Source organism: Leucopleurus acutus (assembly GCF_964270905.1).
Source record: "Leucopleurus acutus genome assembly, chromosome: 2".
NCBI lineage: Eukaryota > Metazoa > Chordata > Mammalia > Artiodactyla > Delphinidae > Leucopleurus > Leucopleurus acutus.
Window position 1 is genome coordinate 183,179,435 of NC_139143.1, and position 72,089 is coordinate 183,251,523.

Below are 72,089 nucleotides of genomic sequence, written 5' to 3' on the forward strand. Positions count from 1 at the left end.
AAACTGCATATCCCAAGCATCTTTCACAATTTATGGACAGAGACCGTCATGAACAAAAAGAACACTCACGGAGAGAGGAACAGGGAATCTTAACCATGAGGATAAGCACATAGTCAAACTCACGACACACTTCAGGGAAATTCATACCTTGGAAAAGCAGCTCCAGATTGAACAGAGGAAGGAATTAACACCTGAAGAAGTAGAAATAACAAACCAAACCATTTTTTTTAAATACGCATCATTAATATCCTCAAAGAGCCTATTAAATCTCTAAAACAAGAACCAACTATAATAATCACAAACAATGAGAGATGGTCAACATTTCAAAACATGACCATCCAAATTAAAAATTTAGTACACGGTTAAATATGAGAACAAACACAGCTGAAGATAAATTGTGTAAGACAGAAGACTGAGGCCAGAAATCCTCCAAAATGCACTTCAAAGATTTTAGAAACATAAAATATGAGAGAAAAAGAGATCAAAGACATAGAAAGTAAAAGAGAAAAGTTAAAAGACATTCAAGGAAAAACCCTAGAGTTTCCGTAAGTGTCTGATACTCCACAGTCCAAAAGAAATACAATACAAGCCATAAACACCTGCCACATATGTGATTTTACATTTTCTAGTAGCTACTTAAAAAGTGCAAAAAAACAAGTGAGATTAACTTTAATAATTTTAATACATTACACACAAAATATCAATTTACACATGTAGTCAATGTTAAAATTAATGAGATATTTGCTTTTTAAAAAATAAATCTTAGGAGAGCCCTTCAAGATGGCAGAGGAATAAGATGTGGAGATCACCTTCCTCCCCACAAATACATCAAAAATACATCTACATGTGGAACGACTCCTACAGAACACCTACTGAACGCTGGCAGAAGACCTCAGACTTCCCAAAAGCCAAGAAAATCCCCATGTATCTGGGTAGGGCAAAAGAAAAAAATAGAGACAAAGGAATAGGGATGGGACCCACACCTCTGGGAGGGAGCTGTGAAGGAGGAAAAGTTTCCACACACTAGGGAGCCCCTTCACTGGTGGGGATGGGGGGTGGCCGGGGGGCGAAGCTTCGGAGCCACTAAGGAGAGTGCAGCAACAGGGGTGCAGAGGGCAAAGCAGAGAGATTCCCACACAGAGGATCAGTGCCCACCAGCACTCACCAGCCAGGGAGAGGACTGGGGTTGGCTGCAGGAAGACAGCCTGAAGGGGGCTAGTGTGCCACAGCTAGCTGGGAGGCAGCCCGGAAAAATGTCTGAACCTGCCGGAGAGGTAAGAGACCTTTGTTTTGGGGTGCGTGAGGAGAGGGGATTCCTTCCCAGTGTGCCCACAGAAGGCAGAGCATCACCTAAACGAGATCCAGAGACAGGCACGAGCCACAGCTATCAGCTCGGACCTCAGAGACCGGCATGAACCATAAATGCTGCCACCACTGCCACCAAGAAGCCTATGTGCAAGCGCAGATCACTACCCACACACACCCCGGGAGCCTGTGCAGCCCGCCACTGCCAGGGTCCCATGACCCAGGGACAACTTCCCCAGGAGAACACACAGCATGCCTCAGACTGTTGCAGTGTCGTGCCGGCCTCTGCAACCTCAGGTTCACCCTGTATTCCAATTATGACTACCATACCCCTCCTTCTCCCCCACCTGAGAGAGCAAGAGAGCCCTAATCAGCCTCTGCTTTAACTCCCTCCTTTCTGGGCGGGGAACAGATTCCTGAGGATGGCCTACATGCAGAGGCGGGGCCAAAACCAAAGCTGAAACCCAGGAGCTCTGCGGACAAAGAAGAGAAAGGGAAATTTCTCCGTGCAGCCTCAGGAGCAGCGGATTAAATGCTCACAATCAACTTGATAAACCCTACATCTAAAGAACACCTGAATAGACAACGAATGTTCCCAAAATTGAGGCAGTGGACTTTAGGAGCAACAGTAGACTTGGGGTTTGCTTTCTGTGTCTAATTTGTTTCTGGTTTTATGTTTATCTTAGTTTAGTATTTAGAGCTTATTATCATTGGTGGATTTGTTTATTGGTTTGGTTGCTCTCTTCCTTATATATATATTTTTTCCTTTTTCTCCTTTTGTGAGTGTGTATGTGTACGCTTTTTTGTGTGATTTTGTCTATATAGGTTTGCTTTTACCATTTGTCCTAGACTTCCGTCTGCCCATTTTTTTGTTTTTGTTTTTCTTCTGTTATGTCTTTTCACCTTTTTCCCTTTTCTTCTGAGCTGTGTGGCTGGCAGGGTCTTGGTCCTCTGGCTGGGTGTTGGGTCTGAGGCTCCGAGGTGGAAGGGCTGAGTCCAGGACATTGGACCACCGGAAACATCCCAGCCCCACATAATATCAATCGGCAAGAGCTCTCCCAGAGAGTTCCGTCTCAACACTAAGACCCAACGGCCAGCAAGCTCCAGTGTTGGAAGCACCATGCCAAACAACTAGCAGGACAGGAACACAACCCCACCTATTAGCAGAAAGGCTGCCTAGAGTCATATTAACTTCACAGACGCTCCAAAACACACCACTGGATGGGGTACTGCCCACCAGAAGGACAAGATACAGCCCCACCCACCAGAATTCAGGGCCCAGTCTCTTCCACCAGGAAGCATACACAAGCCACTGAAACAACCTCACCCACAGGAGGCAGACACCAAAAATAACAGGAACCACGAACCTGCAGCCTGTGAAAAGGAGACCCCAAACATAATAAGTTAAACAAAATGAGAAAACAGAAATATGCAGCAGATGAAGGAGCAAGGTAAAAACTCACCAGACCAAACAAATGAAGAGAAAATAGGCAGTTTACCTGAAAAAGAATTCAGAGTGATGATAGTAAAGATGATCTAAAAATCTCACAATTAAAATGGAGAAAATAAAAGAAATGCTTAACAAGGACCTAGAAGAACAAAAGAGCAAACAAACAATGATGAACAACACAATAAATAAAATTTAAAATTCTCTAGAAGGAATCAATAGCAGAATAACTGAGGCAGAAAAACGGGTAAGTGACCTGGAAGATAAAATAGCGGAAGTAACCACTGCAGAGCAGAATAAAGAAAAAAGAATGAAAAGAACTAAGTACAGTCTCAGAGACTTCTGGGGCAACATTAAACACATCAACATTCAAATTATAGGGGTCCCAGAAGAAGAAGAGAAACAGAAAGGGTCTGAGAAAATATTTGAAGAGATTATAGTTGTAAACTTCCCTAACATGGGAAAGGAAATAGTCAATCAAGTCTAGTAAGCACAGACAGTCCAATACAGGATAAATCCAAGGAGAAACAGGCCAAGACATATATTAATTAAACTATCAAAACTTAAATTCAAAGAAAAAATATTAAAAGCAGCAAGGGAAAAGCAACAAATAACATACAAGGGAAACCCCATAAGGTTAACAGCTGATCTTTCAACAGAAACTCTGCAAGCCAGAAGGGAGTGGCAAGACTTATTTAAAATGATGAAGGGAAAAACTACAACCAAGATTACTCTACCCAGCAAGGATCTCATTCAGATTCGATGGAGAAATTAAAACCTTTACAGACAAGCAAAAGCTAAGAGAATTCAGCACCACCAAACCAGCTTTACAACAAATGCTAAAGGAACTTCTCTAGGGATGAAACACAAGAGATAGAAAAGATCTACAAAAACAAACCCAAAACAATTAAGAAAATGGTAATAGGAACACACACATCAATAATTACCTTAAAAGTAAATGGATTAAATGCTCCAACCAAAAGACACAGAGTGGCTGAATGGATACAAAAACAAGACCCATATATATGCTGTCTACAAGAGACCCACTTCATACCCACATACAGACTGAAAGTGAGGGGATGGAAAAAGATATTCCATGCAAATGGAAATCAAAAGAAAGCTGGTGTAGCAATTCTCATATCAGACAAAATAAACTTTAAAATAAAGACTATTACAAGAGAAAAAGAAGGACACTGCAAAATGATCAAGGGATCGATCCAAGAAGATATAACAATTGTAAATATTTATGCACCCAAAATAGGAGCACCTCAATACATAAGGCAAATGCTAACAGCCATAAAAGGGGAAATCACCAGTAACACAATCATAGTAGGGGACTATAACACCCCACTTTCACCAATGGACAGATCATCCAAAATGAAAATAAATAAGGAAACACAAGCGTTAAATGACACATTAAACAAGATGGACTTAATTGATATTTATAGAACATTCCATCCAAAAACAACAGAATACACTTTCTTCTCAAGTGCTCATGGAACATTCTCCAGGATAGATCATATTTTGGGTCACAAGTCAAGCCTTGGTAAATTTAAGAAAATTGAGATTGTATCAAGTATCTTTTCTGACCACAGTGCTATGAGACTAGATATCAATTACAGGAAAAAAACTGTAAAAAATACAAACACATGGAGGCTAAACAATACACCACTAAATAACCAAGAGATCACTGAAGAAATCAAAGAGGAAATCAAAACATACTTAGACACAAATGACAATGAAAACATGATGACCCAAAATCTATGGGATGCAGCAAAAGCAGTTCTAAGAGGAAAGTTTATAGCAACACAATCCTACCTCAAGAAACAAGAAACATCTCAAATAAACAGTCTAACCTTACACCTAAAGCAATTACAGAAAGATGAATGAAAAAAACCCCAAAGTTAGCAGAAGGAAAGAAATCACAAAGGTCAGATCAGAAATAAATGGAAAAGAAATGAAGGAAACAGTAGCAAAGATCAATAAAACTAAAAGCTGGTTCTTTGAAAAGATAAACAAAGTTGATAAACCATTAGCCAGACTTATCAAGAAAAAAAGGGAGAAGACTCAAATCAGTAGAATTAGAAATGAGAAAGGAAAAGTAATAACTAGCACTGCAGAAATACAAAGGATCATGAGAGATTACTACAAGCAACTCTATGCCAATAAAATGGACAACCTGGAAGAAATGGACAACCTGGAAGAAATGGACAAATTCTTAGGAAAGCACAACCTTCCAAAACTGAACCAGGAAGAAATAGAAAACATGAAAAGGCCAATCACAAGCATGAAATTGAAACTGTGATTAAAAATCTTCCAACAAACAAAAGCCCAGGACCAGATGGCTTCACAGGCGAATTCTATCAAACATTTAGAGAAGAACTAACACCTAACCTTCTCAAACTCTCCCAAAATATAGCAGAGGGAGGAACACTCCCAAATGCATTCCACAAGGCCATAATCACCCTGATACCAAAACCAGACAGAGATGCCACAAAAAAAGGAAACTACAGGCCAATATCACTGCTGAGCATAGATGCAAAAATCCTCAACAAAATACTAGCAAACAGAATCCAAAAGCATATTAAAAGGATCATACACTGTGATCAAGTGGGGTTTATCCCAGGAATGCAAAGATTCTTCAGTATATGCAAATCAATCAATGTGCTAAACCATATTAACAAATTGAAGGAGAAAAACCATATGCTCTTCTCAATAGATGCAGAAAAAGCTTTCAAAAAAATACAACACCGATTTATGATAAAAACCCTCAAGAAAGTACGCATAGAGGGAACTTACTTCAACATAATAAAGGCCATATATGACAAACCCACAGCCAACATCGTTCTAAATGGTGAAAAACTGAAACCATTTCCTCTAAGATCAGGAACAAGACAAGGTTGCCCACTATCACCACTATAATTCGACTTAGTTTTGGAAGTTTTAGCTGCAGCAATCAGAGAAGAAAAAGAAATAAAAGGAATCAAAACTGGAAAAGAAGAAGTAAAACTGTCATTGTTTGCAGATGACAAGATACTATACATAGAGAATCTGAAAGACACTACCAGAAAACTACTAGAGCTAATCAATGAATTTTGTAAAGTAGCAGGATACAAAATTAATGCACAGAAATCTCTTGCTTTCCTATACACTAATGATGAAAAATCTGAAAGAGAAACTCCCATTTACCATTGCAACATGAAGAATAAAATACCTAGGAATAAACCTACCTAAGGAGACAAAAGACCTGTATGCAGAAAACTATAAGACACTGATGAAAGAAATTAAAGATGATACAAACAGATGGAGAGATATACCATGTTCTTGGATTGGAAGAATCAACATTGTGAAAATGACTATACTACCCAAAGCAATCTACAGATTCAGTGCAGTCACTATCAAGCTACCAATGGCATTTTTCACAGAACTAGAACAAAAACATTTCACAATTTATATGGAAACACAAAAGACCCCGAATAGGTAAAGCAATCTTGAGAAAGAAAAACAGAGCTGGAGGGATCAGGCTCCCCGACTTCAGACTATATTACAAAGCTACAGTAATCAAGACAGTATGGTACTGGCACAAAAACAGAAATATAGACCAATGGAACAAGATAGAAAGCCCAGAGATAAACCCACACACATATAGTAACCTTATCTTTGATAAAGGAGGCAAGAATATACAATGGAGAAAAGACAGCCTCTTCAATAAGTGGTGCTGGGAAAACTCAACAGCTGCATGTAAAAGAATGAAATTAGAACACTCCCTAACACCATACACAAAAATAAATTCCAAATGGATTAAAGACCTAAATGTAAGGCCAGACACTATAAAACTCGTAGAGGAAAACATAGGCAGAACACTCCATGACATAAATCACAGCAAAATCCTTTTTGACCCACCTCCTGGATAAATGGAGATAAAAACAAACAAATGGGACCTAATGAAACTTCAAAGCTTTTCCACAGCAAAGGAAACCATAAACAAGACGAAAAGACAGCCCTCAGATGGGAGAAAATATTTGCTAATGAAGCAACTGACAACAGATTCATCTCCAAAATATACAAGCAGCTCACGCAGCTCAATATCAAGAAAACAAACAACCCAACCCAAATATGGGCAGAAGACCTAAATAGACATTTCTCTAAAGAAGATATACAGATTGCCAACAAACACATGAAAGGATGATCAACATCACTAATCATTAGAGAAATGCAAATCAAAACTACAATGAGGTATCTCCTCACACCAGTCAGAATGGCCATCGTCAGAAAATCTACAAACAATAAATGCTGGAGAGGGTGTGGAGAAAAGGGAACCCTCTTGCACTGTTGGTGGGAATGTAAATTGATACAGCCACTATGGAGAACAGTATGGTGGTTCCTTAAAAAACTACAAATAGAACTACCATATGACCCAGCAATCCCACTACTGGGCATATACCCTGAGAAAACCATAATTCAAAAAGAGTCATGTACCACAATGTTCATTGCAGCTCTATTTACAATAGCCAGGACACGGAAGTGTCCATCGACAGATGAATGGATAAAGAAGATATGGCACATATATACAGTGGAATATTACTCAGCCATAAAAAGAAACGAAATTGAGTTATTTGTAGCAAGGTGGATGGACCTAGAGTCAGTCATACAGAGTGAAGTAAGTCAGAAAGAGAAAAACAAATACCATATGCTAACACATATATATGAAATCTTAAAAAAAAATAACAAATGGTTCTGAAGAACCTAGGGGCAGGACAGGAATAAAGACACAGATGTAGAAAATGGACTTGAGGACAGGCAGAAGGGGAAGGATAAGCTGGGATGAAGTGAGAGAGTGGCATGGACATATATACATTACCAAATGTAAAATAGATAGCTAGTGGGAAGCAGCCACACAGCACAGGGAGATCAGCTCGGTGCTTTGTGACCACCTAGAGGGGTGGGATAGGGAGGGTGGGAGGGAGACGCAAGAGGGAGGGGATATGGAGATATATGTATACATGTAACTGATTCCCTTTGTTATACAGCAGAAACTAACACAACACTGTAAAGCAATTATACTCCAATAAAGATGTTAAAAAAATAAATAAAAATAAATTAAGAAAAATAAATAAATAAATCTTCAAAATCTGAAGTGTATTTTAAGCTTAAAGCATGTCTCAGTTCAGACTAATCACACCTCAAATGATTAATAGCCATATGTGTCTGGTGGCTACCCTATTGTTCAACACAGATGTAACCGGGACTTGAGAACAATTAAAGAACAATCAGGATATAAGAGAGGAAATAGGAGATAAGATGAAGACGTGAATCTGCCCCACACCAAGTTCATGAAAATAGACCCACAATTAGAAATACAATAGTGAACTTTCATAACAGAATAAAGAGAACCCTAAAAGATTCCAGAAAAGAAAAAAAAGATTATCAACATAGGAATGAAAAATCAAATTGAGATCAGACTTGTTGTTGGCAAGACCAAATGCTGGAAGAAAAAGGGTTAACTTCTGCAGGAAATTTATTTGGGATCAGGAATTCTCTGCTCAGACAAATCATCATCTGATGTTGAGGTGAAAATAAAACTGAGTCACTTTCTGAAGTCTTTGCAAAACTAACCCTCTCCCATAGTCAGGTTTGGCCTGGATCCAAGCTTGACTTTTACAGCACTAAGTACTCTGCTGGCCAAAAAAACCTCTCCAGATTCTAAGAGCTAAGTGCCAATTTAGACCATTCTAGCAAGGCCCCTAGGAGTAGCCATAATTCCTCCATGAACTGAAAACCCACCCCAGCACATGAGGTTGTGAGAGAAGAGAAATGAGATAGTCCCAGGAAGAATCATGGCAGCTCTGAACCACCCAGACCAATTGCCCATTGAAGTCAGGAAGGCTTCCTATAGCCTCCCCTTCAGATTGTTCTCCTTGAATGCCTCCAACCTCTCACTACTCCTGAGACAGGCTGCTCCACTGTCTGTTGGGCAGTCTCGCCTATTGGAAAGCCCTTTGTGTTGAGCTAAAAATTTATTTCCCTATATCTTAGGAATAAAAGAATTATATAATTAGGAGCGAAGTCAAAATCACCTTAGTTCATTCAATTCCCTCATTTAAAAGATGAAGAAGTGGAGGCCCAGAGAGGGAAAGTGATATCCCCAAAGTCACACACCACAGGTGTGGTCCAGCTGGCACTACTGGTATTTGATCTGTGCCTATAGGCTGGCCAGTGACCTTCCAACATGGGGAGCTTTCCATGATGATGGAGTGGAGAGATTTTTCAGGGTCATGGTCAAAGCAATAAAATGGGGACATCATCTCTGTACTGTGGTCCAGAGGCTGGCTTTATAAAATAAAGTGCTCTGAACTGAAGGTTCTGCCCCAGAAAGGAACCTAGGGATTTATATCTGTTCCTGAAGACACCGCCCCAGCTTGCTGCTGTCCGTTCTGTCTTTCCACTGAAAAGTCCAGCACCAGGTATTGGCAGCACAAGAAGGCAGGTCAGGAGGAAAAAAAAAAAAAAAAGTCAGGAGCTGTAAGGAGCCCTGAATCCCTTTTTCTCATTCAAACAAGGAGCTGCCGGAAAGAAGATGACACATCAAACAGTCCTCAAACAATCAGCAGCTCCCATAGGTCTGCAGGAATCTGGGTTAACACACCACCCTTACTTACAGCAGACAGGCCTGACCTGGTTCAAGGTTTCCCTGGGAAACAATCAGCAAAACTGCCTTGCTGAGAATAAACAGCAGAGCTGCCCAAGGCAAGATAGCCAACAGGGCAACAGGGCCACGGGTCATGCCTTCCTCCCAGGAGGTCTGAGGGTTTGGGGCATCATATTCTTTTTTTTTTTTTTTTTTTTTTGCGGTACGCGGGCCTCTCACTGTTGTGATCCCTCCCGTTGCGGAGCACAGGCTCCGGACGCTCAGGCTCAGCGGCCATGGCTCACGGGCCCAGCCGCTCCGTGGCATGTGGGATCTTCCTGGACCGGGACACGAACCCGCGTCCCCTGCATCGGCAGGCGGACTCTCAACCACTGAGCCACCGGGGAAGCCCTAGGGGCATCCTATTCTTCATAATGCATTCACTTTAAAGGTCTATATGAATGCAGACTGGATGGTAAGGGCGTCAGGGGGCCCATCCGAGTCCACATGGCTTACCTGGACTCAGAGCCTGAACCACAGACGGCATCACCATAATTGAGACCAACCATACACTAGCCATCCTGCATCATCCCACCATCCCCGAATCAACTCAACAAAACTGGTATTATTGTCGTGTTCATTTCTGAGCTAAGACCCAGGGCAGTTAAGGAGCTTGGCTAAACATTCAGCATTAATAACATCTTATTGTGTGTAAGGTCATATGAGCTATCTCCAGACCAGAACCTCTTTGGGAGTGAAGGGATACAACAATTATGCCAGGATTACAGGCATACTTCAGGGCTGTTCAGAGCTCACCAGGAAGTGTGGTCACTTACCTATGTTATGTGCCAGGCATGCTTCTAAATGCTTTGTATGTATTAGCTCATCATATCCTCATATACCATTATCCCCATTTCACAGATAAAAAAGTCAAGGCACACAGCTCTGAAGTGGTAGACCCAGGATTTGAACCTGAGCCACCAAGCTCCTAGTCCCATGCTCTAACCATTATGCAATACTGCCTCTCCTGGACCCGGGATGCATACTCAAATGGGGCTGATCTGTCCACACCACCATATTCCCTCCTCTCTGCTCAACAACGCTAGTTTATAGCCTGCTAATTCAACATGTTATGGTTCATACAGGGCTGGGTATTAGCATGCAAGGCTGAAACTAAGAGAAATCCTATGGAGCCCAGGCAAGGTCTTCTCAATAAAACCAGCAACATCCAGTTCTATCTTCCCCTTCAGTTCCAGTTCCCAGAGAACCACAACACCGTCACATCTCTTGGGAAGGCCATTCATTCCTTCCCACATCGATGTAACACAGTTCTGGATAGACACTTCACCCCTGATGGACCCCGAGAGGTAGGCCTGTGCCAACTGCACCAGTGGGCCCCCTTGTTCTGTGGCTGCTTGGTGGGCTTAGCCAATGGGAATTGAGTCAAGAGGACAGAGAACAAGAGATGGGTGAGGTAGGGTCCTCATTCCTCTGCTCTCTCCTGCAGGTGGCCAGGGGCTGGCCCCAGCTCCTGCCAGGCAGCTGTCTCCATGCTCCAGCAGCCCCTCCCTCCCCTGGCCGCTCAGGCCCGGGGGTTCTAATACCTCCCTGCTGGCACTAGCCCACAGTACTGCCCTACACCATGTGGTTTCTTTCCATCCTGCCTCCACCTTTGTATACTGTACCTTTATTAGCACCAATAGACCAGTATGAACAGGCCAACAACTTCATGCCGGTCTATTGAGGAAACCAACAAGAAAGTGGACAATTCACTCATTCAAAGAGTACCTTGAATTTGAACTATGGGCCCGGTAGTGTGCTGAGGCCTGGGGATTGACTATAAAAAACAAACAGACAAAACCAAAACCAGACCCAGTTAATAGCCTTCCGGATCTTACAGTCTGGTAGGAGCAGCAATCAAACCCCAGAGACAGGTGCAAAATGTCAGCTGTAAGCACCGCAGGGGAGCAATGCAGGAGGCCAGGAGAGGTGACCTTGGAGGGCACGGACCTGGCCGGGAGGCCAGGAAGACATAAGGGACATCCTGATGGCATCGCACAAGGCCACTGGGAGGACAGGGAGAAGGTCTTGGTACCTGACTCAGCCCAAGGGTGGAGGAAGGGCAGCCCCAACAAGGCAAAGGCACATGGAAGAGCAAAGTCAGAGGCCTGGGAGAGATAGGTGCTCAAGGAGCCCAGCCACAGGGTGGGGGGTGGAGGGAGGAGATGTGTAAAACGAGGCTGAACAGCAAGGCAGAGATGAGACCAGCAAGGCCCCTGTGGGCCATTCAAAGGCTTGTGGACCTTACCTGGTCCCAGTGCCTCGAAATGTTAACCAGGAAGCCCGTGCTAATGTCAAACCCGGTCTTGCAGTGAAAGGCTGCAGGAGGAGTTCTCCCAGACCTGCAGCTGAGTGTTGTCTTGGCTGCATTTGGGGCAGCAGCTCCCTGAATGCCTTTGACCTTAGAGGCTGGAGGCTGAAGAGGGCTCCGGGGTCAGCCCATGTGGGTTTAGATCCTGTTCCCACCTACGAACTGGGTCAACTTCTTGGTGACCTAGAGTCCTTCCCTGTAAAGTAGAGATGGTAACAGTCCATGCCTTGTAGGACACTGTGAGGTTGGAAAAGGATGCAGTTCAAGGAGTGCTCAGCATCCTGCCTAGCATGGGGAAAGGGCCTGGTAAGTGAGAGCTATGATGATCATCATTATGAAACTCCATGCAAGAGCTTGGAAAAAATCCCACCCAAAAAATGCCTCCTCAAACAGAGATGCTCATGAAAAGCCATGCAGAGGTTATTAAATGTTTGATAACGACCACTGCCTGTTGCTTAGAGTCTTATCTTTTTTTTAAGCCCTGGGTGATCTAATTAGTAATGGTTTTCAAAGCAAGTTGTCCTTGAATCTCTCCTGCTGCCATTTAAACAGGAGGCATTGCTGCTGGCCCAGGGCCTCTGCAGAAATTGTATCTCCAAGTACAAGCGCTCACGGGGAGTCCTTGGGAATGATTCAGGAACAAAACGGCATTTTGTGCGGGCAGATGTTTTGCAATAATTAAGTGTAGTCCCTGGACATAAAAATGAGAGCTGCTGAAAATAAAGATCTTGAGAGGAACTGCAGTTTCTGGGACAGCTACTCCCTTTGCGGGGAAGAAAATGATGTCTTTACTAAAATGCTGGCTGAAATAAATAACAGATTAGATCCAGAAGAGCTGGGTCTGAGTTCTTACTCAGCATTTACTAAAGTATTTATTGAACAGCTAGTGCATGCTAGGTACTGGGACACATTAAGCCAGAGAGGCAGCACACGTGTCACTGAAGAGCTGGGACGCCTGAGCCCCACATCAAGTCCCATGTTGATTTTGCCTCTTGCTGCTTGAGTGGCCTTGGGCAACCTCGTAGCTCTCTCAGCCTCCATTTTCCATCTGTGAAATGGGAAGGGGCCTTGGGCAGGACGTTGAGCCACACCTTCATTTCCAAAAACAGCAGCCTAACGAACAGGAGGCAGCAGAGCCTCTGAGAAGATGCTTCCAGAGATGTAGAAGGGAGACCAGGAGACCATGGGAGGTAGCACTGAAACAGGAAACAGGTTGATTCCAAAAAGAAGAAATCTTCTATGATGTCAAAGGCAACAGAGAGGTTTGGGGGGTAAGGCTTGAAAAGCCAGCACTGGATTTCAGTACAGGAAGGTTCCCTCTTGCAGAAAATGTCCCAGCCGCCCTCCTTCCCCAAGCAGGACAGCTTTCAATCACCTGACATTCATAGTCCTTTGCTCTGTCCATTCCCTGCCTGCAGGAAGCACAATAAGGGCCACCCAGAGAAATCAGTTCTTAGTCCCAGGAACCTGTCAATGGTACCCGATATGGGAAAGTGGTCTTTGCAGGTGTAAAGTTAAGGATCTTGAGATGAAGAAGATTATCCTGGATTACCTAGGTAAGTAATAAATCCCATCACAAGTGTCCTTATGAGAGGCAGAGGGATTCTTGACACATACACACAGAGGAGAAAGAGGCAATGTGATCACAGAGGCAGAGGTTGGAGTGATGCAAGAAATGTCTGGAGCCACCAGAAGCTGGAAGAGGCCAGGAACAGATGCTCCCCTGGAGCCTCAGAAGAGAACACTGCCCTGTTGACACCTGGATTTGGGACTTCTGACCTCCAGAACTAGGAGACAATACATTTCTGCTGTGTTAAGCCACCACGTTTACGGTAATTTGTTACAGCAGCTCTAGAAAACTGATACACCACCTTATTTTAAAATATGAAATATGTTTAGTAGGGGCCAGTTACAGCCCTAGCATATAGGGTTATGGATTAAGACGGATGAAGAAAGTGTTGTATTACCTTCAGGAGTATAAAACCTCGGCCAGTTACGAGCTTTGACATGTACTGTGGAGCACAGAGGCAGAGATCATGGGTCTTCTGGAATATTGATTCAACAACTGTTGAGATCTTACTAGATGTCAAGAATTATCCTCAGTACTACAGGGATAAGTGAAACAATCCCAATTTTCTACAGTGAGTATAAGCATAAGTAATACTACTGATCACTATATTGGCAGACTTGTGTTCATGATCTCTCTTAATCCTCAGAACTACTAATTTTATCCCCATTTTATGGATAAGGAAAAGGAGAGGTAATTTACCCAAGGTCACACAGCTAAGAGGAGCATCCTGTTTTGGAATCTGGACTCTTCACCACTCCATTATGCATTTTATGATTGAGGAAATAAAAACCTTGTGTTCAAAGAGACTTCTGCTCTTCTATCAATAAGACTGTGGTAAGCAGATTAAAGGCGCTTAAATCATGACGAGGGATTCAGGTTAGCCAAAAGAATGTTCTTCTTGATAGAAAAGCACCAGAAACTGCTGATTAGGGAAAGAATACAGAAAGGCTAACTCTGGATTTATTTAAAAATAGGAGAGTTTCATCTGTCTGAGTGACGTTCCCCAAGGAGGCAGAAGCCCAGATGGTCTGTCCACTACCATGTGACCCCTCTGGCTGCTGGAGACAGGCCTTCCATGGAAATACCCAAGACCTGTCACTGTGCTTCCTCAGGGGTCAGATATGGGTGATCCAGCAGAGAGGGGGCCAAAGCAAGCCCAGGAACCATCACCAATGTCTGTGGACCATATCGCCACCTCCTTCCCCAACTCAGGTGGCCTTTGCCATTAGCATTCTGGTTCCCAATATCTCAGCTCGCCCCACACGCTGGGTCCATAAAATAAATCTCTCTCTCTCTCTCTCTCTCTCTCTCTCTCTCTCTCTCTCTCTCTCTCTCTCTCACACACACACACACACACACACACACAGAGACCACAACACTGAAGGCAAATGTTGTTTAAAAAAAATCATCCTGAGGCACAGTTGTGTTAAAAAAACCCAAAAATTCCCACTATGATTGTGAATATGCTTTTAGTTCAATCATATATTGCTGTATATATTGTGAGGTATGTTAGTAGGTGTATATGAATTGTTTTATTTCTTTCAGATTTTCTCTTTTGGGTAGATTGAGACTGTCTCTGCTATTACTATGAAACGTTTCACCTTATATTTAGTAATGCCTTTTGTCTTAAGGTCTACATTGTCTTACATTAACAAAATGACACTAGCTGTCCTTTGGTTAGTATTTGCATGGTATATCCTTTTCTATCATTTTACTGTAAATCTTTCTGTACCTTATATTTAAGGTATATCTCTTGTAAAAGCATAGCATTAGATTTTCTTTTTCTGTTGTTGTTAATTAGAATATCTTATCTATTTACATATATAATGTAATTATTAATATATCTGTTTAAATCAATTATCTTCCTATTTGTTTTCTATTGGTCCAACTGTTTTCTATTTCTTATTCTATGTTTTCTTGCCTTCTTTTTGATTTATCAAGTATTTCTTATTATATTTATTCCTCTATTAGCTCTTTAGTTACATTTTCACTCTTCTATTAGTATTTACCATAGAGATGATGACATGCATCCTTGACTTACTAGAGTCTAATATAAATTATTCCTTTTAACCCTTTGTGGACAATTCAAGATATTTATAACATTAAATCCCTTTGACTTCACTAACTTTTGTGTAAACATGGATATGTATTTTAATTTTACATATAAACAACTTTATTGAGGTATATTTTACATATCATAAAATTCATCAATCTACAATTCAATGATTTAAAGCACTTCATTCCCCCAATAAAATCCTCCATGTCCACTTACAGTTAATCCTCATTCCTATCCTTAGTTCTAGGCAACCACTGATCTACTTTCTGTCTTCTGTCTCTATGAATTTGCCTTTTCTGGACATTTCATATAAATGGAATCACAATGTGTGGTCCCTTGTGTCTGGCTTCCGTCATAATGTTTTTGAGGTTTATTCATGACATAGCACACGCCAATAGTTCATTCTTTTTTATTGCCAAATAGTATTCCATTGTGTGATACACCACATGTTGTCTATCCATTCACCAGCTAATGGACATTTACGTTGTTTCTACTTTTTGACTGTTTTGAACAGTCAAAATGCTGCAATAAACATCCACATAAGAGTTTTTGTGTGGTCATTTGGTTTCATTTCTCTTGGGTAGATACATAGAAGTGAAATTGTTGAGTCATGTGATAGTTTTATCTTTAACTTTTTGAGAAACTGTCAGATTATTTTCCAAAGTGGCTGCACCAATTTACATTCTGACCAGCAATGTATAAAGGTGTTCACCTCTCCAGATCCTTATCGGCATTTGTTATCATCTGTCTTATTTATTATAGCCATTCATTGGGAAATAGTGTCTCATGTTGACTTGAATTGGCATTTCCCTAAGGACTAATGATGTTGAGTATCTTTTCACATGCTTATTAGCCATTTGTATATCTCCTTCTATACACCATAGAGGCTTCTTTTTTTATTGCGTTATCTTTGCATATATTATTTTATAAAATCAGCATGTATTTAGATTTCCCCATAACTTCCCTTTGTATTGCTCTTCATCCCTTCCTGCATTTCTGGTCTTCTTTCTGGGATCCTGTTTCTTCTGCCTGAACACTCTCTTTATTAATATGTCTTTTAGTATGGTCTGCTGGCAACAAATTCTCTAGATTTTTGTTTACCTGAGAACACCTTTATTTCACCATGGTGTTGTAAGGTTATTTTCTCTAGATATGGAGCTCTAAGTAGCTATAATTTTCTTTCTGTGCTTTAAAGATATTGTTCCAGTATCTTCTGACTTTCACCACGTCTTTAGAGAAGTCAGCTGTTTGTGCTGTTGTTCATTGGAAGATTCTGACTTCCTCTTTGTCTTTGGTTTTCTTTAGTTGTAGAAAAATGAATCTAGGGTAGTCTTTTTGTTTACTCTGCTTGGGATGTACAGGGCTTCTTGGGTCTATTGCTTGATATTGCTTACCAGTTTGGAAAAGTCTTGGCTGGTATCTCTTCAAATACAGCTTCTGCTCCACTGTCTCTCTCTTCTCATTTCAAGACTTCACTTTTATATATTAGATCTTTTCACCATGTCCTGTATGCTTCTTATACTCTTCTCTGTATTTTCCATCAGTTTTTCTCCTTATGCTTCAGTGTGTGTGTTATCTATTGAGCTTCCAGGTGACTAATCTTCTTTTCTGCTGTGTCTAATCTGTTGTTAGACCCATATTGAGTTAATTTCAGCTAAAATATTTTTCAGCTCTTCATCAGTTGTCATATGACTTTTTTTAAGAGATTCTAGTTCTCTGATAAAATTCTCCAACTTTTAATTTATTAGGCATATTAATCATAGTTATTTTAAAGTCTATGTCTAAATAACCCCAAGTCTTTGTTTGGGATTTTGGTCATTTGTCCCTGTTTCCTAGCATTCCTGGAATTTTTTATTGAATGAAAAATATTGTGTATGAAACACAATGAATATAATTTGAGGCTCTGGTGAAGTATAGGTTCCTCCAGAAAGGATTTACTTCGCTTTGGAGTAAAGCAGAGGCAAATCACCTGAATTCAGTTGAGGACTGAGGAGTTTGAAGCCAGGCTTCAATCTCTTCTGAGGGCTGCTCTATTTTAAATTTACTCGAGTTCCTACTATATCACCATTCCACGACACCATCTGGAAATCTGAGTGTTGACCAGAGACCCTCTTCCTTGGCTGACCCAGATTTCAATATTTCTCTCCCAGACCCAGGAGACTGCCAAAATTCCTGCTTGGTCTTCCAGCCTTTTGACTATTGCTTTCTGCTCAGCTTCTTATCCTCTCAGCTTTATGCAACTGTCAAACACCTTTAAGAGGAAGACACAGCTGAATATTGGACTAACATCATCAGGCTTCTCCTCTCTCCAGGACCCTGGGTCCCTAAGTTCTAGCTGCTTTGGTAGCTCTTGGATGTTCTCAAATGCATGAATTTGGTTGGTGATGGTGATGGTGATAGTGATGGTGGGGTAGTGGTGGTGGTGGGTTTTATTTTTATTTGGGACCAATATTTCTAGTTGTTCTCAGTGGGAACATTTGTCTGCAACAAGTTTCTTTTCCATTACTGGTAAGAAAATCTGAAACACAGCTGTGTTCATTCTAAAGTTCCATTTGCTGCCAAAACTCCAGAACACAGAGCCCCCAGGAGAGGATGCTTCCTGGGAAAGAATCCGCAAATCCCATTTGCTTTACCTAGGCACTTGCCAAACAATCACTGTCCCTGACTTGACTTGGCAAGGTTTAGGGCTGCTGGTATGAGGGCTGAGCAGAGAGGAAGCCTGTCTAATCTAAATATGAATCTTAGTGTGGGTGAACACGTACATTTGAGGACCACCAGTCTCCTAACCTGTGCCCTATTCATCTCCAGCACTCAGCAAATATCTGACAAAGGCAAGTGGTGGGGAGGGGGGTTGAAAGAGTGTGTAAGTATGAAAGAGCCCAGTCTTCCCTATGTAGTAATGGTTGACCATGCAGATTTTCCCCACTTAACATCACAGATGCATCTCAGACCTTTGGGGCATAAATAAAATTCATACTAATCTGATATTTCAGGTGAAGTCCATTTAAGAATCTTTTTAACAACTCATTCTGCAAATTTTTTTAAATTGAACCCAAATCATCCTCCATTAAGAATAGCAGCTAAAATTTTTTCAACTCCAATCACATATAAGGTGCTACATATATTTTTTTCTAGTAATCTTTCAGGTCACTAATCCTCTCTTCTGCTGTGTCTTACCCATATACTGAGTTCATTTCACTTATAGTATTTTTCAACTGTAGAGTTATCATTTATTCTTTTTTATAGATTCTAATTCTCTGATAAATTATCTGATATGTATATATTATCAGAGAACTAGAATGTATATATATATATCTTATTGAATCTTCACAATTTTGAGAAAGATGTATAAATAATTATGCCCATTCTAGAGGTGAGGAAACTGGGGCTCAGAGATGTGAAGTGGCTTGCCCAAAGCTGCAGTCAGTAGTGGCATGGTCAGCTGGTCAGCTATTAAATTCAACTCTAACTCCAAAGTTCATATTTCATCTACTGTCCCATGCTGTAAATTCTGATATGTATATACTGGGTCTTCTTAATTCAAGGTACAACTACCCATTTGTTTGGGACTTATAGACCAGCTGGTACTCTCTACTAGAAATGCAACTTCCCAAAAAGGAGCTGGAGCTCAGTGCACCAGCTCCCCAACCTGTTCACACCTCTATTCCACAGATCTAAACCACAGAATGACATCCCCAAAGGTAAACTTCTTGGACAAAGTCCAGTAAATTCTCTTGAGTTGATTGGTGGCAGCATAGAACAGCAGTTAAGGGTACAAACTCTGTTGCCAGACTGCCTGGATTTGAAATCTCAGTTTCTATTCTTGCTAGCTCTGGCACCTTGCACAAGTCTCTTGCACCCTTAAAGTCTCATTTTCTGATAAGAAAATGAGAATTAAAATAGTTCAACATGTTGGGAGGAATAAATAACCTAATATATAAAATGCTTATCATATGTAAGTACTGAAGGATTATTACTATACTAATTCAATTCCATTTCCTCTCAAAGTGAAAACAGTCATTGAACATCTGCTAAGATCAGCCCTCCTGGGCTGGCTTGTGGGACAAGATTGTGAGGAAGACCCAGTTTCCATTTTCAAGGAGCTCTCGGTCGCTCAAAGGAGGTAGATGAGTGAACGCAAAGAAAGAGTGAGGCTTGCTCAAGGACTGAATACAATGTCTGGGAGCCCAGTGGTGAGAGTAACTCCTTCCAATTTCAGGTCTTAGAAGATAGAAAGGATTTCAAAAGGAAAAAAAGAAAAAAGAGAGGAAGACAGCAAACAAAATGCACAGTCACACAAAACTGCATATCTGGACAGGCCAATGAGAGTCTGGCATGACTGGAGGGTAGGATTTAAAGAGAAAAAACATGTTCTCCTCCCAGGATCCATGGAGGGAGGTTTGCCCAGATGTGTGAACCACCTGCTCACTTATCCTACAGGAATGTCATGGACTTTGGCAAAAGCACAACTGACATTAAATGTATAGGTAATGACTTTCTGCTAGCTGAGTTGCAGACTTCTCTTTCCCACCACCATTTCTAGTCAGCACTTTCTGGAAGCTTCCTCCAAGAGTGAAGTCTCGAGGTGGTAGCTCCACCCACACACACACAACCATGCTTCTGTGAGTCTAGAGATAATTCATTGCTGCTTATCTTCTAGGCGTCTATACAGAGAAACACCCACATTATTTAAAAGGATTGGTACAGACTATGTCCATGTATTCAAAGACGGGCGTGGGGGGGTATTCTTGGTAATTTTATTTTCCTGCTTTTGACCTCAGACTAGCTCCCTCTTGGTATCCACCACATCTTTGGCCTCAGATTGCATTAAGAATTCATTCATTCACTTCCATGCAGTGGTTAAGGGCATCATCAGCCTTATAGTCACGCAGACGTGGGGTAAAAGGGTTTATTTGCCATTAACCAGGTGTGTGACTTTGGGAAAGTTACTCACCTTTCTGAACATCAGTCACCTCCCAGGGCCACATCAGTCAAATGAGCCTGCCACTTTGCAAACACTCATTCTCATCATTAAAAGGTCTTTCAACAAACTATTAGCATGTTAGCCCTGGGAGGGCAAGACTGGGTTTGTTCAGCTGTGCCTCAGTGCCGGAACTGAGTCAGGCACAAAGCCGCGTTTAGCAAACGTTTGCCAAATGAATGCATGAGCATTTACTACATGCTAGACCCTGCCAGACTCCATGGGTAATTTTTTAATTAAAAAAAAATGCTATTTGGGGTCAAGATGGGACCCTGGAGGAGAAGGAATACACTGACGGAAAAACTGGTGAAATCCAGATGAAGCCTCGAGTTTACTTAGTACTGTACCAGTGCTGGTTGCTTACTTTTGACAAAGCACCACAGTCATGTAAGATGACATCAGAGGAAGTAGAATGAGGGCTGTATGAAGACTCTCTGTACTATCTTTGCAACTTTTCTGTAAAACTCAAGTTATTCCAAAATAAAATATTTATTTTAAAAAAAAGTATCCTTTCCCACTATCTTTTTTCAAATAAACTTCTTATTTTGGAATACACTGATAAAATGACTAAGTGAGGCTCCACCGTAATGATTATGTCAGAACGAAAGGACTCAAATAGGATCAGAAATTGTATACATGGCACCATCCTTCCCAGGTAACAGAACAGTCCAGTCCTGATGTCAAACACCTATCAACAAACACATACGGCTGGTGATTACGAGCTCCGGCACTGGAGACAAACTGCCTGTGTTTGAATCCTGGCTCTCCCGTTTACTACCAGTGTTACTATGGCCAAGTAACTCATACCCTCTGGGCCTCCGTTTCCTCATCCATGAAATGGAGATCAAAACGGTGCCTATCATGAGGATAATAGGAGAATCATTCAGTTAATACATTTAAAATACCGGGAATCATGTCTGGTACATATAAGTGAAGATAAACTAGTTAATAATCTTATTCCTTCTTTTATAAATGAGTTGTTAGATGTAAAACAATCTGTACATCTCTATAAGATGTTTCATATAAATACATTTACCAATAAGGAAATTTAACTGTGAGAATTTGCATCCTGATTTTTGGTTCTGAAATAGCTCAGTCTAAGCCACACATACTATGCCAAGAGCTAAACACACACACACACACACACACACACACAGAACAGTCATTAGCAATTGTCCATGTTTTTGATTATCCACACCCTTGATCTTGTCTCATTAGTTTGGATAATGGGGAAGTGGGGATGCTGCCTTAGGGCATGATTGCTTCCAGTTTAAGCTTCTCTGAGACATCAATGCTAAGCCTCAATCCAGCACCTTTCAAGAAAGAGACAGGTGTCCGTGTGCACACAAACACGCACACACTTGCCCCTCTTGCTGAAAACAGCAGCAATTCCCAAAGAAGCAATTTGCTCCAGTCACACCCAGCCAGGTTTTCCTGCACGACAAAGCACAGCAATTAAAACATGTCAGGAAAGCTGCAGTGGTATTGAACCATTAGTCATGTAATAAAAATATGGTGACTGCTTTTATTTTGCGGAAACAATCATTTCCTTAAATTTTGCAATTCACTACATTAATTGGCAAAATTGAATTCTCCTAGCATGAACAGAGATAAATGGCCCTTCGTTATTTAATCAGGAGAAAACCAAAGATCCTGTACACAGATGTTCCGACCACAGGATTTTACTGGAAACCTGCAGAAGCTGCTTCTTGCTTCACTGAAGTCCAGACAAAGAAAGGAGGTTTTGCAGGGTGGGGAAGGCACTAAAAGATCAAGCACAAGGCCTTGGAGTAGATCTGTGGGATTTATCTTGGCTGGCTGGAGAAGGGGGAGGGGTGGGCAGTCCAGGACTCCCTAAGGACCACCAGAGTTTTCTCTTTCCAAGCTATCACTGGGTGTCTGTCATATACCAGGCCGCAGGGACACAGAGACTATTAAATAAAGCTCTTCCTTTGTTCTAGAATAGCAGTTCTGGCAAACTCCTATAAATCCTGCAAAGCCCAGGCCAAATGTTACCACCGAGGTAAAACCTTCCCCAAACTCCTAGGCTGAGTCGATGACTGTCACCCTTTGCTTGTGCTTCAAGTACAGCACATTAATTCATCTGCCTATCAACAAACTCCCTCACAAGACTGGGACCTATAAGGGCGGGGACTCACAGTGTGTCTGTTTTCCCCAAGCCTAGCACAGCACCTGTCACATAGTAGGAAGAAGGGGCAAGAAAAAGGAAAGAAGGGAGAGAAAGAAAATGATTTAGCAGACCCCATTGTATCAGTCAACTATTGCTATGATAATGCCATGTAACGACCCCCAAAACCAGTGACTTAACAAGCAGCATTTATTCCTCACTTGTGGATTTGTACACAGGCTGTGTACTGCTGCTGTGGCTCAGTTAAACTGCTGGCTGCAGGTTGAGTTTAGAGCAAATGCATGGAGAAACAGCTTCCCAGGGCATGCTCTTGTCATGGCACGTAGCAGAAAGGTGAGAATCCAGCCCCTGAAAGTCTCTGCTTGAATCCCTTCCACCAATATTTCATTGACCAAACAAAGTCACATGGCCGAGTCCAACATCAAACAGTTGGTGGGGGCGGACATTCCCTCTTCTGTATTGGGAGGCATAGCAAAGTCACATGGTAAAGACTGTGGCTATATGACATACAGGAACAGCAGAGGGGAAAAATTAAGAGTTAGACTCCAAAATCAGATTGCCTGAGTTCAAATCCCGGCTCCACACCCCTGAGATTGTAACCCTATGGAAGTGACTCAAACAGTTAGTGCCTCAGCTTCCCCATCTGTCAAACTGACACAACAATAATACCTAATTCTGAGGGCTGCCGTGAGGATTTAATGCAACAATCCATGCAAAGCATTTAGCATGGGATCTAGTCATGGCAAGGGCCCAATGTTAGCCATTAGTTTCAGCCTCTCTCTTCTCCACATTGGATCTTCTCCCAGAAAATAGAAAACACCAGACGCTCCCCAGCCCCCAGCCCTCACCTACGCCAAGCCTCCTGTGGCCAGAATCCCCGGTTTCCCCTAATTGGCCCACATATTTTAACTCATGAATACAATCCCTTTATTAACCATAAGGAAATCTTTAGTAGCTGCTCAAAGTACCCTTGGTCATCATGGGGCTCACATCAGGCACCATCGCCCGGGGCTGACATTGATGTAAGCATCACCAAAGTCATTCTGCCCATAAAGAAGGTGCCCCAGTGATGGATGGCTGCAGGCTGCTGAGCTGCAGTGTGCCTCCAGGACAATCTATCTCTTCCTTGGAAGCCAGAATGCAGTCATGAAGATAAAGAGCTCACGGTGGGAGTCAACTTCACTCCTAAATGAATGCATGGGCTATGTCTGCAGCCTGCGTTTGTAAATGCATTGAATCGAGACAAAGACATTCAAGATAAAATGTGGGCAGGTGCCTCGCAGGTACCACTCCTGGGGCCCCTTAATTAGAATTAAAGAGTGTTGAAGCTGAGCCTACCTCTGTCATCATTGACCCAGACCTAGTAGACAATCCAGAAAGCTAATTACCAGGAGAAGTGTCTACAATCACACAGCTAGTTTGAGGGCAGAAAAAAAGGACTTGAATCTATCCCCGATTAGGGCTCTTTTGCAAAAATTAGATATCAAGAGAAAAAAAAGAAGAAAGATTTCCTCAAATGGAGCTTTTTTTTGCCCCAAAGCATCTACTCATTCAAAAATTAAAGGTCATGAGCTTCCCTGGTGGCGCAGTGGTTGAGAGTCTGCCTGCCGATGCAGGGGACGCAGGTTCGTACCCCGGTCCGGGAGGATCCCACATGCCGCTGAGCGGCTGGGCCCGTGAGCCATGGCTGCTGGGCCTGCACATCCGGAGCCTGTGCTCCGCAGTGGGAGAGGCCACAGCAGTGAGAGGCCCGCGTACCGCAAAAAAATAAAAAATTAAAGGTCACGATATCTTATTAGAGAGTGATGCTTAGCTTACTTTGAAGAAGTCTCCTAACTGGAAGGCCACCCCTCCAAAAACAGATGCCCACATATGCCCTCAGCTGTCACCACCACACAGAGCCTTGCTGGATGAATATTTTACTCAGGACAAGAATCATGTTTTCTAATATTTTAAATTATATTAGTCACGCATAGTACTGACACTGGTGTCCTGGACATGGTGAGTTTCTCAACTCTACTTCCAAACTTGTTTCTTCCTGATTTGCAGTTCAGAAAACTAGCAACAAGCATGGTCCTAGGAGCAGTACTGATGCTGTGTGACCCTGGGCAAGTCATGTACCCTCTCTAATCTCAGTGTCATCAGAACAATAGGGGAAGAGAAATCGTTCCCAACTGGCAGGGATGCAAGATGGCACACAGCGTGTTGAGTATACAACAGTCCTCAGTTTAAGCTGTGATATGTGATTATCGTCATCATCTGTGACCCCAACAGGACCCAACATAAGACGTGACACAACAGGGTCCCTACTCAGGTGAACAACATGGGAAAGCCCTTCCAGAAGCAGCACAGATACTGCAGTTGATAGAGCCACAAGCAGCTATTTTGCAGAAAGCTGATCTTCCCCAGTGGCCTGAGCCATGCAACCTCTGACCCCTCCATGGGAACATGCTCTCTGGTTCCTCCCAGTGTGTGCGGTTCAGCTCTGCGGCTGAGAGTTGAACCCTGAGCACCCCAGGCCACTTCCCACCACGGCGACTTTGCATTCCCTCTGCCCCTGCTGGGCGCCCTCCCCCTGAATCTTTATGGGACTGGATCCCTCTCATCGGTCATGCTTCAGCCTAAATGTTTCCGTTGTAAGGTAGCCGCTGAGCACCCTGTACACAGCAGTCCCTTCCACCCACCCACATCCAGTCTGCTCTCAATCACCCTGTTTTATTTGCTGCATAACCTTCTAAATATCTAAATATGGGTTTCCTTTTGGTTTCCACACTCAGATGTAAGCTCCGGGAGGGCAGAGACCTTCTCTGTCCTGTATCCACTGTATTCCTCATGCCTAGAAGAGTGCCTGGCTTGAAGCAGACCCTCAATCAAGATTTGCTGAATGAAACAGTGAAGTTGGGACTTGACACAGGTCTGTCTGATGCAAAGACCAAATGCTTAACCCACCCCATCCCCCAGTTCTTTTTCCAGCTGTTCTTACCTAGTCTCCTGATGTGATGCACAGAACAAATTACTCCCCTCTGCTAGAAACCTATCAGGTGTCTGCAAACAGCTCCCAGGCCCCGTTTTACATTTTCTCTGCAATGCCCCATCCTATTCGGCTGTGTCCTACACAGAAAGGTTTCCAGACCTGCCTCTAGGTCCCTGTGTGACCCTCCACTTCCCAAGGGTCCTTCTCCTCCAATGGCACAAGGACTAGATTGATCCCAGGGAAGGTGGTCTGACCTTCCCATTAGCAAAGCACCCTGACATTATCCTTCTATTAATGAAACTCAAAACTGCAGCATTGCTTGATCTTATAAGGCTTCCGAAAGGGCTTTACGGAACACGGCAGTTGGGTCACATACAGAAGTTAGAATCCAGCTTAAAGACACTGAAAATATGGCATCACTTTATCAACATCATTGTCACGCTACAAGACATAACCATGCCAGAGGGTTTTTGTGGAAAGTAAAGGGTTAAGTGACATGGATTTCACTTTTAGCTGCTTTAAAACGAATGTATATATATATTTGTTTTAACATCTTTATTGGGGTATAATTGCTTTACAATGGTGTGTTAGTTGCTGCTTTATAACAAAGTGAATCAGTTATACATATACATATGTTCCCACATCTCTTCTCTCTTGCGTCTCCCTCCCTCCCACCCTCCCTATCCCACCCCTCCAAGCGGTCACAAAGCACCGAGCTGATCTCCCTGTGCTATGCGGCTGCTTCCCACTAGCTATCTACCTTACGTTTGGTAGTGTATTTATGTCCATGCCTCTCTCTCACTTTGTCACAGCTCACTCTTCCCCCTCCCCATATCCTCAAGTCCATTCTCTAGTAGGTCTGTGTCTTTATTCCTGTCTTAACCCTAGGTTCTTCATGACATTTTTTTTCTTAAATTCCATATATATGTGTTAGCATATGGTATTTGTCTTTCTCTTTCTGACTTACTTCACTCTGTATGACAGACTCTAGGTCTATCTACCTCATTACAAATAGCTCAATTTCATTTCTTTTTATGGCTGAGTAATATTCCATTGTATATATGTGCCACATCTTCTTTATCCATTCATCCGATTATGGGCACTTAGGTTGTTTCCATCTCTGGGCTATTGTAAATAGAGCTGCAATGAACATCTTGGTACATGACTCTTTGAATTTTGGTCTTCTCAGGGTACATGCCCAGTAGTGGGATTGCTGGGTCATATGGTAGTTCTATTTGTAGTTTTTTAAGGAACCTCCATACTGTTCTCCATAGTGGCTGTACCAATTCACATTCCCACCAGCAGTGCAAGAGTGTTCCCTTTTCTCCACACCCTCTCCAGCATTTATTGTTTCTAGATTTTTTGATGATGGCCATTCTGACTGGTGTGAGGTGATACCTCATTGTAGTTTTGATTTGCATTTCTCTAATGATTAACGATGTTGAGCATTCTTTCATGTGTTTGTTGGCAGTCTGTATATCTTCTTTGGAGAAATGTCTATTTAGGTCTTCTGCCCATTTTTGGATTGGGTTTTTTGTTATTGCGCTGCATGAGCTGCTTGTAAATTTTGGAAATTAATCCTTTGTCAGTTGCTTCATTTGCAAATATTTTCTCCCATTCTGAGGGTTGTCTTTTGGTCTTGTTTATGGTTTCCTTTGCTGTGCAAAAGCTTTGAAGTTTCATTAGGTACTGTTTGTTTATTTTTGGTTTTATTTCCATTTCTCTAGGAGGTGGGTCAAAAAGGATCTTGCTGTGATTGATGTCATAGAGTGTTCTGCCTATGTTTTCCTCTAAGAGTTTGATAGTGTCTGGCCTTACATTTAGGTCTTTAATCCATTTTGAGCTTATTTTTGTGTGTGGTGTTAGGGAGTGTTCTAATCTCATACTTTTACATGTAGCTGTCCACTTTTCCCAGCACCACTTATTGAAGAGGCTGTCCTTTCTCCACTGTACATTCCTGCCTCCTTTATCAAAGATAAGGTGACTATATGTGCGTGGGTTTATCTCTGGGCTTTCTATCCTGTTCCATTGATCTCTCTTTCTGTTTTTGCGCCAGTACCATACTGTCTTGATTACTGTAGCTTTGTAGTATAGTCTGAAGTCAGGGAGCTTGATTCCTCCAGCTCCGTTTTTCATTCTCAAGATTGCTTTGGCTATTCGGGGTCTTTTGTGTTTCCATACAAATTGTGAAATTTTCTGTGCTAGTTCTGTGAAAAATGCCAGTGGTAGTTTGATAGGGATTGCATTGAATCTGTAGATTGCTTTGGGTAGTAGACAAATGTATATTTAAAACATATTTTTGTGGGTTTTTTTCCTTTAAGTACAACAGCAATATTAACTTTTTAAAGGAAGTGGAAAATTTAAATAATAAATGTTTGTCTCCCTAGCTATTCCCTTTGAAGCCCTAACTTGGAAAAATAGCAAATGAAGAGGATGCTATCTCCACTGTCACCTCAATATTAAATATAATCTGTCACTCTAGCCAGCCTTTTGTCACCTTAAAATACTGATTTGTGCTCAGGAAAAGTTACAGCCATTTATTTCAGTAATGCACTGAAGTTCCCGAGAGATTTTTAACTCTTAAAACAAAGATAAATCTTTCTCTATCATTTTCAGTGTCTGGTTATTTTTACTCATTAATAACAGGGAGCTGTCAATTTCACTTTAATCATTACCCAATGTCACTACGCGTGTGTGCACACCTTTGCCCAAAGGGAAATAGAAAATAGGAAAATTCTGGGGAAATGTAGAAGAAAGTTATTGGGAGACCCAGAAACACAACTGGGGATTGTACATTGTTTCATTCTTGTCCTAAGCATTAAATGGGAGACTTCGGAGTGAGAAAAGGAAGTACGTTCATGTCTGTAGGGAAGGATGTCACCAAACTAATGGTGAGTATCCCCTATGCTCCCAGTGGGGATGTACAGTGTTCACTGGTGGTCCTGGCCAGCACAGGGCAGAGGGTCATCCTTGGCCTGCCCATCTGTGCAATAACAGCACTGTAACAGCACTGTAGGCTCAGGCCATAAGAGAAGTACAAGCAGGTACCCTAAACCCAGTGTCAGGGGGAACTGGTGACATCTTCCCAGGAGAAATGACTTGTAAGGAGAGACCAAACTAGCAATTGTAATACTACATAGACGCTGGGTCAGAACCATACTCTATGGAGAAGTGAAGGTTGAAAAACAACGTTATCAAAACCAAATCACTGGGACTTCCCTGGTGGTGCAGTGGTTAAGAATCCACCTGCCAATGCAGGGGACACGGGTTCGAGCCCTGGTCCGGGAAGATCCCACATGCCACGGAGCAACTAAGCCCGCGAGCCACAACCACAGAGCCCTTGTGCTACAACTACTGAAGCCTGCACATCTAGAGCCCGTGCTCGGCAACAAGAGAAGCCACTGCAACGAGAAGCCCACGCTCCGCAACAAAGAATAGCCCCCAATCACCACAACTAAAGAAAGCCCACGCACAGCAACGAAGACCCAATGCAGCCAAAAATAAATAAATAAATAAATCTTTAAAAAAAAAATCACTGATCTTTCCCCTCAACCCTCACCTGCCTTTCTCAAGTCTCTACCATGTCAAACAACAGCCACTCCATTCTACTGGCCACTCAAAGAAGACCCTTAAAGCCAGCATCACCGCTTCTGCTGTTCTCACACCCCTACATTCGATCCATCAGCAAATCCTGTGAGTCCTATCTCATCTCCCTGTGCTGGAATCCAAGCCATGGTCACTCTTTCCAAACTGGACTCCCTGCCTCTGCCCTCCAGTCCTTATGGTCCATCACCAACACTATGGCCAGAGGGGCCCTTGAACTTGAATGTCAGGAAAGCTGCTGCTCTGTTCAAAGCCTTCTCATGGCTTCCCATTTCACCCAGAAGAAATGCCAAATGCCTTCAACAGCCTACAAGGTCCTAAGTGATCTCTAGTCCCCACCCCCACCCCAATACCTCTTCTCCTGTTCTCTCCCTCCCTCACTCCTCACTGCCTCCTTGACATTCCTTGAACCATCTAGACATGACTCTATCTCAGGTCTTTACTCTGGATCACCTTCTCCTAGGTACTCACACCTCTTTCAGTCTTTGCCCTAAGAGCACCTCTACACTGAGACTGTCCCCGACCACCCAATTAACAACTGAACCTGATCCCTTGCACTCCTCATGCCCCTCCCTGCAATATTTAGCTCCTGCAGGTAAGAAAATTCTTCCAATACAACCACAATAGAATATCTTGCCAGGTTGGGAAATTTCTTAACTACAGAAAAGCATAAAGAACTATCCCAGCCATAGAAAGAAATGAAGCACTGACATGGAACGACATGGACGAACCTTGAAAACATGGTGTTCAATGAAAGAAGCCAGATGCAAAGGACCGTATATTATATGATTTCATTCATATGAAATGTCCAGAATATGTAAATATATAGAGACAGAAAGAAGATTAGCAGTTGACTTAGGGCTGGCAGGGGAGGAGGGGTGTGGAATGGGTGTGGGGAGGGGAGAGGGGAGTGATGTCTAGAGTGTACGGGGTTTTTGTGGGGTGATAAAAATGCTCCAACATTGACTTTGGTGATGGTTGCACAAACCTGTGGATATACTAAAAACCACTGAATTGTACACTTTAAGTGGGTGAATTGTATAGAATTAAATCTCCATAAAGTTGTCTTTTGACAAAAAAGAATACAATATCACCCAGAATTAGTAAATGACCACTTTGCTATATTTGCTTTACAGTTATTTTTTTTAACAAGAGAATATATTATTGAAATTGAAGTCTCCTTCATACCCTCTCCCCAACTTAAATTTCGTTACTTTAAGGAAACTTATTTCTAAAGTTTTTAATTGCAGTTTTAATACAAAATTCCAAAATATTTTCAATCCCACCACCTCTGTTCACTTTGAAATTTTAGTCCCCATTTACGTGGATTTATTTTGAGGGGCCTTTTTCAGTTTCAGCCGGCTTTGGATGGCAGAGAGTAACTGAGATGGTGCATGCAGAGAGCGTGGCAGGGTCTGGGATGCAGTGGACACCAGGAAATTTAGCTACTGCCATTCCAGATGCTTTGTTCTCACTCCTCCAGGCTGTCCACCTGGCTAGCCCACCAACCACACTAGTTAGATCTGAAGTCTTTGAGCAACTGCAAGGTGCTAACCAGTGTTCTAAGCACTAGAGAAATAAAATGGTACGGCTTCAAAAACACAACCAAAAGTGAAAGAAAACATTCCAAGGGAGCCCAATTTCTAACCCGAGCTGGGAAGTCCTGGAACGTGGTCCTGTTGCTGACTCTGAGGACGGAGAGCCAGCCCAGGCTGCCAGGTGTCCTTGTGCCAGAGGCCCCAAATGACCCCTATCAGCCTCCGGGGCTGTGATCTGCTGAGTCACTCCTTCTCAGGGTGACCAGCGACTCTGTGCGTGAAGCTGTAAATCACGGAGAGGAGGTCACCGCAGGCTATGCCGAGTCAGGTTCTCTTCCTCCCCACTCAGGGTCAGACAACAGCAAAACTCAAATCACAGAGGGCTGGAGCAGCTCCGCCAGGTGGTGCTGAAAGAGTGGCCCCCAATAAACCCTCCTCTTGGAAGCCGGGTGCAGAGTGCTGCCATTCTAAAAGAAACGTGATCCCAAGAGGTGTTACCAAGGGATTTCCAGTGAGAAACAGAAATAGCAGGTCCTTCTCCTTTGGTTGGTCCAGTCATTCATTCAAAGGCTCATGGATTCCATATATATGTGTTAGCACACGGTATTTGTCTTTCTCTTTCTGACTTACTTCACCCTGTATGACAGACTCTAGGTCCATCCACCTCACCACAAATAACTCAATTTCGTTTCTTTTTATGGCTGAGTAATATTCCATGACAAAGTGAAAGAGTGGCATGGACATATATACACTACCAAACGTAAGGTAGATTGCTAGTGGGAAGCAGCCACACAGCACAGGGAGATCAGCTCAGTGCTTTGTGACCACCTAGAGGGGTAGAATAGGGAGGGTGGAAGGGAGACACACGAGGGAGGAGATATGGGGACATATGTACATGTATAACCGATTCACTTTGTTGTAAAGCAGAAACTAACACACCATTGTAAAGCAATTATACTCCAATAAAGATGTAAAAAAAAAGAAAGAGAAGAATGGATAAAGGAATTGGGAGTACGTTCATACAATGGAATACTGCTCAATAACAAAAAGGAACAGACAGATGATACAACAGCATGGATGAACGGATGTATCTCAAAACCTGCATGTTGAATGAAGAAGCCAGACACACACACACACATACAAAAAGGCTCATGGAGTGCCGTGTTAGGACCCAGGAGATCAATAAATGCAGGCTGGCTCTCCGGTGGCTCCAAATCTAATATATACATGTTCCTTCTGTATGACCAAAGGACCTGAGCGCCAGACCTTGCGTAGAGCACCACGGGGGTAAAAGGAAATGGAAAAAACCTAGTCCCTGGTCTCAAATGGCTCATGAACCAATCAGAGACTCCAATAAAAATACGAACAATTATTGCACAAGGCAGGACAGAACTATGAGGAGGGGATTATAAGGTGTGGTTAAAGATAACAGGATATGGTTCCCAGACTTCCGGATTTCACAGAGCAAGAAGGTATGAAAGAACTTGGAGATGTTCATGGATTAGAACAAGAGTCAGCAAGCTGCAGCCTATGGCTAAATCTGGCTCACTGCCTCTTTTTATAAATAAAGTTTTATTGGAACACAGCTACACTCATTCATTTGTATATTATAGATCTATTTCTGCTCTTATTCTACAACAGCAGAATTGAGTAGTTTCAACAGACACTGTCTGTCCCACAAAGCCTATTTACTATCAGAATCTTTGCAGAAAAAGTTCACCAAACCACTGCCTTAAAAGATTCAATATGGAAAACATATCTATTCTCCTCAAACTGATCATAAATCAATAAAATGCCAATCAAACAACATCAGGGTTTCATTGTGAACATGGATGAACTGATTATAAAATGTATTACGGAATGCACAGGGCCAAGAACAACTAAGGCAACTGAACTCTGAGGGAGCTTTTCCAATAGCAGCCATCCTTGGATGACAGAGACCTCAAAGGATAACTGACATGGTGCGTGTAGAGGACTCGGCACGAGTCTGCATGCAGGAGAGTTAGCTTTCACCATTTCAGATGCGTTATTCGCATTCCTGAGCTGTACCTCTTGACCTGTCCACCTGGCTTGCCCATCAAGCTCACTAGTCAGATTCCAAGCAAAGCTGGAGGATTCACACTGACAGTAAGACTCATATGCCACAGTAACTAAGATGGAATGGTGTGACAGCAAGAATAGACAAACGGATTAATAAAACAGAATCGAGAGCCCAAAGCAGATCACACATATATGGATACTTGATTCATGGCAAAGAGAGCATTGCAGAGCATGGGGGAAAGGATGATCTTTTCAATAAATTGTACTGGATCAACAGGATACTCATATTGGAAAAGAAGAATCTTGACCCCTAACTCAACTAGACCCCTAACTCAACTAGACATTCTGCCTCTTCTGGATGCCCTGAAACACCTTGTCTTGGGGGAAAACTTAGATGTTTTTAAAAAAAAAATTACTGAACTACAGTTGATTTACAGTGTTGTGTTATTTCCACTGCACAGCAAAGTGATTCAGTTATAACACACGTATACATTCTTTTTAATATTCTTTTCCATTATGATTTATCACAGGATACAAATATAGTTCCCTGTGCTACACAGTAGGAGCTTGTTGTTTATCCATTCTAAATGTAACAGTTTGCATTTGCTAATCCCAAACTCCCAATCCATCCATCCTTCACCCCCCTCCCCCTTGGCAACCACAAGTCTGTCCTCTATGTCTGTGAGTCTGTTTCTGTTTCATAGATAAGTTTATTTGTGTCATATTTTAGATTCCACATATAAGTGATATCATATGATATCTGTCTTTCCCTTTCTGACTTAACTTCACTTAGTATGATAATCTCTAGTTGCATCCATTTGCTGCTACAAATGCCATTATTTCATTCTTTTTTATGGTTGGGTAGTATTCCATTGTGTGTGTGTGTGTGTGTGTGTGTGTGTGTGTGTGTGTGTGTGTGTATACACCACATCTTCTTTATCCATTCATGGACAGATGATAGTTTTAGGCTGTTTCCATGTCTTGGCTATTGTGAATAGTGCTGTCATGAACATATGGGTGCATGTATCATTTTGAATTAGTGTTTTTTCCAGATATATGCTCAGGATTGGGATTGCTGGATCATATGTCAACTCTATTTTTAAAAACTTAGGTGCTTAGTGAGTGCCTCTGACAGTTCCAATTATGGAAGTTTCCAGTACCCTCACCTCAGCCCCCCTATGAGTGGGATGGTAAGGGAGAGCTCCAATTCCATTTTAAGCCAATGCTTTCCAGACCTCTCTAAGAACACAACGCCTGGACCGAGCCAGGCTCTCCTTTGGTTTCTCTCTGTGAGGCACAGCCAGTAGGTAAATCTTGGATGGAATGATAGAATTTGTCTTGGACAGGATTTCATTGTCACAGGTGTGGAAACTCTCATCAGCCCTTCAACAATTTGATCATCTGATTTTTTTTTTTCAATGCATGTCTTCATTTCCCCCTTTAGACAAGAGACAATCCTGTGGCTGTTAACACCAGTCTCTTTCTCGCTCTCAGCCCCGCCCTCCAGACCTGAGAGGAGAAGGAGCTCAGCCCTGGCGCTGACCCTGGTCCTAGAAGTTGAAGTGTTGGGAAGATATTAAATGACATGTTTATCCTGTCAAGTCACAGTTTAAAGTAGCCTTTTAAAAGCGTGTGCTCCCATACAAATTGGGCAAACCACCAACTCTGCAGCCACCAAAGCGGCCCCAATAAATGAGAATTTCAATGAGGAACTGCAATGGGCTTCTTAGGCCTGGGAGGAAGAGTGGAATTCTCCTCCGACCTGAGAACTGAAGCACTAGGTGCTCAACAAACTTCAGACTCCATCTGTGTGCGCTGGGCGGCGGGGGCCACGCAGAGAGAAGCCTGGTGGTGCTCCAAGACCTCCACTCCAAGGCTGCCTTTGGTTGGCGACAGTGGTCTCTGCGCTACTCCAAGTTCATAGTCCTCTAACACTTTCCATCACTTTTATATATTCCTTGCTGTTGCTACCTTACGGAAATGCCATCACCATTTTACACAAAAAGCTGTGGTTTGGAGAGATTTAAAATAATAACAATGGGGGAGAAATAACTTGTCCGAAGTCACACCATCAATAAATAGCAGAGCACAGCTTGAACTCCGATCTGACACCAAACCCTTGCCTTTAATGTCCATGATCTTGTGGAATCACCTAGAAAGGTTTCCTAAGGGTCCAAAACCAACCCCGACTCCTGGCAGATAACCATATTCATCCGTCACTTTTTCCCCTTTTGCAGACCAGTGTCACGCTTTGTAAACCTTTTGAGGACATAGCCTTCTACTCAAAATGCTTCTGCCTGGGCCTACAAGGTACTGGATGTCGTGGGATGGATTTTTAAATGAGATTTTCAAAGTGGTAGAATTATTACAGCTCTTGGGAAAAGTGATGTTCTCCTTTGATATCAGAAAGTAAGAGAATTCCAACACTTATGAGTCAGCCAGGAAGGATTATAATCCTTTCTCATTATTGCAAAGCCCCCAGACATTGGGTGGGAATTTGTGCCCATTTAATGTGGCTGGACCAGTGTCCACCCTTCCCAACTCACAGGGATGAGGATGACAACCATCATCTGGGTTTAAATGAGGACTCCATACACCTCAACATTTGAATTGACTTTCATGAAGCCAGCCCCGAAAACAGGACCCAGAGCCGCCTCTGCTCTCCCTTTGACATTCCCATCCCTGCAATTTCCACCCCCCGTTTTCCTCACAGGGTTTAGCTCAGACTGAATCTTTCAATAAGGCTGACAGAACTATTTTCCTCCCCTCATAAATGCTTAATTAGTCCCACTACATTTTCAAACCAGGCTTTAATCATACGAGGCCAAGAAAGACATTTTATCCTGAATAAGCCCAAGTACCGAATATTGATTTGTGATTCTCTGAAGAAAGTGTGGGCGGAGTAACAGGTGGGCAATAAAGCAGGGTGCAAGAAGACCATTTAGGGGGAAAGAACCTGACTGAGTTAGCACAGACCTAGGAAGATTCTCCCTCGTTCACAACCTTTCCATCCTCCAAGGCTAGACTAGGCTCTCTCCCTACTCACCTGGAAAGAGAGGGAAAACTATACCCCCCTCCTTATCCTCCTGCCCAGGAGAGCAGCACACAGCCTTTTGCAGATTTACAGACGTTTTTATGGTCAGGCATCCCAGGAGGAAGAGACACCCAAACAAAGAGTCATTACTTGAAATTACTCGCATGTTGCCTAGACTGTAATTTTCCTTGCAGATTCATACTTTGTTGTCATCAAGGAACCAGTGCAATTAAATGGTGTGTCAACCAAACTCACAACTCAAGGCAGGATGCTAAGATTCTCGCTCACCGAGTGTTTGCGTAAGAAACCTTTACGCCTACACTCCATCCAAGTGCCCATCTTTTCTTCCATAGAGAGATTTCGTAGGAGAAGAAAGCACCTGCTGAATCGGTAGATTTCATCTGTCTACAGATCAGAAGAACCAGAAGTACAAGCTCAAGAAGGCATCCCAAGCAGTGGCCCTGTCCTTTCTCTCTTTGGTCTTGAAAAACGAGTGTTAATTTTATGTTCTGCTCACAGAAGTCCTTAGAGACTCTGTCATTATGCTGTTCGGGGCGAGCATAGGTCCTGCCACGACAGATTTCTGCAAACACAACAAATTCTATGGCTCAACATCCTGGGCTCTGGCCTGTTTCACCGCTTGAGAAGTTTATGACTCTCGAAAGTGAAGTGCAGGCCTCACGATTCTTTAGTCAACCAGGAAACAAGATAAGAGCAAAGGTTCTTCTCATGTCATGCTGGGATCCTTTATCAGTGGCAAACCAAGAAACACTGTAAAGGCTCCCGCAGCTGCCTTGTGGCCTCCACATGGCTCCAAGGTTCTATTCCCAAGTGTCAGTGGCCACAAAGGAACTTTTGTTTAAATTGGGGACAACCAGGGTCATACCACCTGACAAACTGGATTTTTAATGAACACTTAGTACCCAGGGGAATGAGCTATTTCAGCGGGAGCTTTCTTAGCCAAAGAGCTACACTTGGGCCTACAGCAATGGGCTTTGTGCAAGAAAGCATGTCCTCCTTTGAAAACCTTCAGCTTTCTCATGACCTTTCTCACTACCCTCAAAGGCAACTGGCTGGTCCTTCATGCTAGAGCAGGCAAGACAGTCTTTCTAGGTCACAAGACAACATGATGATGGGGGCTATATTTCATAGCAGGCCAGCTTTCTGAGCTACCCACCTGACAGCCTCCCTGATGGGCCTAAAAATAAACTATGTCTCTATGTAAAACAAAGTCCAGAAATTCTGTTTCAAGCAGAAAAATTGACCAGCTGCTAAAATGTGCCTGGGGCATTCTTTAATCTAAATTATTCAGTTTCTGCAGGTCAGCTGAGAATAAAAGCTCTCTGCCTGGCCCTCTACTCCTTCTGCTTCCACTACTGCAGATCTGTATTATAAATTTGCTTATGGGTATCAGATCCCAAAGAATCTTCTAGAGAATCAACTCGAGTTGAGGATGAGCACCATTTCTTTTTCTCTATGAACTACACAGTCCTGTAATCTCACCCAGCTTGGGCACTCGAATTGCCATCTAAGTCAAAAAATGTTACCATTGGAGAAGCGACTCCCAGCCCCATTCAGAAATTTCTCACTGGGAGACTGAGCTTCCCCCAGAATCCAACCTGAAGGCTGCCAGACCAATTCAGCCTTGTTTCTGGGAAAACATTTTGAAACTGGATGAGGACAGCAAAAGCTTGGATTGTTTTGCGAAAGGGCTGCTGGACGAGGAGATACCATCACCGGTTCTGGGGACTGGTTACCTTTAGCATCTCCTCTCAGCGAGGAGGGCCTGGACCAGAGGGCAGCAGGGACACAGGTGATGTCAGCATAGGTCATTCCAGGAACCCCTGACCCCCCTCCCACCCCCCTGCAACACACACATATAGGCTCCTCGACACACACACCCTTTAGAAGGCTTGCCCCAAATCCTGCCACTGTTCTTGCCGTGCCTGGGCCTGGAGCCCTGGGCAGGGGTCTTCTCTGCCAGTGCCTGCTGGTTAAACACTGAACTTAGGCCCTAGACCCCACCCTGCCAAACTCCTGGCACAGCTCCCAGAGGGGTTTCCTCAGGGGTCACTCAATTTCAATGCAGGGAGACATAGACAATTAACCCCTAATACTGGTGGAAGACACATACGGTACATCTCCAGCCTGGAGAGGGTGCCCTGTGGTCTATTTCATGATGGAGATGACCTCTTGGGAGGAACTCCAGCTGTAAAAACATTCTTCATCAAGGTTTAGCCACAAACTTAGGATAGGAACACAACTTCAAGAGAGGTGGGAACAAAAGCCACCCACGCAGGCTATGTCTTCCCTCTGAGTGTATGGAGCCAGAAAGCTCACCATCACTACTCCATTCATTACCTAAGGGGACAGGGTGTTCCACTTTGCAGGTGCCTTCACACAAGCTGGTTAAGTCTTACTTTCCAAAGAGTCACAAGTAGCATGACATACACTTTCGGTAAGTTTGCCCGACTGTCCCTAGGAATGAAGATTTGCATCAGGAGAGAATTTTCAGGCATGCGTTCAGCTGTCTCCTGTGGGTGAGATACCTTGAGCTGCAGAGGAGGCCTACTCTGAAATAATGCTCAGTTCTGGTCCCGCCTGGCTCTGGTTTTGGTGATGCCCAACTGACACAGAGTGAGTTCCCAAGACATTCCAGGGCACATGTCTGGTCCAGTCGCTAAAGCAAAGGGGATAACAAGGAACAGACTCAAGGTCTGTTACTGGCTGTCAGAATGGAGTATGCTAAGGCTCAGGTGGGAGCAGAAACTGGGATCAGTTGCACACACATGAAAGCCAAGAGGCAAAATCCAGACTGGGCCAAAGAGAACCGAAGACTGGGGAGAGGTGGGCCAGGGGAACTCGGGCCATGCTAGCCATTCCAGAGAGCAGCATCCTGTTAGCATGAGCTAAGCCCAGCCTTTTGCCCCACAGGGTTTCAGAAGTGCATCCCTAGCACAAGTGAGCACCTACACCTTAACATCTTCATCCTCTGGCCCTTTGGGCAACTGCCCACCACAGTGGGTTGTGCATTTCTCTCTCCAGCCTTGAGGTTATTTGGTGTCTTTCTTTTCCAGGGAATACAGTGGACTAGAAAAAAAAATGCTACAAAACATTTGGAAATATAATGAGCATCCTTATAAATACAAAGTTGAGGGACTTCCCTGGTGGTCCAGCGGTGGAGAGTCTGCCTTACAACGCAGGGGACGCGGGTTCGATTCTTGGTCAGGAAACCGAGATCCCACGGGCGGCGGGGTGGCTGAGCCCCCGCACCACAGCTACTGAGCTCGCATGCCTCAACTAGAACCCGTGTGCCACAAACTACAGAGCCCACGCGCCCTGGAGCCTGCATGCCACAACTGAAGAAGAGAAAACCCATGCGCCGCAACTAGAGAGAGGCCTGCGCACTGCAAATAAGACCCAACACAGCCAAAAATAAATTAAATAAATAAATCTTTTAAAAATAAATAAATAAATACAAAGCTGAGCTCTCAAAGTTTGGGAAGTCTACTGTGGAAGGCTGGAAATGGACCCCCAGAAGATCTCTGGAATTTGTAAATGTTATTTGGGGAAAAAAGCTCTCTGCAGACCTGATAAAGTTAAGGATCTTGAGGTAAGAGAATATTCTGGATTACCCAGGCGGGCCCTAAATGCCACCGCTAGTGTCATTATAAGAGAGAGAGAGAGAGAGATCTCACACACAGAAAAGAAGGAGCAATGTACCCATGGGGGCAGATAGTGGAGTGATGTGGCCACAATTTCAAGGAATGTCAGCAGCCACAGGACCCTGGAAGAGACAAGGAACAGATTCTCCCCTAGAATCTGGAGAGAGTGCAGCCCTGTGACACCTTGATTTCAGCCCAGTGATACTGATTCCAGACTCCTGGCTTCCAGAACAGCGAGAGCATAAATTTGTGTTGTTTAAGCCACCAAGCCTGTAGTAATCTGTCACAGCAGCCACAGGAAACTAATACATCCACAAACCAACAAGGAACTATAAAACTGAAAACCAGAGTGATAGCATGCACTGGCACTTGGGCTGCTCAGAGGCATCTGCTGCTCTTGTAAAGTGGATGCTAGAGTTGTATTGGCACATGGGGCAGGTCACACAGGCTCAGGTTATGCTGGGATAGAGGAGTTAGACCTGCAACACACATACATATACTCACAAGCCAGCCTTAGAGGGCTTCACCATCAGGGAATGAGGGGACTTGGAGAAAGGTCCTGCACACAAGCAAAGGGAGACAGGGTCTGAGTCCTGGATTGAGACGGCTCAGAACGTGATCTCCTTAATAGCTCATTACCCCAAGCCTGCTCTCAAATGGGTTTGGGTTCAAATTTATACTGCCTGGGCTGGAGGGGATCGAGGAAGTCTCCAGCTCAAAAATTCACATTACCTGTGGTAATGGTATCTCACAGATAAAACCCCAAACGTGAGCTCAAAATCCAAATGTACAAAGTACATGAGGTAACAAAGGGACCTCTTCTCAATACTCTGTAATGACCAATATGGGAAAAGAATTTTAAAAAGAGTGGATATATGTATATGGATAACTGATTCACTTCGCTGTACAGCAGAAACTAACACATTTTAAATCAACTATAATTCAATAAAAATTTTTAAAATAAAATATTGTAGTTAAAAAAAATAAAGTACATGAGGTAATAAGCTATTCTGGACATGAGTCAAGAGAAAAACAGAAGAACTATACCCAAGAATGCCAGAAATGGATTATAAAATTCCTTTTCAGAAAAACATGATTTTAAATGGTTAAATTAATTAAATATAAAATCAAGAGCAAGCAAGACAAGAGATTACTTTAAAAAAAAAAAAGAAAAGAGCACCTGGAAGATTTGTAAACTGCTCAAATAGAACATCTAGAAGTTTAAAAAAAAAAGACATTAAATGAAACTGATTGCCTCAGTTAGGCTGAAGATTAGACACAGCTAGAAAGAAAATCAATGAACCAGAAGATAATTTTAAGTCATTATTCAGAATACAGCCAAAAGACAAAAATGGAAACTATGAAAAAGAGGTCAGATTGAGAAGTCCAATTCAGGTCTCCAAGGATTTTCTAAGGGGAGTGGGAGTGGGGCATAGAAAGAATGGGAGAGAATCAGTGTTCAAAGAAATAAGTGGCTTAACATTTTCCAGAACTGAGACATCAATCTTCAGATCTGAGAAGCACAAACCCCAAACAGGATGAATAAAATTAGATCCATCCCCAGACATGTTGTAGTAAAACTACATAGCTTCCAGGACTAATATTTCAAAAGCAAATTCACAGAGGGCAGGTCACCTACAGAGAAATGACCCAAAAATCAATAGAGGCTGACAGTAACAGTAGAAGCCAGAAGAATGTCATCCCCAAAATGCTGAGAGAAAAATAAGCCAACCTAGAAATTTATATCCAGCTGATCTCACTCAGTAACACTGGACACAATGAAACTAAAAAATGTGGAGATCCTTCTACAGAGTCCTTTCTGTAGACTGGTCCCAACCATTTCTGACCATCTCAGCTGTCACCAGCCTGGTCTCTAGAATCCAACTCTTCATACCCTGGTGCTCTCCCTTCAATATTCCCAGCTTAACTGGCAGTGGAGGTGCTGACCACTGGAGGCTGGGAGGAGGCGTGAGGGTTCTCTTCCTAAGGTACTATTTCCTTTTTCACCCATCTCCATGCTGTAGACTTCCTCTGTGCTGACAACGGTGTGTGCTGGCACGCGAGATGTGCCTCTAGCATCCCAGGGCATGTCCCAGCTCTGTCTCCTGCTTGCCCAGCCTCTGCTCCTCTGGCTAGACCAAATCCTAATTCCTGCACGCAGCCCTCTGGAGGCTTCATTTGGAGCTCTGATCAGGCGGTAGACCCCGCCTCGTACCCAAACAGACCTTTCTGTTTTCCCTGGTAGAGTCTGGGTCTCCCACAGCCTTGACGGGTAGCCCACATGTCTCTTATGGTCAAAGCCAGGGAGCTCTGACCACTTCCTGAAGTCCTGTCTCCCCTGGGGCTCCTGACCAGGGCTGCAGTCACTGCAGAAATTCAGAGGAACCCACCCACATAAATTCCTTCTTAGATTCACTTCTCACCTAAGAATCAAGGCCAAGACACTCCCTCTCCCCAAAATTGGCTCTCTTCCCATGCCTCACCACCCCTCTTCTAGTTCCCTGGACCAGCAGGGATGGAAACAATCTCCTCCCTTCTTCCTTTACCTCTTGTTCTCTAACCAGTCTTCTCTTCAAGCGTCCTAACTTGTCCTCACTATGGGTAACTGATAATGACTTCAGGAAGATCAAAGAGAAGATTTCAAGTTTCAGGGAGTCCTGAAATGCAAGTGGAGCCCGGCCTGGGCGCTTGGCTGCTTGTGTGGTTTTGTCTTCTTCCTTAGATGGGAACCCGCTGGACTGATCTCCCCACTGGTGTGTGAGGCTGTGTCTCCCTCCTAATGGCACTGACACTAGACCCTGTAGATTAAAATAGAAGTAAATAGCTCTAGAGAGGATAGCTGATACAAAGCACCAATGAAAGCACATTGACCTTTCTGGAAAGAACCGAGACTATATCTGTTTCATCTAGTTTACTCCTTACATCCTTAGAAAAGCTGGTGAGATTGGAATTGGTCAAAGGAGCTGATGTCTAAAAGAAAGATGTGGTTTAAGACTATAACAAAACCAGAAATGGGTTATCTGCCAAGGTCCAAATGTCACCACTATGAAAGGTGGGGGTGGGAATGGGAAGGCGAGAATCCTAGTACGTCCCTACTGTATTATTTTGACATGTTCACAGTCTTTTACAGCAGGACTTTTACAGTCTCTCCTACTCCAAACATCACGGCGTCAGTTTTAAGTCTTCAAGTAATCCTTACTGCTTTGAGGTTTTCCAGCATGGAAACCCTCCTTACTTTTTGCTGTCTGGCAATTCTCACTGTGGCAGGGCTTCACTCACCCACCAGCCACATCAGAGGAGGACCATCACGGAAGACTGTTTTCCTTCAGGTATTTTACACCTAAAGCCACTCCATTTCATTTGGGGAGAGGCAGAGGAATATTGCCTGGTTAAGAGCTTTGCCCTCAATTTAAAGGTTTATCTGGTAGAAGGTTTGGGATCGCAGACGAGAAGAATCAACGCTTTAAGTTTTCCAGAAGCTGGAACAAGTAACCACATAGGACCTAATGAGAACATGTCCAAAAATGAGATCGAGTATGAAAGCTAAGTATGCCCTGGGCAAGAAAGAGCACCTTCACGGTCCCCCTGCTTGGGGGGCTCTTCCCACCTAAGTCACCTTCCAATGAGAAACCCACTAGTCATTTAATCCCAGCGCTTTCTGAAGGGCACACGGAGGGCACAGTGGGGTCTCTAATATATTCTACAAATGGGCCAGTTCCCTTCTTACTCAGCTATGCCCATGAACTCACCAAATCTCACATGCCCCCCTTTTCCTTCTGTACCACCATCAGGAGCAGAGAGCCAGCTCTGTTCCTGACCCTCCGGGCTGCTTGGGAACAGTGCATTAATGGTCTGCCTAAGACCTTCCATTTCGTGGTGGCTCCCGCCTGCCCACTCTGGACGGGCACAACCTCACATCCAAAATCGGAACGTCTTGGAGACTCCAGATTACGTTCCTTCTGTTTATTTCTATTCTCTATCCGCAGCCAAGTCTTCCCAGGTTCCCACGAGTAAGATGAGGGAGGAGACACCCACAGCTCAAGTAAAGCATATTTATCGAAGCGTAGGCTATCTCATGAACAAGTGGTCTGAAGCCCCCGGGCCTGGGGCACTCCTTGGCCCCAGCAAGACCACATTTGCTGTGCAATGGAATATGGACAAGAACCAGGGTGGGGACCTCAATATACAGCTCTTTTGTTACTCAAGGAAAGGTAGGGGATGGGACAGCAAACAGTAGGCCTACCACTCACGCCGGAAGGAGCCTACAAACTGGAACGAGAGCCCTGTTGACGAGAACAGATGGCTTGAACCAGAGACTGTAAACTGGTGGTCCAGGGTCAGGACAGGACACAGAGTCTGACCCTCCAGAATCCAGAATCATGCATTTGGTAATACACATTCAAGAACTGAGAGGATTTATAGGAACACCGGGACTCTAGGTTGGAGAATAAGATCTGGTGACATCGGCAGCCCTCCTAGAACTGCTGAGAAGTGGCGCTCAGCTCACCTGACCTGTCTGGCCCCTGTTCCAAACCAAACATTCACTTCTTCCACTGACTGTCTTTTAACCTTGTATGGCTTCCTCCAAGATCAGATGCTCCACATTTCATTTAAGTAACGCTTGAATTTTATTTATTCAGATGACCCTTATTAAGACTGACCATATAATTTATCATGCAAATGAGGACATGCTTGAGAATGAATGTAGGTGCTGTTAATAATTATAACAGGAAGAAAGACATGAACTGTCCCAGGTACACTGGGCCCATTGAGGACCTTCTGTAAACAAACACTGTTTGGTGATTGGTGGATGGAAGTTCTCATAGATCTGTTGATTCCTGACCTTGGGAGTCAAAGAAAGAACTATCATTGAGTGTGTGTTTTTTATAACTGTAATGACTAGCCAAGGGGAAAAAGTAGCAACTTTTTACTAGTCTGAAAGACATGACCACAAAGAATGTTTTAATTTAATTTTAAACTTTGTCTCACTAAGCAAGATACAGCAGATGTGCTAACAAGAAATATCAATAATGACAGTGTTGTGAACTGTCTGTGTCCTCCCAAAATTCATATGTTGGTGATGGTATTAGGAGATGGAGTCTTTGGGAGGTGATGAGGTCATGATGGTGGAGCCATCATGAATGGGACTAGCGCCTTTCTAAGAAGAGACAGGAGAGCCTGTTTCTCTCTCTGCTCTCAGCCATGTGAGGACACAGCAAGAAGACAGCTGTCTGCAAACCAGGAAGAGGACCCTCACCAGACACCACACATGCTGGCACCCTGATCTTGGACTCCTCAGCCTCCAGAACTGTAAGAAAAAAATGTTTTTTTGTTTAAGTCACTCCGTCAATGGCATTTTGTTATAACAGCCTGAGCCAACTAAGACAGGCAGCAGATGTTTATACATTATGCATTCTGTGCCAGGCGCTGTGATAGACACTTCATACATATCAACTCATCGTCAGACCCACACAACCCCACGAAGTAGGTAAACCATTATCCTCATTTTACAGATGAGGAAACCAGGGCACAGAGAGGTTAAGGTACTTGCCTAAGGTCACACAGTTAATGAACAGTAGAACCGGGTTCTGAACCCAAACAATTGAGCTCTTAAGTCTATACTAATAACAAGTCCCTGCTTATTCCAAGGCTGTAAGGATCCAGCTTGCTCCTGTTGCCTTCCCCTCAAACAAGCACCATCGGTGGGAACTTCTGAGGTCAAGGTATGGTCCAGGGATGTCGCTGATAGTACCTACATCCTAAGGAGATCAACAGGATGCTGAGAAAACCGTATCTTTGGACTGAGAATGGAAGATTAGGCAGAGAGGAGACACTGAACAGGACAATGAGCCGCAGGTGCTACCACTTATCCCCTGTAACCAACAAGTAGACCACTTTCCCTTTAAGAGCCTGGAGTTAAAAGTACTCAGTTTGATCAGCCCAAGGGACTATTGGGATAAATGGTTTTCCCCACTGCCCTTGATTCTGCAAGCTAACTTGAGGGCTATGAAGAATTAGTCTTGAGAAAGAGAATGAACATAACCATAATTTTCTTTTGCCAGATTCCACAAACACCATTCTATTGTGCTAACAGCTTCTCATGGGGATGACAGCCATCTTGTAAAAGGACAAAGGATTTGGTTTAAAACAGACATGTCAACATCTTACTGATGCAAACACCATCCGAGGTCTGGAGGACTCTAAGACAACCAAGACGACAGTTCCTGACCTCAGGAAGCTGAGAGCCTAATAAGGAAGCCACTGATGAACAGGAATCACAACACAACACATTATGAATAGTATTGTGAAAACACAGAAGACATAGGTCACTCCCACTTTAAGCTACAAACTCCTGGAGGATGGATAGTACCTTCAGTACCTCTAGTTACTGCAGATTCCACATTCGTTCAGCAAACGTTCATTTGCTGGCACAGATGTTCAACAAACATTTCTGGAGATGAATTCCTGGAGGAGATGGGAAATTTGACAGGGTCTGGATGGAGGAACAGGAATAAGTAGACACTTGGAATCCGGATGCCTGAATTCGAATCCTGGATCAACCGCTAACTAGTTAAGAGAAATACTTTCCTTTATGGGCTTTAGTTTCCTCATCTAAAAAATGGGGATGATTTTATTCGCCTTCTGAGGATGTGACAAGGATGTAACATGTCAGCACATAGCATAATGACCATCCCAGAATAAGCACCCAATCAGCGTCAGCTGTGGTTATACTCGATTGCCAGCAGTCACTATGGTAATTCCTTGTCTTGAATGTCAAAACGTACTGTTCCCACTGGAGAAACAGCCAGGCAGGTCCTAGGCGACCACTCCTTGGGGATCTAAAAGGAAACCTTAAAACCGTGTTCCCATTCCCATAGGTGAAAAGATAGGAAACAGAACTCTTTCCTCTTTGCTCAGTCATCTTTATCCGTTTAGCTTTTGCAAAACCACCAACATGTTCGCCTCATAGCAGAGGCAATAAAGCAGTTCTCTCCTCTCTTGCTTATAACTATGGCAAGTAGCTTCCAAATACATGCAAGTTACATATCCACATAGATTCCTCTATTGTTCGAAAGGCAGGAAAGGGGGCTCAGCTGACAGCCTTCAGAAGGAACAAGGTAATAAAGTCAAAAGATGACCAGACCCTGGCTCCAGGTACCGGCCTGACTTTATGAGACAGACAGACAGACATGACTCGCATTTGTTTGAGTTTCTACATGGTAAGGAGCTGAGGACTGATCCATAACTAACGATAAAAATGGAGAACATTGTGAGCAGCTTCTGAGCTGTAACCCAGAGGTAATGCAGAAGAGCAGCTGTCCAGGTGCTCAAGTCTTGTCACCCTCCTGTCCTCTCCTCCCTTCCACCCTCCCCCTTGAGCTGGGCCTGGACGCATGCAGCGTCAGCAGGACATACTGGCCAGAATGACTTTAATCCTTCTGGTCAAGCAAAGTAACCCTGTGGAAATGCTCTCTACCCAAATGGGGCAGGTCGGAAATCAACTAGGATGACACAGGGGCAACTTAGCAAGTCCCAGCAAGAGATGAAGTCGCCAGCAGCCATGGCCTGCCAGCTGGGGTCCCCCAAACAACAGACTGTCAGGCTGAGGGGTGAGTCAAGAGCCCTCGTCAGAGACATGACCGAACACCGGGTCAGAGTGGCACCCTGGTCAAACATGTTGGGGCCCAAGGAGGCTACATGGAGACCAAGAGTACACCAGCCTGAGTCTATACAGCTCATCCCCTTGGAGTTTCTCCCAACATCCTGAGTAAAATGCTAGAAACAGCTGGAAACCAGAGTGATGCAGGATACCGTGAGGTCAACCAGTGGCCTGCCTGGTAATGTGGCCTTAGGCTCTCACCTGAAGAAGGTGAGGTAGGAAGACTAGAGAATGGCAGCCGCCATCAGTCATGCTTTGCATAGACAGGCTACCACCTCACCTTCCATTCTGGGGCCAAAGGAAAGGGGAAGAAATTTGGGTTGGGGGGTTTGAAAGAGAAGAGAATTAATGCCACAGGACTACCCATTCTGAAGTGGGGCAAAGGACCGTGGAGAGGGACAAGGGTGGGCAACAGAATCAAAGCCAATGAAAGAGCTGGAACGTTGCTCTCTCCTCCGAATCCTTGATAAAGACAAGACACATTTCTTTAAAAACCCTTTGCAGAGGCCACAGGATTGCCTTTTTTGGGTACAGGCTTTGGGGTTGGCTGCCTAAGGTTTAAGTCCCACCTCTGCCAACATCTAAACTTCACCCATTAAGTAGGAAACTCACCATCTCCCTGCCAGGTGGCCATGAAAAGGAGGCAGGTGTGATCTTGCCCAGTTCAGGTGCTACGGATCTGGACACACAGTGGGAACTCTCTTCTTCCTCAGACTTTCAGATCTACTCTAAATGCTTCCTGAAGCAACCTCTACTATATGTGTGTACAGTGCAATGAGGGAGGATATGAAAAAACCAAGGCACCACGTAGCATCAAAAGTGACAGCAAGGAAGCATGTGTCAGAGCCTAATTCTCAGGCTTGAGCCCTTTTACCTTGTCCCGCACCCCAAATTCTGTCTACCCCGATCCTGTGCTACAGATGTTTGCCTAGAGCAGGGATCAGCACACTTCTTTCTGTAAAGGGTAAGGTAGTAAATATTTTCGGCTTTGCAGGCCACATGGTCTGGGTCAGAGCTACTCAACTCTACTGTAGTAGCACAAAAGTAGCCGGACAAAATGGACATGAATGGACATGGTTGTGTACCAATAAAACTTTATTTACCAAAGCAAGCTGTGGGCCAGATTTGGCCTCAGGGCTGTAGTTTGCCAACCCCTAGTCCAGGGCTTTGGGGTTTATCAGGTTCACACACCAGCAAAACAGCTGAATTGGAACTGAGTGGGAAAGAACGCCATACTGTTTCCATGGCCCCACTGTGGCCTTCACAATCCCATTACTGCTAACTGGGTCAGAGTTCTCGTTGGACCCACCCATGCCCAATCACACCCTTACTGCCAGGGGTCTACCCCTACCGTCCTAAATTCAATGTGCCCTTTTATGCCCATTTCCCCCACCTCCACCCCACTAAGCACCTTGGACTGTTCCATCTCTCAGGAATCAAGTTCTCCTAAAACATGAGATACTTACAGATACAAAAGATTAATCCAAGTCATCACCCAGAGGGGACCACATGCTGTAGAAGTTAAAGGCACAGGGATGGGCATCAGACCAGGGTTCACCTTCCCCTTTGCTACTTTCCTGCTGCATGAACATGGGCATGCAGGCAACCCCTGAGCATTTCCTTTGCCTATGGAAATTGTTTAGGGGCTTTGAAAATTAAGTAAGAGAGTTTATATAAAATATATAGCAAGGGCTGTTCAGAAATGGAATCATTAAAAAGTCAAATCCTGCATAATTCCCTTTCCTTCAGTATGCTTTACATTTATGACCAACTAGAACATCTTCTCCTTGAGGAAAGGCTATGACTTACTCTTTGGATTCTGCGGTTCCAGGCACCGTGCAGAGAAAGCACCTAGTAGGTGCTCAGTGAATACATGTGCCTCTCACTCGGGAACAGACATGATGAACACAGGCTGTGATCCCCTGAAGTCGTGGAATCGTTTTCACATTCATTTAAGATCTCATTTGTGATACCAACCGGACTACAAACGCCTGGCTGGAGACATCTCAGTGTTTGCTCTCAATCCCCTTCACCTAACTGAGTGAAGGCTTTTGACGTAGAGGTTAATTATTCCTCTTTTCATTTCTTCAAGGAGAGAGTTCTCCCTTGAGACTGCTGGTCATTACTATTCTGTGTTGCACTGCTCTCCTGACATAAAGGATTTTTTTCAAAAGAGACAGAGGATTTCATGACCTGATTTAGGCTTGGGTACCGCCAAAAGCTTAGATATAAAGCCACAGGGGACAACACTCAGGGCACTTTAGAAATCTAATCTGCCTTCCCACAGTAACTCCAGAGAAGTAGAAAGGTGTGTGAAACTTCAGTCCAGGAAAACCCCGCAAGCCCTCCTCCTTATGTCGAAGTAGAGGCACTTAAGCTATTGTAGGTCAAATATTCCTCATGTATACATAGTGGGAGATTCTCAAACTTCTGGACAAACCAGAATCAAGTTGTAGGTGGAGAGGGGTGTGATCAGTGCTTTGATCTTCTAGAACCACAGGCAGCTATGCTCTCTGCAAAGAGAGATGCCTTGACCGGGCCCTGGAAGGATGTCTGCCCAATGTCCCCCACATCTCCTAGAAACACTAACAAACACTTGACACTAAAACAGTGCTGGCTAGGCACTAGGCACAGTTCTAAGGCTTTCCATGTATTAACATGTTGAATCTTTGCAATGACTCTGTGAGGTAGCGCCTGCTATCCCCATTTTAAAAGATGAGGAAGCTGAGGTGCAGAGAAGCTAAGTAACTTGCCTGAGGTCACACAGCTTGTAACAGGTGAAGCTGGGACTCAAATCCAGGCAGTATGTCTCAGAGCCCTCATCCACTTAGTCCATGAGCCTCCACCTTGTGCAAACACAGCCCATCCTTAAAAACTGCTCGCGTTTGTTTTCTCCATTGCACTAGGCTCCTCTAAGTTCACAGAATCTAAGGCCTGGATGAAACAGGCTGCCTCAAGTCCAGTTCTCTTGTTTTACAGCTAGAGACAGATTCCCAAGGGAAAGGGGTAGGGTCTTCAATTTCCAAGGTTATGCAAACACCACCTCAAGCCCCCAGACTCCTGAAGGCAGTGCTCTCTCCTCACCACCTTCCAGAGACTCACAGCCAAAATGTACAATTAACACTTTCATACCCAGGAAACCACTGGAGAAACACACGGCTCTTTTCCCAACAACAGGAATGAACTCTGAGAAAGTGGGGAAGCAGGCATCCTGTGTCTTGTGTGACTCCAGCATAATCGTAGATCAAGTCTGTGGGCTCCACCACAGTGACCATTTGCACCCAGCCATTCCTCCAACCTGGTTTTCTTTGTGACCAAATGCACATCGTAGCAAGATGGCTGGCACAGGGTAAGGCTGCAGCCCATGCCAAGTTTTCCACTCCGCATAAAGTGTGAGTTTTTTGGAAGCGCCAAGGCTAGTGAGGAATGCCCACAGCACAGCAAAGGGCTGGGAGACGCTGACCGGGGTGGACCCTTTCATGAGCATCTAAGTTACTCCAATGGTGACTGGAGTGGCACAGCTTAACCCCCACTCTTAGCAGAGAGGCAAGATGACAGAGAGGCAACTACATAGTCTAGGACTGGCTGTTGCCCCCAAACGATGACCACATCCACCATGCCATCAGATCCCTCCTGACGCCCCTTCCCGCATCCTCCGGGGAACCACAGAGAAAAGCGGTGGCGAGACCAACAGGCGCCCTCACTTACCCAGCCCAGGCGGCACATTCAGTCCTGTGGCACATTCTAGAAACTTAAAAGTGAATGTGCTGGGCAAGCACGTCACTGGTTAGCTGAACCTCACGTTCCAAATCACATCGCGGCAGAGACGAGACAGGCAGACACACAGACACACAGGCCTCTGCCTCTGGGGACCCTGGAGCGCCCCACTTCCCACAGGACACACTTCCTACCTGCTTCCATAAGTTGGCACTGCTGACCGAAGACGTGGGAGAAGGTGACCGGGCCGGTGGCAGAACTGGATGTCGCCAGCGTAGACTCCATGGCTCTCCTGGGGTCTTTGGTGTTGGTCATGGAGCAGCGTCCAGACCCTTCAGAGTGTCTGAACGGGGGATGACGTCACTGGCCCAGGCACTGTAGGTCCGAGGCTACTTGTCGCTTCCAAGAAAATGTCCCCGCCCCCAAAGTTTATAAGGTTCTTCCTCTCACTCCAGGCCCTGCAGTTTTTCTCAAACACTAGTCAAGTGCAAGATGAAACCTTACACGGTTCCGCAGAGCTTGCACAGCTACAGGAGTTAGGTGCAAAAGCAAAATCTAAGTTTTCTCCCACAGGCGTTGTTTCCTCTTAGCCGGGGTCGGGGTGACTGGGTCACCTGGAGGGGGCCGAGTCCAGGGAGCCGCTCAGCCCGGTGGCCGCTGGGGAGAGCTCGGCCCCAGTCGCGTCCCAACGCCCGCTGCTGCAGGAAAAGCGCTGCCGGCTCCGCGGCGGCTCCTGCCGGGAGGGAGGACTAGAGCAAGGCTGCCTCAGGCTCCCCGGGGCGCTGGTCTCGCAGGCCCGCGGCTCCTGCGGCTCCGGCCCCGGTCTCTGTCCTCCGTGAGCCCAAGTGCCGCTGTCCGGGGTCCGCGGTCCCCTGGGCGGCCAGACGCAGGCGGGGAGCGCGCAGGAAGCGGACGCAGGGCGGGCACTCTGCAGCTCTAGACCACCGACGTGCCCGCGGTTCATCCTTCACTCCAGATGGACGCCTTTCCCTTCGGCGTCCCCCTCCGGCCCGGCCTCTGGGGAGGGGAGGGAGACGTGGTTAAAGAGCCTGCTCCGACCTACTGCAGCGGGCCTCCCCCCAGCCCACCCCGCCACCCTTTTTCTGGATGCAGAGGGAAGTGCTAACTCAGCCCAGCAGGCACCCGGCTGCTGTAACCTCTTCATGCTCACAGCCCAGGAAGTATCAGACACAGGAGAGGAGAATGCCAGCAATAAAATCCAAAGATCAAGAAGAGAAGGGATGGAAAATGCCCTACAACCCCCATGGCGCTCCGGTGACAAAGAGATGGTCTGGGTGCTTCATCTTTGCCAAACCAGACCTATTCTGTGCATAGAACAACCAGTCCCCTGTTCCAACCCAAAAGGGCAGTTTCTCTGGAAAGGGAGGAAGGGAGAGATAAACACCTTTCCCAGGGTTACAACAGCTGTTTCAGTGGGTGCTGTGCCTTTACTCTGCTATCCCATTTGCTGATCAGAAAGCTGCCAACTTTAGAGAGAGACGCAGCAGCATCTCCAGCCACCATGTTGGGTACTTTCACTGGGGATCAGGCTGCAACCCGGGCAGGACCCTGGCAGCACCACCTCCTCCAGGAGAGAGAGAATGTGACAGCACAGCAGCAGCAAAGCACCCATGTCTGTTTCCCCAGGAGGACTTTGGTTGAAAAGCCATTTGTCTGTTCTGTATTTAAGACACAGAAGGTAAAGTTCCAATGGACTTGTGGGCCAGAAGGGCTCTCAAACAGGAGGCCTTTCCATCAGAGCTCTTTGCCACCAACGACGTACAGCTCAATGATGTTGGAAGGTTACCTGGAATGGTTAAGGCAAGGCAGAGGAAGCCTTGAAATAAACAGTTAAATGAGCCTACTTTGTGTTTATGGTTTAGGGTAGCTTGAACCATTGAGGATCCCTTTTCTCACACAGAAGAGGTTCTTCTCCAGGTCATGAAGTTAGAAGACATCAGAGCCCATGCTCTCTGACAACTGAGGTCTAAGACAACCAAGGGCTAAGGTCAGAAGAAGACCAGAAAAAGACCAGAAACCACACACAGGATGGGAAATGAATCAGCTTCCCAAGTCTGGCAGCTATGTGAGTTTCAGCGCAGCCCCGCAATGCCACCACTAGAAAAATATCCAAGCTGAGTTGTGGGGAGGGGAGGGGTGACCGGGAAGAGCACAGAGGATTTTTAGGGCAGTGAAAATTCTCTGTGTCATACCATAGTGGTGCATACATATGTCATTTCACATTTGTCCAAACCCACAGAACGTACACCACCAAGAGTGAACATTAATGTAAACTATAAACTTTGGGTGATAGTGATGTGTCAGTGTAGGTTAATCAGCTGTAACAAATGTACCATTCTGGTGGGGGATGTTGATTATGGGAGGAGGCTGTGCATGTGTGGCGGGAAGGGATGTATGGGAAGTCTCTGTACGTTCCTCTTACTGTTGCTGTGAACCTAGAACCACTCTAAAAAAAACAAAAACAAAAAAAACCCTGTCTTTAAAAAAAGAATCCAAGGTAAAACTTTATACACTTAATTCAACCTGCAGATGCCTCTTGTTTGGAAAACCATGTTTTTGCCCTCCCTTCTCTGTACGCCTACTCCATTCCTTCTCACTGCTACATGGCATTTCGTATACTAAATCTACACACTTCCTCTGTCTGCTCCCTAAGGACCAGGCACCTGAGTTGCCTCCTAAGCCCTGCTACTGTAAACCACACAGTAATGATGCCACCTAATGGTTGGTGGCAATAGATCATCCAAGTCAGGACACTTTGAGAGTGCATGAATGGAACTACCATTGGTATTTACACCAGAGTAAGTGGCATAAACTGGGAGGGATGGATCTGTGCAAGAACTTCCCTGGCTTACATACCCACGAATGGACTTACTCAAAGATGCATGCAAATTTGATTTCATTCAATGCTGCCAAATACTACTTCAGAATGGCTCTGCCGGTTTACACTCTTTATAGATTCCCACTTCCCTACATCTTTGCCCATAACTGTTGTTCACAAGAATTAGGAAGATGGGTGATCTAATGGGTATAAAGTTATAGTTCATTGGTTTGATTTGATGCCCTTAATTATTAGTAAGTTGACCACTTTATGAAAAGATTATTAACCAATGAGGTTTCCTCTTCAGGAAATTGCCTATTCGTAGCCTTTGCCCATTTTTCTAGTTGTTTTTCCATTTCTGACTTTCTTATTGATTTGCACGACAGGTTCCTTCACTTTGCAAGGTATCTATTTAGACCTTGCCCATATCTTCTCCCAATCAGTCATCAACTGATAACTTTGCTCATGGTGTCTTTTCTTGAAAAGAAATACTTCATTTTAATGTGGTCAAATCCATTGCTCTTCTGACTTATCATCTGTTTTGAGGGTTTTGCTTAAAATATCCTTCCTTACTCCTTGGCTATGAAGTCAGCCTCCTTCATAGTTTTACCTTTTACATTTAGTCCTTGTCTATCTAGGGCCTACTTTTATATTTAGTATAAGGTAGGGTCCAGCTTTGTTTTTTTTCAAGATTGTGAATCAGTTTCCCAAAAACATATTTTCCCACCCCATCCTTTCCCTGCTGTGGCACCACTATCATTATCTATCAAGTTTCCATATACATGAGTCTATTCTTGAGCTCTGTCCTGTTCTATTTATCCCCCCATACTATGCCGTCAATGTTAACATATTAGAGTTACCGGCCAACATTTTACGAAGTCTGGATTTCAAATGTTTCAAGACAGGCTTCCCTGGTGGCGCAGTGGTTGAGAGTCTGCCTGCCGATGCAGGGGACACGGGTTCGTGCCCCTGTCCGAGAGGATCCCACATGCCGCGGAGCGGCTGGGCCCGTGAGCCATGGCCGCTGAGCCTGCGCGTCCGGGGCCTGTGCTCCGCAACGGGAGGGGGCACAGCAGTGAGAGGCCCGTGTACCATCAAAAAACAAAAAACAAAAACAAATGTTTCAAGACAAGTCAGATTTGATGGTGTTGCGCCTGTGTGTCTCATGCTGGCTATCAGCTTGAGCAGCCGATCCCCCTTCATATGGGATATATGCCTTCCTGCTGCATAAGCCTGGCTTGCATTCACTGACAATATAAGTCTATTCCTCATAGAGATGTGCTCAGGTATCAAAAGCAACTCCAAAGATAAAAGGCAAAAGAAAGCCACATTAGAAAAGACATTAACTGACTTACAGGATTTTTGTTACCTCTGTGCCGATAAAGATGATTTATTCAATATCTCTTTGATACCTGACGCTATGCCAGCCACAGGCAGGTGGAATAGGAGTGGGGCATGGAAAGTGGCGGAGGGGAGGGATGAGGAGACAGTGTGAGAAGCAACACAGAGTCTCCATGTATGGGATAAACACAAAGAATAACTAACCAAACAACTGGGAACACACACCACCTTGCGAATTATGGATCATGAAAGGTCTTGCCATTACGTATAGGTGAGGGCTAGCACTTTCTGGGGGACCTTTATAGGAGGGAGTATTAGAGCAGGGATCTAAGGAGAGAAGTGGCATTTACAGCAGGAAAAGGAAAAGAATTGGGTTGGGGGAGGGGATTTTGGCACATACAAGTCATTTGGGCAAGACTATTTTATCTTATTTTATTTTATTTTATTTTATTTTTTGCCAAGACTATTTTAAATGCCGTGTTATATTGGAAAGGTTTTAAAGTCCACTTAGGGCTCATTAGATTAGGAAAGGTATAAATTTACTCTACTTCAAATCAATGGGCCTATCTATATTTTTAAGATTTCCCCTGGTACCTTTTCAATTCTACATACTAAATTGTCCTCCCTCAGAGGACTCCCCAACTTTGTTCAGACTCATACTCCCAGAGGAGTTAAGAGCCAATTCTCTGACAGATCAGGCTCACCCCATCAGCTGTGATCACCCACAGCTCCCAAAAGGTGCAGAGTACCACACCAACCATTATAGAAAGGGAGGGGCACAGTGAAGGGCAATTTAGGAAAATGTGACACTGAGCTCAGAGCTACTTGTTTTATGATGCTTCTTGTCTCGTAGCAAAATACCACTAAGTAGAAGCTGCTACGTGCCATGAGACGTACCATGAGCTCCATAGACATTCTCATTTAATAACAGATACCAGCATGTCCCCATCCCAGAGGAGGAAATGTGGTCTTAGGGAAATTCAAGTGCTTTGCCCAAGATTACACATCCAGAAAAAATACAGCCATTAATAGGTAATCTACAAGATGAACAATTCTACTAGTTCTCTGCTTTGTAACTAACTACTACCTATTTCATTGAAAAGTTGTGCTGTTAGCTCATATTCCCAAAAGCTTCCATGTTGACTCAAGTTCCCAGCAAGTCACAATAAGTGTCTTCCATTTTACAAAGTTTTTTAACTGTTTCATTGGAATATAATCCACATGCCACGTAATTCACCCATCTAAAATGTTCAATTCATTGGCTTTAGTATATGCACAAATATGTACAACCATCAACACAGTCAAGATTAGAATATTTTCCTCACCTCTAAAAACCCCAGAAACTTTAGCTATTACTCCCTACACACCTCTTCCCCCCTCAACCTAAGCCTCCACTAATATTTCTTTCCATCTCTATAAATTTCCCTATTCTGGACATAGGAATGGAATCGGAATATGCAGACTTTTGCGTCTAGCTTCTTTCACCTTAGAAACATACTGTTTCTAAGGCTTGTCCAACTTCTAACAAGTATCAGTACTTCATTCCTTTTTATGGCTGAATAATATTCCATTGTATGGATATACCACATTTATTTAACCCTTCATCCACTGAATTACATTTGAGTTGTTTCTACATTTTGGCTTTACGAAAATGCTGCTATAAACATTGTGTACAATTTTTTATATGGGCACTGGCTTTCATTCCTCTTGGATATATATCTAAGAGTAGAACTGCTGAGTCATATGGTAACTCATGTTTAATCATTTGAGGAATTACCAGACTGTTTTCCAAAGCGGCTAGGTGGCTACACCATTTTACATTCCCACCAACAGTGTATGAGGGTTCTCAGTTCTTCACAAAACCTGTTATACAATCATGTTTTGATGCAGTACTAGGTACTAAGTTATCCTAGTAACCTTAATGGTGGCAAAGGTTAAAATAGTAATTGGCTCAAAAGGGACTTAATTAAATTTCTAAACAGACTCATTCAGAAGGATAATCCTTTCTTTTGCTACAGAAACCACTGATGAGTAAATCCAGGCCAGAAAGAGATAATATTTTCCCTTTATTTTGTCACAACAGAACTTGTAGAAGTAAGTAATGTTTCTCTGGAGCAATACCATCATCACCATCAACCCTAGGTCTTATATTATTTCTATAATTCCATATATACTTTCAAGCACTGAATCAAAAATAACCAGGTATCTATTTTCCTTCCTTCCTTTCTGAATAATTCCATTCAATCCAAAAGATAGGACGAAGGACTTCCCTGGTGGCGCAGTGGATAAGATTCTGTGCTCCCAACGCAGGGGGCCCGGGTTTGATCCCTGGTCGGGAAACTAGATCCCACATGCATGCTGCAACTAAGAGTTTGCATGCCACAACTAAGGAGCCCGCCTGCCACAACTAAGGAACCAGCAAGCCACAACTAAGGAGCCCTGGAGCCACAACAAAGATCCGGTGCAACCAAATAAATAAATAAATAAATACTTTCAAAACATAGGACAAGACAGAGAGAAAGAAATCCACGCCAAGGTGTGAGTGGTGGAACTCAGTGCTGAGTCAGAACCCAAGCAAGATGAGGGGGCATTTGTAAGGTAAGGAGAGAGAGCAGGAGGGACAGAGGCCAAGTGAGGTGAGGAAGGCATCCACACACAGAGCAGCAGCCGCAAAAAAAGACTGGTTACATGTGGGGCGGGGGGGGGGCGGGGGGGAGGAGAGAGATTGAGCAAATAAGTAAACATATTTAAGATAATGGGAGTCAGATTTCTCACTGTTAGAGAAAAGAGAAAAGCTAGAATCAAATTTACGGTGTCAAATAGGAATTGTAAGTATTGGTGTGAACTCATGATTACAGATATATGTTCTATATATATATGTATAAACAGAAGTTACTCTGGATTTAGATGTGTGTATGTACGTAGTATGTCAGTTTATACGCGCTATATTTCCTAATTCTGTCCACTGGGAGGGCCTGGGAGCAGTGACACTCCGTAGAAACCAAGATCTAGGCTCTAAATATCATTCTTCCCTAAAAGGAACCAGAGCTGGTTGATTCCAGGGCTGGGGCAAGGAAAACACAGGAAGAGTTTGACATCCTGTTCAGCCAGAAAGTAAGGAAATACTCAAGGACGGATGGAGACATTCCATAAAGAAATAGAAGTCAGCTTAAAGGGGCGTTCACTGTCCAAATCAAGGACAATTTGAGCATAAAAACTGTTCATAATGAAGTTAACCCCACTGAACTGAAACCTATCAGTCCTATGGATAAATGGATGGATGGATAAATAAATATACACATACATGTATACATATATAAATACATGTATAGAGAGATGGTTAAGAGAGAAAGCTCTTCTTTACAGCAAAATACCGACCGATAAATGTATTCAAAATTATGTAATTGGAAAAATGTCATTTGATAGCCATTCATAGTTACATCCAGGCAAGTAACATCAAAGACCGCTAAAATTAATGGATGAAAAACAGTAGACTTATAGTCTCAAACTGTGTCCCCACAACATATTTATTAATTGCAAAGAGAAAAAAGGAGAGACCTTACATTGGGGAAAACTTGATTAAGAGACCATCTTAATCAAGTGACCAAAGTTCACATCATTAGTAATAGGATAAATCAAAATCATGTACCATCAAATAGGATGCAACGGACAAACTCAGCATCGCTTCTACAATAATACCAACAAAGATGCATTATGTGATTCTAAACGTGAGGAAATTAGATAAACCCAAACTGAGGAACATTCTACAAAATAACTGTCCTGTAATTTTCAAAAGCGGCAAGGTCACAAAAGTTAAGGAAAACCTGATGAACTATTCCAGATCAAAAGCAACTAAAGAGGCAGGGCAACCAAATGCAACCTGTGATCCTGAATTGTTCTAATAAAACTGGAGTGCAGTCTATGGATTATATGGTAATGATGGATCAATGTTAATTCCTCGAGTGTAATGGTTATACTGTGGTTCGATGGAGAATGTCCTTGATGTGTAGGAAGTGCACCCTAAAATACCTGGGAGTGGTGGAGCATCGTGTCTGCAACATACTCCCAAATGGCGTGTGAGGGAAAAGTTCTTTGTACTATTCTTGCAACTTTTCTGTAGGTTTGAGAAAAATAACCAGACATAACAAAGAAAACACGATCAAAAAGCACGGGAAAGAGATAATAGAGAACCACAGGTAATTCACATAACTCCAGTATTAGATACAGATCATAACAAGTTTGCTTAATACGGACAGAAATGGGGCAAGGTGAAGAATTTTGGCAAAGAAATGGAAACCATAAAAAGGTACCTGGGGCTTCCCTGGTGGCGCAGTGGTTGAGAGTCTGCCTGCCGATGTAGGGGACACGGCTTCGTGCCCCGGTCCGGGAGGATCCCACATGCCGCGGAGCAGCTGGGCCCGTGAGCCATGGCCGCTGGGCCTGCGCGTCCGGAGCCTGTGCTCCGCAATGGGAGAGGCCACAGCAGTGGGGGGCCCGCGTACCGCAAAAAAAAAAAAAAAACGTACCAAATTGAAAAAAGAAGTAACCGAATTGATATTAGAAACAGGTAGAAAGAATCAGCGAGCTGAAAAAACAGAAGAAAGTCAGAATGCTGTATAGAGGAAACAAAAGGATGGGAAAGATAGAGGAAAGAATGAGACATGAGGATTCAGTTGTTAAAAGGTCTAACATGGGCTTAACTGTCATCCCAGAAAGAGAGAAAAGAGAAAATGGGATAGAATTGCTATCAGAAGAGATCATTGATAATATCTGAAAAAACTGACTAAATTAAAATTTAAAATGCTCAATGAACCCTGAGCAGGATAAATAAAAAGAAAACCACATGTAGGCATGTCACAGGAATGCACTGAAAACCAGTAACAGAGAAAGTCTTAAAAGCAGCTGGAAGTGGGGGTAAGGAGAGAACAGATAACCTTCAAAGGTGTGGCAGAGGACAGCATCTGCCTTCAACACAAACTAGGGAAGCCAGGAGCTAATGGCATGGTACCTCCAAAGTGCCAAAAGAAAATAATGGCCACATGGAATTCTACACCCATGGAAAATATCCTTCAAGAATGAAGGTGACATAAAGACACCTTCAGACTAAAGAAATCTAGGAAAATTTATCACCAGCAGACCTAGTCAAAAAAAAAAAAATATTAAAGGAAATTCCTTCAGGAAAAGGAAAAGTAAGGCAGGAACAAAGAGCAGTGAAAAGGTTAATTGTAGCTAAATCTAAATTACATACAAATTAATATTAACGTGTAATATTAATATACTATCATACAAATTTATCATTATTATGATTAATAATTTATTGTATATTAATATATAAAAATGCACTATAGGGTTTACAGTATACACTGAAATAAAATACAGAGCAAAAATAGCTTAGAAATTGAGACAGGGTAAATGGAATTAGAAAGTTCTAAGGTTCTTGCATTGTCCAGGAAAAAATAGGACTTATTTTCCATTAAAACTTGATAAGTCAAGAATATATGTTGTGATCTCTAGTGTAACCACTGAAAGTATGTATAGTAAAAGAGCAAACAATCAGACTAATAGAGGGAGAAAATGAGCATAAAAATAATCAACCCAAAAGATATCAGGAAAAAAAGGAACTAAAAAGAAGACTGGTGTATCTCTGTTACTATCAGACCAAATAGGCTTAAAGAACAAAAAAGCAGTTCTAACAACCAAAAATATCTTTCATAATAATAAAATAAGCAATTCAATATGCCTCAAAACGTAAGGCAAAAAACTGATGAACTGTAAGGAAAAATTTTAAAACCCACAATGAGTGAAAAATAGAAAAACTGAATAAAAAGCAGAAAATACAGAAAAATTGAGCATAATTAACATATTTCCCAATGGACTTATATAGATCATCACGCCCAACAACTGCCAAATATATATTCTTTAAAAAAAAATACGTTAACAACACAAAAATTGTCCCTATGCCAGACTTTATTTCAATTCTCAAAAAATTGTCAAAGGAATAAAAAGAAACTTCCTTTACCTGATAAAGAGTATTAAAAAGCCTATAGAGAGGGATGAATAGTCAGAGCATAGAGGGTTTTCAGGGCAATGAAAATACTCTGTAAGACACTATAATTGTGAAAATATGTCATTATAAAGTTGTCCAAATCCATAGAATGTACAACACCAAGAGTGAACCTTAATGTAAACTATGGACTTTGGGTGATAATGATGTGTCAATGCAGGTTCATCGGTTGTAACAAATGTAAATGTACGGCTTTGGTGCAGGATGTTGATAATGGAGAGACTCTACGTGTAGGGGCCACAAGGCACAACGGAAATCTCTGTAACTTCCTCTCAATTTTTCTGTGAACCTAAAACTGCTCTAAAATATAGTCTATTTTTTAAAAAATCTAACCAGTCTCCTCACAGCCAGGATATGGATAGAAATAGCCAAATAGAAAAAAAGGGCACAAATTCAACTCAAAAAAAAAAGCCCATAGAAAACATTATTCATAATGGTAAAATACTGGTGACCAGGAATGAGCTAAGAATGGCTACTATCATCAATTCTATTCAACATTACACTGGAAGTAAAAAAAAAGAGATTTGAGGTTTGAAATAGAAAAATAAAATTGTCCCTATTTGCACATGACATGATAGTTGTAGAAAATCCAAACACAAGTCTACAGAAAAATTACTAGAATAAATTCAGCAAGGTTGTTAGATTTAAGGTATATATAAAAGAATAAATTATATTTCTATATATGAAATAAAACAAATTTTTAAAATATAATAGCACTGAAACATATCAAATAACTAGGAATAAAATATAATGAAAAACACTCAAGACAACTCTACAGAAAATTATAAACAATGGAGAGAAAGTAAAGAAACCTAGCAAATGAAGAAATGCGTCCAACTGAGCCATGGATTTAATGATTTGATGTCGTAAAAGCTTCAGTTCTCCCCAAAATGATCTACAGATTTAATCTGATTAAAATGTGAACAGATTCTGTGAAAATTGACAAAATGACTCCAAGATTTAATTGGAATGGCAAAGGGCCAAAATCTCTTGAAGAAGACCACCAAAAATGAGAGGACTTGCTCTACCAGGTTATCCAAATGGATATTAAGCTTCAGTGATTAAGAAAGCATGATATTGGCCCAAGGTGTGTGTGTGTGTGTGTGTGTGTGTGTGTGTGTGTGTGTGTGTGTGTGTGTGTGTGTGTGTGTGTGTATATATATATATATATATGATATAAGACCAATAGGTGAGAATAAAGGGTCCAAACGGTGATTCACTATGGCAGAGCAGTGGAGATGCTCAATGGTACTCAATCAATTAGAGAACTTTATGGGAAAGAAAAATAATTAAACTTGGCCCTGACCTCACACCATACAAAAAAGTCAGTTTCCAGATGGATGGTAGATTCCAATGTGAAATTAAAACAAAACTTCTTGACCATAATAGATAGTACCCTTATGACATTGGGGTGCTCAACGACTTCTTAAACAGGACTAGCCATAAAGGAAAAGATGGATAATTAGACACCTATAGCCAAGAGAAGATTCCTACTCTCATTATAGAAAGAACTCCCTCAAATCAATAAGACAAAGAATTCAATTAAAACACAAACAAGAGGGAATTCCCTAGCGGTCCAGTGGTTAGGACTCCGGGCCCGGGTTTGATCCCTGGTCGGGGAATTAAGATCCTGCAAGCTGCACAGTGCAGCCAAAAAACAAACAAACAAACAAAAAACAAAATAGAAAAACAAAATAAGAGACTTCAACAAGCACTTCATTACTTCATTAAAGGGGGTACTTTAAATGGCCAGTATGAAAAGATGCTCATCCCCATTATTCATTGGGAAAAGCAAATTAAAACCAAAATGAAACATTAATACATATCCACCCTAATAGCCAAAACTTAAGACTGATGATTCCAAGTGTTGGTAAAGGTATAGAGCAACAGGAACTCTCATACACCATTGGTGGAAGTATGAAGTGGTGCAAACACTTTGGAAAACTGCCAGGCATTATGTTAAAGTTGAGCATCCGTCTGCTCTCTGACTCAACAACCCTACTCCTAGGTATACAACTAACAGAAGGCATGCCCATATATATCAACATATTATCAGCATGTTCGCAGAAGCGTCTGTTACTCATAACAGCTCCAAACTGCGAACAGCCCCAATTTTCATCAACAGCAGTAGATGATAGATGAGGGTATTCATATAAGAGAATATACACAGGACTGAAAGTGAACAAACGACACGCAACATGGATGATTCTCAAGGCTGAAAGGGAAAGCCAGATATAAAGTACATGAATGACTCCATTTAATTTCATCTTGTGGGACTTCATACGGTTATTGGTCAGGATAGCGGTCAGCTTTAGGGAGGAGGGAGAAGGGGTGATTGGGAGAACCCCAGTGGGACTCTCAACACAGAAGCTCCATCTTAGAATCTGTGCTCTTCGTTATTGTTTTGTTGTTGTCGTTGTCCCACTTCGGTAAAAGTCGCTTTTGAAAGTGTGGCTGGATACACACCAAACTTTAAAAACTCTCACCCTACAGCACTAGGTCACCGGGAGGGACTGTCGTTTTAACTTCAGATTGTCTAGAACTAAGCTGTACAGTTGTAATTTCAAAATTAAACATTGAGTTGAAGCACCAAATTAGCTTTCACCAAGAATTTCTATTCCCCAACCACTGTTACTGGAAAAAGCTTCCCATTGGAGAAGTGAGCTGTTAAATGAAAGGGAACACTGCTTTATCTCAGCAATGTCCTTGTTTCCCCTTGTTCTACTTAAGTTTTTTCCTGAGTACAATACAAATTCCAATATCAGTTCCTAGGAAGTCTTTTTCCTGGTTTTTAGAACAGTACTGGCATGGACAGGCCCTCAAACATCAATGGACGAATGGACAGTCTGAGATTTGATGGATTTTTTTTTTTTTTTTTTTTTTGCCAGGGATGGATTTCTCTAAGGAGCTGGTGGGGAGCCCACCATCCAGTCCAGGCTTAGTTTTCTCAGTTCCACATCACTACAGTGATCACGTCATTTATAGTCCAAATGGGGGCACGTGCAGGTGAAAGGGGGTGCTAGTTACAACTATATCGGCAATCAGACATAAACCATGACCATTCTAGGCAAACAGGGACATAAGGTTACATGCTGGCTTGGGACTGAGAATTCACTGGCTAGAGAAACCACAAAACGTAAAGCAAGGCTCCCCTGGGATCGGAGCTGTGCTGTCAGCCTTGTTATTAAAACGGGGTAATTGTGTTCTCTTACTTTCTACATAACGGCTAATGCTATTAGCTCTGAAACAGAAACCTATGCTAAATGCATCTTTTATGAGACAGTTTCTTTTGTGCTCTCCCTGCCTTATTTGCTGGGTGCCAGATACCATTTCTGGGCGAAGGACTGCCTGCGGCACGCCTCGACAACCTCCCTCAGGCCTGCCGAGACCTAACCTTTGTTCTAGTTGCCTCTCTCAGGCTCTTCCAAGTCAATATGCGGGTTGAAATTCTGGACTGTTCAAGGCCAGGAGCCCCCATGGCTTGCTGTAGGAGCTTAAGAAACATTTGTTAAGGGAGTCACATGGCGCAGCGGTCTTTCTGGTCCCTCTTACTTGCCTCCTCCGAACATCCCGCCTCTGCACCTGCTGCTCTCTCTGCCTGAGATGCCCCTGTTCCTTCTTCAATGAGTTAACTCCTTCTGGCCCCAGCTCTCATTTCCAACATCACGGCCTCATGAAAGACATGTCTGATCCCCCCGAACAGGTCTGGTGTCTCTGTTACACAGAACCTTGTTCTTCTGTGGGGACTCAGCTCTTGATCTGAGATTGGATGGCCTTTGCTTTCTCCAGGGCCAACACTAGGGTGAAGCAAATGAGGTACTCACCTCAGTGCAAAAGTTAAGGTGGCACCAAAAATTCAACAGTCAAGACAAAAATGAAAAATTTTTTTAAAAATCAAAGTAATGCAAAAAAAGCCACCATGAACACGATACCAAAATCTTAAATAAAGGCAAGATCACAAGGCAAAGCTTGTTAAAGTACAGATTGCTGGATCCCATTCCCTGAGTTTCTGGTTCAGGAGGTCTGAGGGAGCTGAGAATCTGCACTTCTAACAGGTTGCTACTGATCCAGGGAACACACTTTGAGAACCACTGATTTAGAGTCTATTCACCCTACTTCCCACCTCCACCCTACATCAAGATACAGAAAAACAATTCCTTCTGTGCCATGAGCAGAACTGGGCAGAAAGGCAGCCACTGCATTCCAATAAAGATGTTTAAAAAAAAATTATCAGTAAACTTAATAAAACATGTTTTTAATTATAAGAAAAAAAAGATCAATATTTGACCATCTAACCCTCCTGTGGTTGGCTGAATGATGCCCCCCACAAGGACTCCAAGTCCTAATTCCCAAAACCTAGAAGCACATTACCTTATATGGCATAAAGGATTTTGCAGATGTGATTAAGTTAAGGATCTTGAGGGGAGAAGACTATCATGTATTATCCACGTGGGTCCCCATATAACCACAAGGGTCTTGATAAAAGAAGGCAATATGATGACAGAAGCAGAGGTTGGAGTGATGCACTTTGAACGTGGAGCAAGGGGCCACAAGCCATGGAATACTGGGGCCACTAGAAGCTGAAAAAGGCAAGGCAATGGACCCTCCCCTAGAGCCTCCAGAAGCAATGCAGCCCTGCCGACACCTTGACTTTAGCCCAGTAAAACTATCTGGACTCTTGCCCTCCATAACTGTAAGAGAATAAATATGTGTTGCTCTAAGTCACTAAGTTTGTGGTAATTTGTTACAGCAGCCATAGGAAACTAATACACTCCCATGATGTTAGAAACAAAACACCTGTGGACACAGTGAAATACACCACTCTGAACTGGGCCACAAGGACAAGGAGGGTTTGACAACCACGGGGAGAGAGACTGGTATCCCCAGCAGGTGTCAGTACTATTTTGTTTCTTTTGTTTTCTTCAAACACCCTGAGCTCTTTCCTACCTCAGGACCACTGTGTATGCTGCTGCTCTGAGCTAGAACATTCGTGTGGGGCTCTAGTTCATGGGCCTGTACATCAACATCTCCAACAGCCAGAAAATGGAACAGTACAGTTCTTCCTAGGACCTGCCAATGAGAAGGGAAGCCCACGACACCAGAGGTTAGAGCAGGACAGCTCTACTGAGATCGCTGCCAGCCATTTGGGTAAACTGCAGGTCATAATCACCAACTCAGCCTTGAACAACAAGGGGACTTAAAATCACATTACTAGTCACAACACAGATGTTATGCCCCCTCCGAAAGTTCGTATGTTGAAGTCCTAACCCCTAGAGCCTTAGAATGTGACCTTATTTGGAAACAGGTTCTTCAAAGAGGTAATTTAAGTTTAAGATGAGTTCATTAGGAGAGCCCTAATCCAATATGACTTGTGTCCTTATTAAAAAGGGAAATTGGGGGAATTCCCTGGTGGTCCAGTGGTTAGGACTCAGTGCTTTCATTGCCAAGGGCCCAGGTTCAATCTCTGGTCAGGGAACTAAGACCCCACAAGCCACACAGCATGGTCATAAAAAAAAAAAAAAAGGAAATTTGGATACAGATAAGCACACAGAACGCCATGTGAAAATGAAGGCAGAGCAGAGTTCTTATAGAAGCATCCTTGCTCCATGTAGAAAGAGTCAACCCTGCTGACACCTTGATCTTGGGTTTCTAGCCTCCAGAACTGTGAGACAATAAATTTCTATAGTTTAAACCACCTATTTTGTGGTACTTTGTTATGGCAGCCCTAGCAGATCAATACAATAGGCTAACTCCAGGGATGGTTAACTCTGCAGCTCAACAACATCATCTGGAACCCAGGTCTCTTCCTCCATTCTATTCCCTCAGTGAGCCAGCTTTGCCTCATGATCACAAAATGGTTGCTGCAGACATGCATGAGAAGGTCCAGGAGAAGGGCTGTTTCTGTTCATGTATATCATTAAGAGAAAAGAAACCCTTTCTAAAATCTCCCTAGGGAACTTTCCCTCACATTTCAATGGCCAGATAACATCTCATGGCTAAGAGCACCAGTAACAGGAATGGTTTCCTCCATTCAAGATTTCTCCGTGGAGCTGGGTAGAAGGTCATCCTTCCCTAAAGAAAGTGGGTAAAGGTTGGACACAGGGTCGACTTATCCATTGAGCAGAGTAAACACAGAGCCTAGAGCCAGCAGTACTTTTAGGGGTCCACAAAAAATATTTTACTTCTCACAATAAGCATGATACATATTTCAACTGTCATTTATATGAATATGATTTTTTTTATTTTATTTTTTTATTTCGATTTTTATGTACTTTTTGGCTGTGTTGGGTCTTTGTTGCTGCACACAGGCTTTCTCTAGTTGTGGTGAGCAGGGGCTACTCTTCGTTGCTGTGTACGGGCTTCTCATTGCCGTGGCTTCTCTTGTTGCGGAGCACAGGCTCTAAGCAAGCGGGCTTCAGTAGTTGTGGCTCACGGGCTCTAGAAAGCAGGCTCAGTGGTTGTGGTGCACGGGCTTAGCTGCTCCGCAGCACGTGGGATCTTCCCGGACCAGGGCTCAAACCCGTGTCCCCTGCATTGGCAGGCGGGTTCTTAACCACTGCGCAACCAGGGAAGTCCTGAACTTAATATTTGTTATATCTGTTATAGAGGGAAGGTCCCTCAAAGGCAAAAGTGCCTAGGACTCACAAAAGTCACAATGCAGCCCTAGGTGGACACCTCTGCCAGCAAAGGAGGTGGGTGAAATGTGTTTGGGTGGGTAACTAGTTGGGTTTGCTACAACTCAACACACAGACGAGAAGAGTCATGACCACCAGTAATAGGAGTGCATTCCGGCATGAATGTTTCAAGCAGGAATGGGGTGAGGGGTGATATTAGCTGGGAAGAGTCCTCTCTCATCACCCAACAATTGATACCCCTACAGAGGGGACAATCACCTCCCCACCTTGTTGTTTTGCAACTTTCTCATTGTGATGGACTGAATTGTGCCCCCCCATTACACACTGAACCCCTAACCCCCTCATGTGACTATATCTGAAGACAGGACCTTTAAGGAGGTATTAAGGTTAAACAAGGTCATAAGGGAGGGCCCCTGCTTCGACAGGAATGGTGTCCTTAGGAGAAGAGGAAGAGACACCAGGAGTGCATGTACAGAGGACAGGCCACGAGAGGACACAGCGAGAAAGCAGCCACCTGCAAGCCGGGAGGAAAGGTCTCACCAGGAACCAACCCCGCTATCGTCCTGATCTTGGACTTCTGGCCTCCAAAACTGAGAAAATGAATTTCATCCTTTACGCTCCCCAGTCTACAGTGCTCTGTTATGGCAGCCCAGGCACTGACACGCTCATCTAGTTCAACCCTCTCGTTTTCGAGGGGCAACCATGTCTGAGAGAGCCAGGAACTTGTTGGGCTCTAGCAGAGCTCAGCCTAGGACCCTAGCCAAGCTGGGGTCTATCTGCCTCTTACATGCAGCCAAGGGACACAGTTGCCGTAGGTCGTGGGCACCACTGAACTCATCACCTGCAGGTGTCACCTGGGCTCCTGCCCACGCTGGAGTCTGTGCTGCCCCAGGCCTTGTTTTTATCCCTGCAGTTGCTTCCTGAATTAGTACCATAAGGGAGTGGCCAGCTTCCCCGCTCCTCCCCACACCTCCCACGGTCATTAGCATGCAAGAAACAGCCTCATAATGATGGGGGGAGGAGGGAACAAACTCATCAGCTTAATCAGAGAAATATAGTTTGCAGGCCAAGTGCTAATTCATCAAAGCACAGCCAGCAGAGACATTGGCTCGGCTTTCATTAGCCCAGTGAACACAATACAGGAGCAATTGAGCGTAAGAGGAAAAGAACGATCATTCTTTCCAAGGAGCCGCTGGGTGACTGTGGCTTTTTCACATGAATAAAGAGGAGCTGATTAATCAAAGATGGTGAATAAAGGCTGCTCGCTACCTGCCGAGACACGGCAAGATCGAAACTGGAGAGTGCCTCTGCCCCTTTCCGAGTTTGGGCCCCCTCTCCCTTCAGGATAGCATGTGACAAGAGCAGGCTTTTAACGAGGCAGCTGCTCGGCCACCTCAGCTTCATCCCTTTTCCTAAATAATTGATACGTGTGGATCGCAGCTGCTATAAATGTCAGGCCACAATTTGTGGCGAACGCCGGCGCAAATCAGTTCAGGCAGCACATGGCCAGAGGCCTCCCCAGCTGCAGGCAGAGAAGAAGAATAAAAACGCTCAAGGCTGGGCGGCATTTTTCTTCCTATCAGCTCTCAGCGCAGGAGCCTCAAGATTTTTTTTTTTAAGTCCTGCAGACTCCCTGGGAAGGAGGGAATTATGGCCTGAGATTTTCTGTGAGGTACTGTTGACCTTGGGAAGCTGAAGGACTCCAAGAGGATGGGGAGAGCATGGACCCTGATCTTTCAAAGCTCAAGTCCTTGGGGAAAATGACCCATCACTCCTAGGGACCAACAGGGAAGGGCCATTATTTGGTAGAGGAGGTAACTGCCCCTGCCTCTGGGCCTTTGCACCTGCAATTCCCTTAGCTTGTGATGGTTTTCTTCCTCTCACCCTGTTGTTAACTTTACTTGTTATTCTGGTTTCAGCTTAACTGCTTCTTCCTTCGGGAAGTCTTCCCCGACCTCCAGGACTGGGTTGGGCATTTTCCATTGTGCTCCATGGCACATAGGGACCCTGGTTTCTGCTCGCCCAACAGCACTTACGATTTATTCCAATAGCAGAAACTCAGTGCCCTTTAGGAGGTCTCCTCCACCACTGCACACATCCTCTGTGGGCTGTCAATCCAGAGTCCTGTCCAATTCCAGCCAAAGTAGTGGACAGAAGACCAAAGACAAGTCAAATTCTCATGCCAAGACAACCTGATATTGATCAAGGTAAGGAAAATGGTGAGAACCAATCTGTCCCAAAGGCATCGACTCTGGAAAAGACTGTCTCTATTTCCTGCTCTTTAGATCCCTGGAGGTGCTGCCCATTCCTGTCCTTTCCAAGCCTGGCTGTTCAGCTTCTTTTTCCAGGCTGTGAACCATCCCATAGCTGCCCAGTGCACTGTCTTTGGCTGAGGGTAGCCAGAGTTGGCTTCTGTTGCTTACAACCAAAAGCCCTGAGGTCCTCTAACATCCCATCCAGCCCTCTGTAGCGACTACCTGAGAACAGTGGCTGTCACTCGTCCTCATACCCTCAGAGACTAACACAGGATCTGGTACCTGGCAACTGCTCACCAGTTTGCGTGGAAATTCCTTTTGCTAATCACTGAGTAATGCTGCTTTGATCGGCTGTGTCAAGAGCTGTCAATCTGACACACAACACGCACTGATGAATCTGCTTAGGGACGCAAGCACTGGGAGACAAACGTGATAGAGCAGAAATACATCAGGATTCAAGGCACATGGATCTGAATTTGGATGCCAACTCCAGAATTTGTTAGGTATTACTCAAGGGCACAGAGTTCACCTCTTTGTCTTTGCCTCCACAGGACTGTACCTGGCACCTGGGCAGGTGCTCAAGAAATAAGAAGCAGTGACGTGAGTATGTCACTACTAAGTCAGTCTCACCTTCAGCATCATTAGAGGAAGATAATGTCATGTCCCTCTCTAGACTCTTGAGGCTTAAACACTAGGTTAAACATGTAACATGGTCAGTGGTCAGTGTGTATCAATTCCCTCTCCACTCAGAGTGTGTGTCGGACCTTCAGAGTGTGTGTCCAACCTTCTACGTTTTCTGCTGTCCCCACTCCCTCCATCCAAGTTATCTAGTCTAGAGTCTGTAGGGGAGAAGAAACTTCTTCCCTCCACCCTCCAAGGTTCTCCAGATGGGGCCCTGCAAATTAGACTGACAAGAGACAGATTAACAAGAGGAAAACAAATAAAAATTGATTAACGTACACAGCACAGGTACACGTGGGAGAAAGCCAGTGATGAGGAACTCAAAGGGGTGGTTAGAACTTGGGGCTTCTATAGCGTCTTAACAGTGGACGATACACTTGTCAAGAAGTGACTAGACAAAGGAAAAGGGATTTGGGGTGGCAAACTGTGGGGACATAAATATATAGGAGAAAAAATGGAGGATACGGGTTGTTTTAGTAAGGTTTCCTAGGTAGACTCCTCTGGTGCGATCTCTGGACCAAAAAGAGTCAAGAGTTGTCCCAAGCGATTAAGAATTGTAGAAAGGAGAGGGCAGAGGATTTTTCTTATGTCTACTTCTTCTCAACCGCTCATTTTAAGGCTGGATGTCTGGCTCACTGGGGTTCCAGGCTCCAATGACAGCTGTCCAGAACATGGACAGTCCTGAATGGGTCACCAGGACCCATGGGAGAACAAGTACAGTGTGACTGCAAAGAACATTCCAGAACAAGGCAGATATGCCTTGTAAATATACGCATATATTTAATTCAAACGATCTGGATTTGTATCTAGCTGCCCTTTTGATCTGCTCTCTGAAAACTGTCATCTCCTCCCGCCTCCCAGAAGAGCTTAGGAAGTCGTGTTTATCTGGGAGAGCAAACACTACTCTTCATCTAGATCAAGGGTCAGCAACGTTTTGTTTTTGTTTTTTTTGCAAAGTCCCAGATAGTAAATATTTTAGGCTCTGCGCGCCACACAGCCTCTGTCACAGCTACTCATCTCCGACACTGTAGCGTGAAAGCTACAACGGTTGTGACTGTGCTCCAATAAAACTTTTCTTTTATAGGCACTGGAATTTAAATTTCATATAACTGTCAGTTGTCACAAAGTATTCCTCCTCTGATTTTTTTTCAACAATTTAAAAACGGAAAAACGATTCCTAGTTCAGGAGCTGTGGGCTGTATTTGCCCTGCAAGCCAATGTTTGCTGGCCTCATCTAAATGGAGGCTTAGTTGCTCACCTTTGGCATAGGATGGCCATCATTAGCCGCTCACACCACTTCCCAGCTACAGCACCCTCAGAGCCTGCACCACAGGAAGGAACTTGCAGGGAAAGCAGAGAGGAAGGCTATCCAGAATAAGGGGGACAGTGGCAGTGGTGAAAAGCTGTGGAATTAGACCCAGGGCAGAAGTCAGTCACTCCTGCTTGCTAATTTGTCGAGCCCTGGGCAATTCAGTTACATCGTCTAAGCCTTAGCTTTCTCTTACACTAAATGCATATATCGCACCTCATGAGATG